This window comes from Chlorocebus sabaeus, chromosome X, assembly GCF_047675955.1.
Source record: "Chlorocebus sabaeus isolate Y175 chromosome X, mChlSab1.0.hap1, whole genome shotgun sequence".
Lineage (NCBI taxonomy): Eukaryota > Metazoa > Chordata > Mammalia > Primates > Cercopithecidae > Chlorocebus > Chlorocebus sabaeus.
The window spans coordinates 149,774,338-149,846,426 of NC_132933.1; the positions used below are offsets into that span (position 1 = coordinate 149,774,338).

The 72,089-nt window shown below is 41.1% G+C and overlaps 1 protein-coding gene and 1 pseudogene across 1 annotated transcript; one reads left to right on the forward strand and one right to left on the reverse strand.

Moving 5' to 3' along the window:
- Positions 1–11,423: 11,423 nt before the first annotated feature.
- LOC119619948 (small ribosomal subunit protein eS24 pseudogene) lies at positions 11,424–12,224 on the forward strand (annotated as a pseudogene).
- Positions 12,225–12,350: 126 nt separating this feature from the next.
- ARSF (arylsulfatase F) lies at positions 12,351–58,970 on the reverse strand. Its single transcript, XM_007990960.3, has 10 exons — positions 58,960–58,970; positions 54,997–55,146; positions 50,500–50,621; positions 46,845–46,967; positions 43,650–44,073; positions 38,241–38,377; positions 26,422–26,556; positions 23,666–23,828; positions 15,048–15,172; positions 12,351–12,792 (listed from the first exon to the last, which is right to left on the reverse strand). Exons 1-10 carry the CDS (start codon positions 58,968–58,970, stop codon positions 12,410–12,412), a joined length of 1,773 nt encoding a protein of 590 aa, XP_007989151.3. The 3' UTR covers positions 12,351–12,409.
- Between the last annotated feature and the right edge of the window lie 13,119 nt (positions 58,971–72,089).

Here is a 72,089-nt window from a genome sequence, read left to right on the forward strand (position 1 = left end):
TAGACAGGGTCTCAGTCTGTTAACCAGCTTGGAGTGCTGTGGCATGATCTCGACTCACTGCAATCTCTACCTCCCAGGCTCAAGCTATTCTCCCACCTCAGCCTCTTGAGTAGCTGAGACAGCACGCAGTACCACCATGCCCAGCTGGTTTTTGTGTTTTTTGTAGAGACAAGGTTTCCGGACGGGGGCAGTACCTCACACAGGTAATCCCAACACTTTGGGAGGCCGAGGCGGGCAGAGCACTTGAGGCCAGGAGTTCGAGACAGGATTTTGCCATGATGCCCAGGCTGGTCTCCAACTCCTGGACTCAAGCGATCCTCCCACCGCGGCCTCCCAAAGTGCTAGGATTACAGGGATGAGCCACCATGCCCATCCATTGAAAGTGTTCTTTCACTGAAATGCACTATCTTGTTTATTTTTTTCTTTTCTTTTGAGATAGGGTCTCACTCTGTCGCCCAGGCTGGAGTACAGTGGTGCATTCTTAGCTCACTGCAGCCTCGAACTCCTGGGCTCAAGCCATCTTCCTGCCTCAGCCTCCCGAGTAGCTGGGCCCACAGGCATGAGCCAGGGCACCTTAAAAGAAGTATGCATTGGAGCTTTTGTAGCATCAGAGGAGTAAACAAAAAGCAACAACAACAAAAGAAACATATTGGGACTGTGTCCCCAGAAGGCCAGATATGACCTGAACTAGTATGAGACATAAATTTACATGTTAAAGAAAACCTCCCAGTGTAGCTGAAGCCAGGATCCCCTAGTGCTTCTGTCTCACCTGCAGACCAACAGTCTCCTGTCATCCAGCCTTCCACTCCTTCCTCGGCATTTCCCCTGAGGTATCTCAGTGGCATCTCCAACCCAGGGTTTGCAATGCATAGGTTCTTCCATCAGATCTGCCAGTGGCACCAGGATTCCTCTAGCAACTAAAGCCAAAAAAAAAAAAATTGGTTTATACCTATGGTCCCAGCTACTCGGGTGACTGAGGCAGGTGGGGGGCACCTGTAGTCTTAGCTATTTGGGAGGCTGAGGTGGGAGGATTGCTTGAGCCCAGGAGGTTAAGGTTGCAATGAGCTATGATGGTGCCACTGCACTCCAGTTTGGGAGACAGAGAGAGAACTTGTCTCTAAAAAATAAAAAAAATAATAACAATATATAAGTAAAATAAATTTAACAGAGTTTAACTGAGCAAAGAATGATTCACAAATTGGACAGCCCACTGAACCAGAGTAGGTTCAGAGAGACCCCGACACTGTCTCATGGTAAGAGAGGATTTATGGACAGAAAAAGGAAAGTGATGTGCAGAAAACAGAAGTGAGGTACAGAAACAGCCAAATTCGTTACAGCTCACCATTGGCCTTACTTGGGCATGGTTTGGACAGTTGACTTCCTTCAGACAAAACTTTGTGATTGGCACAGAAGTGCCAGGTTCCAGTCTGTTTACACATCCAGTTAGATTTCAGTGCACTGCGTACGGAGAAACCTTTAGGCAAACCTTAAAACATGTCAGGGGGCAGCTTTAGGCTAACCTTCATTCAGCACATCCTAGGCGCTCAGCGTAAATAGAGCTCTTGCCTTAAACATGAACAGTCTGAGAAGAGGGCTGCGCCTGTCTAGTCAGACCTGAAATTTCAGCGGGGTTTTGGAAAACCAGTGACACTTGCCCTAAGTTACCACGAAGGCTGCAGGCATGGTCTGGGTGATATTACCCATGTTCAGGGTGAACTTCATGATGAAGGACCTCCACTGTTGCACAAGGCCCTGTCATCAGAGAGACCAGAATAAATGCCCCTTTAGCAACTAAAACAGACCCTAAGGTTAAGGAAAGAAAAGTTAGCTACAGGCTGAGTTCACAGAGAGGCTAGCATGGCAACTTCCTAAATCTCTAAGGTTGTAAGAAAAACCACACTCTTGCTAAACTCTCTAAGAAGAGGAGCTACCAGGCAAATTATCAGACCTTCTAACCCTTTTTTTAAAACAAGGTCTCACTCTATAGCCCAAGCTGGAGTGCAGTGGTTTGATTATGGCTCACTGCAGGCTCAACCTCCTGGGCTCAAGTGCTCCTCCCACTTCAGCCTCCTAAGTAGCTGGGTCCACAGGTTCATGCCACCATGCTCAGCTAATTTGTGTGTGTGTATTTTTTGTAGAGATGGAGTTTCACCATGTTGCCCAGGCTGTTCTCAAACTCCTGAGTTCAAGCAAAATGCCTGCATCAGCTTCCCAAAGTGCTGGGATTACAGGCGTGATCCACTGTGCCCAGCCCCTTCTAACTCTTGACAACCCAGACTACTATTCAGACAGAGGAGCAGCTTTACACACACTCTTTTCTGATAAGCAACTGCAGACCTTACTCGTTTCACCAGCTCATAGAGTCTTCACACAAACTGTCTTTGTGTCCTGTAGTTCACCTCTTCATATGAAGAGCCAAATCCCACCTTTTTTTTTTTTTTTCTTTTTGGATACAGGGTCCCACCTTGTCACCCAGGCTGGAGTGCAGTAGTGCAGTCCTGGCTTACTGCAGCCTCAATCTCCTGGGCTCAACCAGTTCTCCCACCTCAGCCTCCCAAATAGTTGGGACCACAGGTGTGTGTCACCATGCCGGGCTAATTCTTTTATTTTTATTTTTTGTAGAGCCAATGTTTCACCCTGTTGCCCAGGCTGGTCTCGAACTCCTGAGCTCAAGTGATCCACCCGCCTTGGCCTCCCAAAGTGCTAGGATTACAGGCGCAAGCCACCATGCCCCACCTCATTTTAATGCTAAAACATAGCCCCTAAATGAACACGGGACATATATTACGTATATGTTTACCCATTGGGCATGCATTCAGCTCCCCTCATAAATATGCATAGTTCTCCCCCAAACCTGCTGAATATGCATGACTCTATTGTGTAATATGATCCCTATGAGGCATGAGACCCAATCTCTCTTTTCCCTCTTCAGAGAGAGAGCACCTTCTGTTTACGCCAGGGACACTCACTCCCCAGTTTGCAAACTGACATCACCAATAAAACTCTCCTTTCTATTACACTATTTGGCCACCCCGGTGGTCTTTTGCACGACAGCTCTAAACTTTGCTTAAGGCTCTTATAGGAGAGCAGGATAGGTCACCCCAGAAGATATCACTTTGGCACAAGGGTTATTTTGAGCTGAAGACAAATGAGAAGCAACAGCTGCTAAAAGAAAACAGAATAAAACTCTCATGGGGGTTTGTTACACAGATTAGCTCATCAGCCAAGGCACTAAGCTTAGAACCTGTGAAAGGATAAAATATCTTGGGGCCCCCAAGTCACTAAGCTAAAGGGAAAAGTCAAGCTAGGAACTGCTTAGGGTCTCTGCCTCCCATTCGAGTCAAAGTCCCCCTCCTGCTCGCTGAGAGTCGAGTATCTGGTCGCCTCCTTTGGAAAGGCTCATCAGAAACTCAGATCAATGCAACTGTTTGTGTCTCACCTATCTGTGACCTGGAAACTCCCTCCCAGCTTCCAGTCTTCCTGCCTTTGCTTCAAGCTGTCCCGCCTTTCTAGACCGAACCAATGTGCTTCTTACATATACTGATTGATGTCTCATGTCTCCCTGAATGTATAAAACGCAGCTGTGCCCCGAGCACCTTGGGCACATGTCGTCAGGACTTCCTGAGGCTGTGTCACAGGGGCACGTTCTCAATCTTGGCAAAAGAAACTTTCTAAGTTAACTGAGACCTGTCTCAGACTTTCTGGGTTCACATACCCATTCGTTATTTTTCCTGATCCTCTCCCGCCTCCCGTGCTCCACCGTCGGAAAGGCCCCAGTGTGTGTTGTTCCCCTCTTTGTGTCCGCGTGTTCTCATCATTCAGCTCCCACGTATAAGTGAGAACATGCAGTATTTGGTTTTCTGTTCCTGGGTTAGTTTGCTAAGGATAATGGCCTCCAGCTCCATCTGTGTTTCCGCAAAGGACATGATCTCGTTCTTTTTTTACTCAAACAACAAAAGCAAGTCAGCTAAGGGACTGGGAAAAAAAACCCTCTCTGCACGCTCCTATTTGCCGGAAAGTAGGCTTATCAGAGACTGTTAATTATCAGAGACACAGGCCTAGAGCAATCTACATAACAAACCTGTACTCAATTCGCCTTTATCTTCCATTTCCCTCCTGTATTTGTCTTCCCAAAGTCTGCAGCTCCTAGGAGCTTAAAAGGCCTTTTTCCTTCCTGACAAATGCATTGTTCTTGGATGATTTCTTCTACGTGCCCCAACTTCTAACCACGTTTTTGAGTTACTCGTCACTGAGTTTCACGCCATGTGGATGTGCACTGCATGTCTTAATAAATTCTGCTTTTCTTTTCTTCTTTCGACAGTTTAATTTCCAGGGCGGTAGCTGGAGAACTGAGGAGGACAGAGGCAAAAGTTGTTACTGTTGTTGCTTTTCCTTGTGCTCTGCCGGCACCCTGTCGAGATTCTTAAACATTTTGGAACAGGGAGCTGTTAAAAGAAAACTTCAGACAAGTGAAATTTGATGGAGTTTAATTGAGCAAAGAAAATATTTGATTGAATCAGGCAGCCTCCAGAAACACATCAGATTCAGACAGACTGCAGGGGTGCCTCGTCGTCAGAACAAATTTATAGACCAAAAAAGTAAAGTGGGCCGGCGCGGTGGCTCACGCCTGTAATCCCAGCACTTTGGGAGGCCGAGGCGGGCGGCACGAGATCAGGAGATCGAGACCATCCTGGCGAACACAGTGAAACCCGTTTCTACTTAAAAAAAAAAAAAAAAAAAAAACTAGCCGGGCATGGCGGCGCCTGCAGTCCCAGCTACTCCAGAGGCTGAGGCAGGAGAATGGCAGGAACTCGGGAGGCGGAGCTTGCGGTGAGCCGAGATCGCGTCACTGCACTCCAGCCTGGGCGACAGAGCGAGATTCCGTCTCAAAAAAAAAAACAAAAAAAAAAAAAAACAAAAAAAACCCCAGTAAAGTGAGGTACAGGAATCCGAAGTGCGGTACAGAAACAGTGAAATGGATTACAGCTTGGCGTTTGCCTGATTTGAACGCAGTTTGAACACTCAGCAGTCTATGAGTGGTTGAAGTATGGCCACTGGGATTGGCCAACACTCAGCTATTGGTACAGATGCCTATTATTAAGTTAGGTTTTCAATTTTGTTTGCCTATTAAGCTAGGGTACCCTTCATCTACAAGGACTCAAATATAGAAGTACGGAGTCCTTCTCGGGCCATATTTAGTTTGCTTTAACAGCCGTAAGCATTTTATTTTTACTTTTACCTGTTTCCCCAAGAGCTGAGCATTTTCATTTTCCACTCGGCCTTGCAAACTATATACCTGGTTCTATCCACAAAGGAAAGATGCCAAGAACTGAGGTTGCTTAAGTCATTATTACTCATATTGATAGCAAGAGTGGGTTTCTGCAAAAGTTTGCTCTTAAATGTGCATATTTCCTAAGTCTATACCATCAATAGCATTTCTCTGGCAAGGACCTAAATTCGGCTCTTGGGGTTAAAGTTAGGGAATCTGGATTGCTGATCAAAATTCTGCTTAGAAGAAACAAAACTAGGCTGGGCATGGTGGCTCATGCCTGTAATTCCAGCACTTTGGGAGGTCAAGGTGGGCGGATGGCTTGAGCCCAGGAATTTGAGAGCAGCCTGGGCAACATAGTGAGACTCCATCTCTATGAAGTATACAAAAATTAGGCGGGAGTGGTGGCTCGTACCTGTGGTCCCAACTCTCTGGGAAGCTGACGCAGGAGGGCACTTGAGCCCGAGAGGTCGAGGCTGCAGTGAGTCATGACTGCAGCGCTACACTGCAGCCTGGGTGACAGAGCAAGACCCTGTCTCAGAAAAAACAGAAAGAAGAAGGAAGGAAGGAAGGAAGGAAGGAAGGAAGGAAGGAAGGAAGGAAGGAAGGAAGGAAGGAAGGAAGGAAGGAAGGAAGGAAGGAAGGAAGGAAAAGTCTTTACTGCTTAAAGAATGAATACAGGCTGGAGATGTGGGTGGATATTTGGCATTTTCCAAGTGGGTGTTTCACTTGCATGTTATCTAAATGCAATGGAAAATCAAATAAGGCACACTTGAAGAGGCAGGATTTTTCTAAATCAGAATCCAAGCTTTCTATTCTGCGGAATCTGACTGCCATCCTGCCATCTGCAGCTGGAAAATGTCCATTGCTCAATTACCATCACCAAGAGGTGGCCGGGCAACTAACCATCACCCCATAAATCACCCCAAGGTATCCACCCGTACAAACTGTGCTTCCATGCAATGTGTACTTCCTGTGTCCCCCGCTGTTTTTTACAACAGTACTAAGGAAACCCGCTCCAGCCAGAGGCAGGGCTTCTGAGGCCATTTGCAGATCTGAGTAAGGAAAACCCTAAAACCCTAGGAGTCTTTACCATTTGTGGGTCCATCCAATTTGGGATTTGCTCTTGAATCCCTGTACCACCCAAGTCAAATTTCATAAAAGATTTGGAGTGGAAAAAATCATTGCAAGTAGGCTCCTAAATACACTGCTTCCTTAGCTAAATTATAGCCAAGATCTGAGGTGCGGGTGCTGCTTTCAGCCAAGCCTTTTGAGATTATTTATTGTTGGCCCATCTCAACTCTAATTCACGTTGCTTTACTCATCCTCCGAATACGGCCTTGAGACAGAAGAAACTATGTATCTTTTCTCCAAATTTAGACCAGTGCCTGGATTATTCTAGGTTCTCCATTTATGTTCAGCCTCTGAGGGGTGAATGAGTAGCACGGATCACACATACTAGTTGTAATTAAAATGTATGTGCTTAGAAAAATCCAGATGATAAATGATGCACTTTGATACTTCTGTCTCTCTCTCTCCACCGCTACCCTTCTGTCTGTCTTTCTCTAATTTTTGCTTTCTGTTATTCCTGTCTGAAACTTTAGGCAATGCATTCCATTCCTTCAAAGCTATTAAGGGTTTGAGGAGCTTATGTAAAATACTGACCATCTCAGACGGATAAAGTAGGTGGAGGTGAATTTCTGGATTCAGTCAAACAGCGTGGGTTGAAAAAGGTGTCTTTCCTTTGCAAATTCCTCTTCCAAGAATAAAGTTAAAATGTACGCTATCTTTACAAAAATGAAATCAATGTACACATTTATCGTATTAGGAATCTGGAGCAAGCTGTGCAGGCAGCTGTGTTAGCATGCCACCTAGTGTTTACATTCATCTAATGGTTAAAAACATGCACTGCTCAATCAGGCTTGTGTTCCTCGATGCGAAGGAAAGGATATAAATTATTTAAAGGATAATTCAGAATGAGGAAATAATAGACATTCCTTAAGTAACTATATTTGTAAACTGAATTGTATAATTTATCTTTCTATTTAGGGAAAAAGGTTAATTAAGGGCTTAAGGGGCATATGGAAAATATTGACCACCTCAGATAGACAAGGCAGGTGAAGGTAATTTTCTTGATGCAATGGGTCATGATAGGTTACTCAAGCATTGAGTTTGGAGTGTTTAGACCAATGGCAAAGGTTTGTATCATTTTGATAGATGACGTTCTTTCAATTTTAATCTTAAGGTACTTTCAAAATAACCACTGGAAAAGGAAATATAATACTTATTAAGAGCTACCTATGGGCCTATGGGCTGTGTGCAAAGTCCTTTAGAGATATTATCTCCATTAATCTTTGTAAGTCCCGTAATACACGTTTTAGCTGCATTTCACAGATGGAACAATTGAAGTATACATAGGTTAGGGAATATGTCCAAAGATATTTAGCTGGCAAGAAGAACAATTCCCATTCACCCCATTGTGTCAAACCCTAGAGAACATTCTTTCCACCTCTGAACACCACTGTGTGGAAAAGAACGTGTTCCCTTGGTGGTACATAGCTTGCTTTTATCTACTACCGTCTCCTTGGCATGTGGTTAAAGAAAATGGAAGGACAGGAGCCAAGGAGGGAGAATGACCTTGCATGTGGGGTTGACAACCTTGGGTCCAGACCTCATGGTCCTGCTCCCTTTACAGTGTAGACTCACCAAAGCCTCTTCATGTCTCCACACTCTGTGTTCTTCATCTGCAAAAATAAGAGCATTTGAGAAGAAGATTTCAGAAGTTATTCCTCAGGCTAAAATCCTAAGATTCTGTTCTAGGGTATTCTAAATTCAAGATGAACCTCCTCCTAACAGTGATGAGAAAATGAGGATGTTTCAGAGATCTTATAACAAAGAGTGGCAGAGAAATTGCTCAGCCTTTGTAAGGAATTCTTTTGTGAACAAATAAGATCTAATATGGTTGCCCTAAATCACTTAGGAAAAAGATATCTTCGTTTAATAGTTAATATTAAGACAGTTAAATTTTGTCTTTCACTTGACACGTTCATATTACTCCTTAGTAAAGACAAGGCAACAGTATAGGTCCATTAAAGTAAGACAAACACACATAATTTTCTAATTTTTTTTTTATTTCCATAGGTTTTGGGGGAACAGGTGGTGTTTGGTTACATGAGTAAGTTCTTCAGTCGTGATTTGTGAGATTTTGGTGCACCCATCACTGAGCAGTATACACTGCACTCAATTTGTAGTCTTTTATCCGTCACCCCCTTCCCACCCTTTCCCCCAGAGTCCCCAGAGTCCATTGTGTATACTTAGGCCTTTGCATCCTCATGGCTTGGCTCCCACTTATGAGTGAGAACATACAGGGTTTGGTTTTCCGTTCCTAAGTGACTTCACAGTCTCCAAACCCATCCAGGTTGCTGCGAATACCATTAATTCATTTCTTTTCATGGCCGATTAGTATTTATTTGTACATGTATATACCACAATTTCTTTATCCACCTGTTGATTGATGGGCATTTGGGCTGGTTCCACATTTTTGCAATTGCAAATTGACGAACACACATGATTATGTTACTCCTGGGGTTGCACCTTTGAAAGACTCTCCTGGAGGACAGGTGAGTCTCAAAATGGTTAAGGTTAAGGTATTTTCAAAATAGCCCACAAGGGTTCTTGGCTTAGCTTAGGAAAGAATTCAGGGGCAAACCAGAGGTAGAAGAAAACTGCTTTATGGAAGTGACAGTGTTACAGCTCCGTGACTGCTCCTGCAGAACAGGGCTACCCTGCAGGCAGAGAGTAGCAGCTCAGGGCAGTTTTGAAATCATATTTTTATACCCATTTATTTTTATTTTTATTTCTTTCCTTGTTGGAGACTGTGCCTCACTCTGTCACCCAGGCTGGAGCACAGTGGCACAATCTTGGCTCACTGCAACCTCTGCCTCCCGGGTTCAAGCGATTCTCCTGCCTCAGCCTCCTGAGTGGCTGAGACTATAAGCATGCTCCACCACACCCAGCTAATTTTTTTGTAATTTTAGTAGAGACAAGGTTTCACCACGTTGGCCAGGCTGGTCTCAAACTCCCGACCTCAAATGATCTGCCCACCTCAGCCTCCCAAAATATATACCCATTTTTAATTGCATGCAGATTAAGGGGTGGATTATGCAGAAATTTCTAGGGAAAGGGTAGTAATCGTTGAGTTATTGCGTCATTGCCATGGAAAGGGGTGGTAACTCCCAGGTATTGCCATGGCAATGGTAAATTGACATGGCACACTGATGAGCGTGTTTGACTGAAAGCTGCTTCAGTCTGCCCTGTTTTAGCTAGCCCTCAGTCTGGTCTGGTGTCCAACCCCCACCTCTGGAGTCAAGTCCTGCCTCCTACTTCAACATCATAGGGTTGATGTACATGGAAATTTGGGGTTGGCATGGCTAGGGTCCCAGTCCCAGCCCAGTAACACCTAAGCTGTGTTCTCCTGAGCAAGTTACAGAGCATTTCCAAGTCCCAGGTACTCTTCTTGGTATATAGGGGTGCAACAGATTAAATTATGACCTCCTCAAAGGTTACATTAAAGTCCTAAACCTTGGTACCTGTGCATGAGACTTTATTTGGAAATAGGGTCTTTAAAGATGCCATCAAGAGAAAACAAGGTCATACTAGATGAAGGTGGGTTCTAAATTCTGTATGACTATACTCTCTCTATATAAGGAGAGAAAGATTTAAAGACCCAGGACGTAGACATTCATGTCATGACAAAGGCAGAGATTGGAATGATGTGTCCACAAGCCAAGGAATGTCAAGGATTGGCAAGGATAGATTCTACCCAGGGCCTCCGAGGAAGCACTTTGATTTCTGAACTTCTAGCCTCCAAAATGGTGGAAGAATGAACGTCTGTTTTCTTAAACCACCAAGTTTATGGTGATTTTTATGGCAGCTCTGGGCAATCTCACACAAGTGTTTATACCTAAATCAAGAGGCTGAATTAAGAAGGAAATAAGAGACTTCATCAATGCTCTGGCACATTCTGGGGGAATCAAAGCAGTGCTCCTCCCAGGTTGCTAATGCCTACTTCCCTTTGCTTTCTAGAACTTGGCTGCTCAGGAGAGGCAATGGCTTATCAGCTGTTGCTGAAATTTCCAGACTGCCAGGAGACCAATTGCTATGTCACTCAGTGCTAGCACGTGTGAAAGGAAAATATCCTGGGTCCCCAAAATGACTCAGGAAAACTCAAGCTGGAAACCGGTCAGGGCAAACCTGCCTCCCATTCTAATCAAAGTCACCCCTCTGCTCACTGAGATAGACGTACATCTGATTGCCTCTTTTGGAAAGACTCATCAGAAACTCAAAAGAATGCAACCGTTTGTGTCTCACCATCTGTGACCTGAAAGTCCCCTCCCACTTCAAGTCTTCCAGCCCTCGCTTCAGGTGGTTCCCAAATTTCCAAAGCAAACCAAGGTACTTATTACATATGTTGATTGATGTCTCATGTCTCCCTAAAATGTATAAAACCAAGCTGTGCCCCGACCACCTTGGGCACTTATTGTCAGGACTTCCTGAGGCTGTGTCACGGGCACGTCCTTGACCTTGGCAAAAGAAACTTTCTAAGTTAACTGAAAAAACTGTCTCAGACTTTCTGGGTTCACACGTGTTTTGCTGAATTATTGCACCACTCTTGATTCAGTTTCTATGTATTGTTGACAAACATAAACCCTTTTGGTTGGTTAGTGGCCATGTTCAGACTTGTTTCTCTTAATGCACTGTTTCAATGCCTGCTATGTTGCCTCCTGTTGACACAGGGCCTTATATTTAGAGCAAAGCAGCTGAGCAGATGGCACAGGTGTCTGTAGGTGCTTGTTTTCTGGCACGGAAAGACATGTTTAGAAAATGGAAACGAGGCTTGGTGCAGAGGCTCATGCCTATAATTCCAGCACTTTGGGAGGCTGAGGCAGGAGGATCACTTGGGGACAGAAGTTTGAGATTGGCCTGGGCAACATAGCAAGACCCATTCTCTACAAAAGAATAAAAAGAGCTGGGTGTGGTGGTATGTGTCTGCAGTGCCACCTACTCCAGAGGCTGAACTGGGAGGATTGCTGTGGAGCCCAGGAGTTCAAGGCTGCAGTGAGCTATGATTGCACCAGTGCACTCAGCTGTCAACATGAATGGCACGGTAACTATCTACACAGGAGGGTCATGAGCTACCAACTTCTTCAGAGGCAACAAATGGTCATCGATGTCCTTCACCCCAGGAAGGCAACAGTATCTAAGACAGAAATTCAGGAAAAGCTAGCCAAAACGGACAAGACCACACGGAGGATGTCCTGTTTTTGTTTTTGTTTTAAATGGAGTCTTGCTCTGTCACCCAGGCTGAAGTGCAGTGGCGCAATCTTTGCTCACTACAACATCCACTTCCCAGGTTCAAACAATTCTCCTGCCTCAGCCTCCCAAGTAGCTGGGATTTCAGGCGTGTGTCACCACGTCTGGCTAGTTTTTGTATTTTTAGTAGAGGCGGGGTTCCATGATGTTGGCCAGGCTGGTCTTGAACTCCTGGCCTCAAGTGATTCACCCATCCCGACCTCCCAAAGTGCTGGGATTACAGGAGTGAGCCCCTGTGCCCAGCCAGGATGTCCTCCTTGTATTCATATTCAGAACTCATTTTGGTGGTAGCAAGATGACTGGTTTTGGCACAATTTACAAATCTTCAGTTTATGCAAAGAAAAATGAACCCAAACATAGACTTGCAAGACACAGTCCATGTGAGAATAAAAAGACCTCAAGGAAACAGCAAGTGGAATGTAAGAACAGAACAAAGAAAGTCACGAAGACTGCAAAGGCCAATGATGGTGCTGGCAGTAGGCAAGGTGGAGACTGGGCGAAAAACAGAAGAAGTAGCAATTCTGCAGTGACATTATCGGCAGTCTTTGTGTGGATATTTTATGAGAGAATTAATAAATTATAGACTTTCGGCAAATAAAACAAATTTCAATCAACATTTATCCACAGGAATCCAAAAAAAAGCAGCAAGTGGAATAACCAGTGGGTCTTTAATAATCTGGAATGGTAGATGAATTTATTGGCTCTTAAATGCACTCCTTGCAAACTTGAAAGCACCAAAGATAGTGGTCTTTGGTAGCCTGATTGTAATTATCTCTTCTCATTAGGACCCTGGGACTGAGAGAGTTCCTCTTCCTTGTCACACAGACAAAATGGGAACACCCCACAGCAAGGCTTCAGCCACATCCTGCCCTGATTCAGTTCTGAGAGTTGGTAAGTCACAGGCATGATGGTTTCCCGGTGTTCCTTCAGGGCGTCGGCCACCTTTTTAATCACAAAATCATGGAGGGGTTCTGTGGCAGGTGTCAGGGGTGTGGACTCCGAGGGGTCCCTGGAGAGATCGAAGAGCAGAGGGGGGTTGTGGTAGGTAACCTGTTCTCCGAAACATCTGCATAACGAGGTGACATAGCAGCCACCAGCTTCTGGTGGCTGGAACACCGGGGTCACATAGTGAGCCTTCCAAACTGCCCCACCTGGAGGAGAAAAGAGAGACTCATCAAATGATGCGCATTTCAGCCACATCAAAGGAAGTCCTAGCGTTCTGTAGCAGGGGCCCCCAATCCCCAGGCCACGAAATGGTACCTGTTCGTGTCCTGTTAAGAACCTGGTCACACACACAGGAGGTGAGTGGTGGGGCGAGAGAGTGAAGCTTCATCTCTGTATTTACAGCCACTCCCTGTTGTTGGCATTACTGCCTGAGCTCCGCCTCCTGTCAGATCAGTGGCTGCATTAGATTCTCATAAGAGCACGAGCCCTATCGTGAACTGCCCGTGCGAGGGATCTAGGTTGTGTGCTCCTTATGAGAATCTAATGCCTGATGATCTGTCACTGTCTCCCATCACCCCAGATGGGACCGTTAAGTTGCAGGAAGGCAAGCTCAGGCTCCCACTGATTCTACATGATGATGAGTTGTAGAATTATTTTATTATATGATACAATGTAATAATAATAGAAATAAAGTGCACAATAAATGTAATGTGCTTGAATCATCCCAAAACCATCCCCACACCCCAGTCTGCAGAAAAATTGTCTTCTACACAACTGGTCCCTGGTGCCAAAAAAGTTGGGGACCCCTGTTCTAAACACTGTAGAATGACTATAGTTAATAATAATATGTTACATAGTTACAAACAGCTAGAAGGAGGATATTCAATGTTCCCAACACAAAGAAATTATGCATGTTTGAGATGATGGATGTGCCAATTATTCTAATCTGATCACTATGCATTGCCCATCTCAAAATATCACTAGATACCCCCAATTTTCATGTGCAATGTGTGCATATTATTACGTGTGTGTCACTTTTAAAAAAGTTTTAAAACTTCCAATTTCTGGGTCATAAACTCATTTTCTTCTAACACTTTTAATCTTACATTTTATCTTTAGTCTGTCTAGAATTGATTTTTATAAATGAAAGTTTAGCCATGACCGGCCAGGCGTGGTGGCTCACACCTGTAATCCCAGCACTCTGGGAGGCTGAGGCAGGCGGATCACAAGGTCAGGAGATCGAGACCATCCTGGCTAACATGGTGAAACCCTGTCCCTACTAAAAATACAAAAAATTAGCGTGGGTGTGGTGGCGGGCGCCAGTAGTCCCAGCTACTCGAGAGGCTGAGGCAGGAGAATGGCGTGAACCCAGGAGGCAGAGCTTGCAGTGAGCCGAGATCGCGTCACTGCACTCCAGCCTGGGCGACAGAGCGAGACTCCGTCTCAAAAAAAAAAAAAGAAAGAAAGAAAGAAAGAAAGAAAGTTTAGCCATGACAACTTATGCCTACAAAATAACCTGCCCATAGAAGATATGCAATAAGTATTTTTTTATCTCCAAAAAAAAAAAAAAGAAAGAAAGAAAGAAAGCACGTCAGAGGCATGCGCCCACGGTGCTGGCTTCTCTTGTCTTCTTCCTTCTTCTCAAGGCTGGTCCTTGGGTTTCTTTTTGCCCACAGGTCAATGCTAAATATTATGCGACCCTTACACCAAAATGAGAACATTAGAGTCCCCTGGTAAAATGATCGACACATTTCCCAGCAGACATCAGTCCTGTTTCTAAAAATGTATATATATATTTTGGCTTTGTTTTTGTTTGAGATGGAGTCTCACTCTGTCTTCCAGGCTGGAGTGCAGTGGCGTGATCTCAGCTCACTGAAACCTCTGCCTCCTGGGTTCAAGCGAGTCTCCCGCCTCAGCCTCCCGAGTAGCTGGGACTACAGGCGTGCACCACCACATCTGGCTAATTTTTGCATTTTTTAGTAGAGACAGGGTCTCGCCATGTTTGCCAGGCTGGTCTCAAATTCCTGACCTCAACTGATCTGCCCGCCTCAGCCTCCCAAAGTTCTGGGATTACAGGCGTGAGCCACCACGCCCAGCTAAAAATGTATGTTTCTTAAAAGTGTCTCCCTGACTTTATAGGCAAATCTTATGTTCATACATCTGTTTTCTTGATTAAGGTGTAATTGATAAGTAAAAATTGCATAGATTTTCCAGGCACAATGTGATGTTTTAATGTATGTGCATCTGCTGAGATAATTAAGTGAAGCCAATTAGCATCTCCATTACCCCCCCTGCCTTTCTGCAAAAGAGCAATTCTGAGAAACTTCTCCAAAAACATGTGTTCAGTGACAGCCCTGGAATGAAAGGACCGGTCCAGGGAGGAAAGGAAGAATGTGTTCAGGTTACACCTGAGGGACCCTGCTCCTGGCAGGGAACAGGAAGCAACGGGGTGAGCACTCACTGTCATCCTTGGGGATCCACCGCACGGCGTGCAGGTAGGAGCCACAGTAGTGGAACAGAAACTCATGCTCCGAGTGCCTGGCGTTGCCCTGCAGCAAGGGCATGAGGTCTCGACCGTCAATGACCCTGCAGAGACACAGACAGTGCAGATAAGGAGAAGGGAGAGAAGGGACGTTGGGTCCCAAGCTACCTGAAGAGTACTTGGTGAAGACTGCGTCATGCCTTAGGGCCAGACGACAGCCTACTAAGTCTTTAGGAAAACTCACACATGCTGTCTGAGAGATTACACTCCAGTGGGTAAGGGAAGAAAGCTAAGCTTCGATCCTGAAATGATGAGGCCCAGGAATGTGACAATGCATGCCCCAAAGGCGAAAAGATCAGATCACCTTGGCTGTGACACAGAGGCTCTCCACAGCTCAGCAATTTGTGGCAATTTCATAAATCTGAACTTCATTTGCAATTATATTGCTACCCTTTGAAAAAATTTTATGGAATCATTGAAAGTCATATACTTCTAATTTTATATGAGAAATGGAGTAAATGAACGCACAAACAGAAAACCAAGCACCATGTGCTCACTGATAAGTGGGAGCTAAACACTGGGTACACATGAACATAAAGACGGGAACATTAGACACTGGAGGGCTCGAAAACGCAGGAGGCAGGGAGGAGGGAAGGGTTGAAAAACTACCTTTGGGTACTATGTTCCCTACTTGGGTGACGAATTTGATAGAAACCTCAGCATCACACAATACATCCAAATAACAAACCTGCACATGGGCCCCTGAATCTAAACTAAAATGAATTTTAAAAATTTATATTAGAAAATAGATCTCATGCCTTATATTAGAAAGCAATAATAATAAAACCTGCTTTGTAATGGGACACATAATAATACATCCCAGATAAGGATTTTTCTCTTTTTCTTTTTTGAGATGGAGTTTCACTCTTGTTGCCCAGGCTGGGGGCAGTGGCGTGATCTCCGCTCACCACAACCTCTGCTTCCCGGGTTCAAGGGATTCTCCTGTCTCAGCCTTCCGAGTAGCTGGGATTACAGGCATGCACCACCACACCCAGCTAATTTTGTATTTTTAGTAGAGATGGGGTTTCTCCATGTCGGTCAGTCGGTCTTGAACTCCTGACCTCAGGGGATCCACCCGCCTCAGCCTCCCAAAGTGCTGGGATTACAAGTGTGAGCCACTGTTCCCAGTTAGGAATTTTTTTTTTTTTTTTTTTCTTGGAGACGGAGTTTTGCTCTTGTTGCCCAGGCTGGAGTGCAATGGCACGATCTCGGCTCAATACAACCTCCACCTCCCAGGTTCAAGCAATTCTCCTGCCTCAGCCTCCTGAGTAGCTGCGATTACAGGCTTGTGCCACCACGCCTGGCTCATTTTGTGTTTTCAGTAGAGAAGCGGTTTCACCATGTTGGTCAGGCCGGTCTCAAACTCCTGACCTCAGGTGACCCATCTGCCTTGGCCTCCCAAAGTGCTGGGAATACAGGTGTGAGCCACCGCGCCCCGCCTAAAAAGGATCTGAGAAGAAATAAAACTATATTTACTATCAGATACAATGATTTCCTATGTTAATTATCACCGAAAAACCTGCCAGAAATAATGAGTAAGATTAGCAAGATCACACAGTACAACATCAACTTTTAAAAATGACTATATATTTGCAATGAATGGCTGGGAATGACATTATTTTAAAAGTATCATGTACTATAACATGAGAAAGCACGAAGTATTTAGGGACAGCATTTTTATGTGAAAAATTTGTATGAGAAAAGCCACAAAGCATCTAATAAGAGAAATAAATGGAGAAATGAACTATATTTATTGATTGCAAAATTCAGTGTTTTAAGACATCAATTTTCTGCAAATTGATCTATAGATTTAAAGCAATCAATTTCAGAAAGGTTTATGATGAAATGAGGAAACTTATTCTAAAATTTACATGGGAACATAAAGATCCTAGAGTGGTTTAAAATTTTTTGAAGAAGAAAATAGTTTGAAGACTCACTACATAACTCCCAGATTTACTATAAAGCTAGAGTAATTGAGACAGTGTAGTGTTGAAATAAGGGTTTCAATGGATCAATGAAATAGGAGAGTCCAGGAATTGACCGATATGTATACTGCTTTTCAACAAATGCTCAAAATAGTTCAGTAGAGATAGGGCTGTCTTTCAATAAATGACAGTAGAAAAATTGGATATCCTAATGCAAGGAAAATAAATCTCAGCCTATACCTCAAACCACATTAAAAAATTCACTCAATGTGGACCATAAGCCTAAATGTAAACCCGAAACTATAAAACTTCTAAGTGAAAACATAGGAGAAAATCACTGTGATCTTTTGATAAGAAAAAAATTTTTAAGTTTTATCACAAAAATCACAAGTTATAAAAGAAACAAAGATAAATTAGCCATTATCAAAATATAAAACTTCTGCTTTTCAAATGGCAATGTCAAGAAAATAAACATGTGACCTCAGTCCATTAGTGGGGAAAAAGAAGAAAACAATTAAAATATTAAATATTAATTTAAAAAAGTTTAGAGCAATAGAACAAATACTTAATGCATGCAGGGCTTAAAACCTAGGTGACAGGTTGATGGGTGTAGCAAACCACCATGGCACGTGTATACCTATGTAACAAACCTGCACGTTCAGCACATGTATCCCAGAACTTAAAGTAAAATTAAAAAAAAAAAAAATGTTTAAAAGAAAAGAAAAAGACAAGTCATGGAGTGGAAGAAAATAATCATCCCTTTGTATCCACAGGCTTTTTTTTTTTTTTTTTTTTTTTGAGACAGAGTCTCACTCTATCGCCCAGGCTGAAGTGCAGTGGCGCGATCTCCACTCACAGCAACCTCCCGGTCCTGAGTTCAAGCGATTCTCCTGCCTCGGCCTCCCGAGTAGCTGAGATTACATATGCCCACCACCACACCTGGCTAACTTTTGTATTTTCAGTAGAGATGGGGTTTCGCCATGTTGGCCAGGCTGGTCTGGAACTCCTGAGCTCAAGTGATCCACCTGCATCGGCCTCCCAAGGTGCTGAGATTATAGGCGTGAGCCACCGCGCCCGGCCCAGAGGTCCTGCATCTGCGAATTCAACCAACTGCAGATCAAAAATATTTCATACGATTTTCTCCTATTTTTTCACCTAGAAGTTTTATAGCTTCAGGTTTACATTTAGGCTTATGGTCCGTATTGAGTTAATTTTCTAATGTGGTGTCAGATATAGGTTGAGATTTATTTTTCTTGCATTTTGATGTCCAATTGTTCTAGTGCCATGTATTGAAAGACAGTCCTATCTCTACCGAATTATTTTGGGCATTTGTTGAAATGCAATATATATATTGATCAATTTCTGGACTTCCCTCTTCTGTTGATCCACTGAAACCCTCATATCAACAGGGCGCCATCTTGATTACTCTAGCTTTACAGTAAATTTTGGAATTATGTAGTGAGTCTTCAAACGATTTTCTTCTTCAAAACATTTTAGTCTATTCTAGATTCTTTATTCTAGAAAATCCTATGAAATACTTTTGATCTGCAGCTGATTGAATTTGCAGATGCAGAACCTCTGAGTTCAGACGGATGACTATTTGGTTCTACTTCACGGCTTGTCTTTTTCTTTTCTTTTCAACTTTCTTTTAAGTTCGTATTTAATATTTTAATTTTTTCTTTCTTTTCCTTTTTTCTCCACTAATGGACTGAGGTCACATGTTTATTTACTGGATATTGACATTTGAAAAGCAGAAATTTTAAATTTTGATAATGACTAATCTATCATTTTTTTTCTTTTATAGCTTGTGACTTTTTTGATAAATCTAAAAACAATTATTTTCTTATCTGAATATTACAGCAATTTTCTCCCATGTTTTTATTTAGAAGTGTTATAATTTTGGGTTTACATTTAGGTTTACGGTCCTTTTAGGGACGGTCTTGTCTGTACTGAATATGTACAGGCTTTTTCTTGTCATTATTCCCTAAAGGATTCAATATAACAACTATTTTATGTGGCATTTACGTACATTGTATTAGGTATTATGAGTAATCTAGAGATGATTTAATAAATACAAGAGGATGTGTGTAGGTGATATGCAAATATTACAGTATTTTATATCAGGGACGCGAGCATCTGGGTATTTTGGTATCCATGTGGGGTCTTGAGACCAACCCCCCACGGATACCAAGGGACAGCTGTATTGGTAAACCACATACCTGATAAGTCATTTTTCCCCAACACTTTGATAAACCATTGCATTCTCAGATTCCCGTGTTTCTACACATTAGTGGTTTCCTCTGTTTTATCTTTACTTTTCTTTTTTGTTTATTCTACTCTCTTGTTCAGGATCTCTGGTTATAAATCTGTCCATCTCTATTTTTGGTTGTAATTTGCTTTATCTGTTTTCTGTGGTGAGGTGGTGAAACAAATTGTGTTAATTCTAAAAATAAATTACTATTTGGCTTTTAGAGTATTAGCATCCTTCATTTCTGTACAGGTGAGAGCCGCTTTTGAGTTCTTCTTGTTGATTTCATTGTGTTGGGGATTGAAGGAGATGGGAGACAGGTATCCATAGGCCCTCATGCTGCTGGTGTCATAGACAGTGAGCCTGATACTGTGAATTTGCTTTTTGTTCCCTTCTACATAGTAGAGCTATTCTCTATTAGCAAGGATGTATTTAACTGGTCAACGCACATGCCAAAGAAGTTATGAATTCAAATAAAGAGGCTTGGGAGAACCAAGCATAGGAATAACCCAAAAATGAACCTGATGAGTAGTACCCCGCACGCCAACCTGTACGTGAAACTGAGGTTAGGTCTCCCACCACAATGCCTTAGACATCTTCGCGATTTTCTTCCACTTTGCATTTAACTACAAAGATGGTGCATCCTCTGAGGACTTAGCCTGTGGCTAGTGGAGTCATGGTTGCAGGCAGGAAAGGACAGCTGTACTATACATCTTATCAAGGACACCAAACTCATAACCCTAAACCTCTGATCAAATGAGCGTCTAATCTCATGACGCAGAATGCACTGGAGTGATGAGTGACTCCAATCAACTCGTTCTTTTTAACGTGAGGACAACAGCTGGAACTTGGCAGCAGTTGCCTTCCACCCTCATGCAACGTAGCAATATTGTGCCAGGACATTTCCCTTCTTCCTAACAGGCTGTTGGGCTATGTGGAGTGACAGACTTCTTAAAACAACTATTTCTAAATGGTAGAACATGGAAACTGGGCTTCTCCATAGTTTTTTGGATAGGTTCTTTTTGTAACAACTTCACAGTGGTTTTTTAAATATTTTTTCTGGGCTGGACACGATGGCTCACACCTGTAACTCCCAACACTTTAGGAGACTGAGGAGGGAGGATCACTGGGGTCAGTAGTTCAAGACCAGTCTGGCCAACATGGTGAAAACTCATCTCTATAAGAAATACAAAAATTATCCAGGTGTGGTGATGTGTGCCTGTAGTCCCAACTACTTGAGAGGCTGAGGCATGAGAATTACTTGAACCCGGGAGGCAGAGGTTACAGTGAGCTGAGATCGTGCCACTGCACTCCAGCCTGGGCAACAGAGCAAAACTCTGTCTCAAAAATAAAATCAATAAAAATAAAATATAAAGTATACTTTCTTTCCTGTGTTAGCATCATCAATGCCTAACTTCTTTTCAGACAGAAAATAAAAACGTCTTTATCTAAAGTTCAGTCCCGAAAATTATAAAATAAATTCCAGCCTTAGTGTGTTGACACTATCTACTAACATCAAACATATATTTTTAAATATTAGAAAGGCAAACTTGGGGGTGTGTCTTAATTAGTTCTTGATAGATTGTTTTTCAGTAAGTTAACCATGACTTCTAAAATATTTTTCTTTTCTGTATTAGTGCCAACAGAACCCAACTTTTTTTTGGAGAGGGAGGGGAGAAAATATAAAAATTTATAACAAAAATTTTGAAAACTATGAAATATAGTCTTAATTTCTTTGTCTTATTTTTTTAAGCTGCTTTTCACCCTGGTCAATATTTTTTTGACTTTATATGAATAACTAAGTAACAGCAAAACACACAGGTTTTTATCTATCATCAAATACACAGGTTTTATCTATCAATCCAAAATAATTGCCTTCACTGGCTAAAACCAAGTGTAAGCTTCCTTCGTTGGATGGGGGCAACTTTCTTTTTCTTACAATCTTTGACACATCTGATGGATCTGCTTTTTTCTTGATATAATAAAAACTACTAGAGACTTCTAGCAAAATGGAGTGACTTGCAGTTTCACCAAAGTATTCACATCTTCTAGAATCATTGCAGTAATTCACCTTTGTTTTCTATTGAAGTGTGAAGTCAAATGCAGAAGGAATGGGAATGAAGATGTAATATTTTTAGAGCTTATTCTGACAAAATCAAAATAAAAATCAAATTCTTTCCCTTTTTTTGTGAGACAGGGTCTCATTCTGTTGCCCAGGCTGCAGCTCAGTGGCAGGATCATAGCTCACTGCAGCCTCGACCTTCCCAGACTCAAGCAATCCTCCCACTTCAGCCTCCTGAGTAGCTGGGACTACAGGGGTGCACCACTATGCCTGGCTAATTTTTGTATTTTTTGTAGGAATTTCACCATGTTGCCCAGGCTGGTCTCAAACTCCTGGGCTCAAGCAATCCACCTGCCTCAGCCTCCCAAAGTGCTGGCATTAGAGGTATAAGCCACTGTGCCTGGCCTAAAAATCAAATAATTTCTGTAAAGGCAAATCCTCATCAGCATCCACAGACCAATATTCCATGAGACTGAGATTCTCCTCAGCACTCTATAAGTCCAAAATAGAGCCTATACCAATATCCCAAACTCAGCGCATTTCACTCATATCTTGGAAGATTATTGATTATGATTGGCTCAGTAACTTAAAAAATTGGCATTAGTACTAATACTATGACATAATTTTTTGGAAATGTATTATTTAGCTCAAATTGATAAATATTTTTTTTCAAAGTAGAAGGAATCTTTATTCTGTTATTATTTTACATAAATTCTCAACAAATTCCCTTACTGGCTAAAGCAAGTAAGAAAAGGGGGAGTGGGTGCCAATTGTGGTGGTTCATGCCTGTAAACCCCCAGCACTTCAGGAGACTGCGGCAGGAGGATCGCTAGAGACCAGGAGCTGGAGACCAACCTGGGCAACATAGCAAGATCCCATTCCTACAAAATGACAAAACTGGTTAGGTGTGGTGGTGCACGCCTGTGGTCCCAGCTGCTCAGAAGTCTGAGGTGGGAGGATCGCTTGAGCCCAGGAGGTAGAGAGTGCAGTGAAATAGGACTGCACCACTGCATTCCAGTCTGGGCAACAGAGCAAGATCTCAGTTTTTAAAAAATATGTACATAAATGAGGGATCTTTTTGTTTTCAATTAACATTGAGATTTATCCTCTTTTTCTTCAGAAATAGATTAGCTTTGTTACGTGAAGAAAGAAATATTACAAGAACTCTGTGGGCTTGGAGGAGAGACAGCGTTGTGGTTCTAACCTATCTGGATTCCCTGGCAGAGCTGTGATCAATGCACTGTCAATCAATCAGCAGCAAACCTGCCCAGGTTGGTTGCTGCCGGGGAATGCAGCAATGTAGTATGAACGATTTCCTCTTGATGAAATTCGAAGTATTCATGATAGAGTTCAAAGCACCCTCAAACATCCTACCTTCTTCACAGTCTTCCAGATCTTTCACAACAGAGACTAGGATTATTTTTCCCTTTCTTATAGAGATGAGTGAGTTTTACCTACCATGTCTTCATCTCCAAAGCTTCCTGTCTCCATCTTTCTCTCAATTGAAAATGTTAAAATATCTAAGATGGGCCACATTAGATTAGTATCTAAGACTGGTCTCTGACAATATGGGGGTCCCTCAGAAAACCAAAAATAGAGCTACCATGTGATCCAGAAATCCAACTACTTGGTATATACCCAAAAGAAAAGAAATCAACAGATCAGAGGAATGTCTGCACTTCCATGTTTCTCACAGCGCTCTTCACAATAGCCAAGCTATGGAATCAACCGAACTGCCTATCAGCAGACAAATTACTTTTTTAAAAAATGTTATATACGCACAAGGGAATACTATTCACCCCTAAAAAAAGAAGGAATTCCTGTCATTTGCAGCAACATGAATGGAACTGGTGGCCATTATTTTAAGTGAAATAAGCCAAGCCCAGAGAAAGGCAGACATCACATCTTCTCACTCAATGTGGGAGCTGAAAAAAAAAATGGTGAAACTTAGGAAGATAGAAAGTAGAATAGTGATGACCAGAGGTCAGGAAGGGGAGAGACGAGAGGAAGATGAAGGGGAAAACAAGAAAATAAATACGTTTATTACCACTGAACTGTATACTGAGAAATGGTAAAGATGGTAAATTATATATGTATATTTTACCTCAATAGAAAAAAAGAAAAGACTGGTCTCTGGCGTATGAAGAATGCTGAATAGACACAGTCATATAGGAAGGTAAAACTGTGTAGGTATTAGGGAAAAAGTGGGTCTGCCAGGATCAAGTCACTCTCCTTGCTCCGAATCTTCTGAGAGGGAAGAAGGGTGAAAATAAGCTGTTGTTAACAGTTTATATGACATCACCTGTCCTGAGGGAGACTTCCTCCTGACACTGATGCGACAGTTGGTAAAATATCCATTAAACTTGTAGGCTCCTTAATCAACCGTCCAGCTGGTACCTTTCCAGGCCATCGAACAATTCCTGGGACGCGGATTCCACCTTCCCAGCCTCCCATGCCTTTTCCACCTATAAGACAATGCAATTACATTCAATTATTGTGCCTAGTTAAAATAGTCACTGTATTGAATGTATTTAAAAGGTAAACTAGTATCAAAAGAGATCACATTTGTATAGTGTCTATTCTATGTAGAGTCCTAGTGGAGTAAGTAGTGCACGTCTACAGAATTATATTTTCCTGTGCTGCTGGTAGGTTTTTGATTAAATAACTAAACATATGTAATATTGGACACTCACATTCTATTTGCATGGCTATTTTCTCTACTTAAAGTGTTCTTATCTCAAATACACAGCTACTTCATATCCAACCTCCCTCATACCTTTGCTCAAAGAAATTTCCTATATTTTTTTAAATTAGTATTTTTCTTGTATCCAGCCCCCAAGGTTATGGAACTCACAGTAACCTCAATGAGGCGTGCCTGAACATTTTATTTGAAATGGCAGTCCCACCCCAGAATTCTTTATTCTCGTGTTTTTTCATATCTACTGCCGCCTTCTAATATATCATTAAATTAAATTTTTTAATTAAAGTTTTCAATTTAATTTTAATTTTTTTAATTAAAATTTTTTGTCGTCGTTGTTTTTTGTTTTGAGATGGAGTCTTGCTCTGTTGCCAGGCTGGAGTGCAGTGGCGTGATCTCGGCTCACTGCAACCTTCGCCTCCTGGGTTCAAGCGATTCTCCTGCCTCAGCCTCTTAAATAGCTGGGACTACAGGTGCCCGCCACCATGCCCAGCTAATTTTTGTATTTTTAGTAGAGGCGGAGTTTCACCATGTTGGCCAGATGGTTTCGATCTCTTGACCTCGTGATCTGCCTGCCTCGGCCTCCCAAAGTGCTGGGATTACAGGCGTGAGCCAAAAATTTTTAATAACAGTTATCATAAGCAAACAGAGAATGTCTAACATGCGCATGTATGTTTACAGCAATGCAATTCTCAATTGCAAAGATATGGAACCAGACTAAGTACCCATCAACCAACAGGTGGATAAAGAAAATGTGGTGTACATACACCATGGAATTCTACTCAGCTATAAAAAGAAATGAAATAATGTCTTTTGCAGTAACTTGGATGGAGCTGGAGGCCATTCTTCTAAGTGAAGTAACTCAGGAATGGAAAACCAAACAGCCTATGTTTTCACTTATAAGTGGGAGCTAAACTACAAGAATGCAAAGACATAAGAATCATATAATGGGCTCTGGGACTTTGGGGAATGATTGGGAGGGGGCTGAGGAAAAAAAAAATTACACATTGGGTACAGAGTAGATGCTCAGGTGATAGGTGCACTAAAATCTCAGAAATCACCACTAAGGAACTTATCTATGTAACCAAAAACCACCTGTATCCCCAAAACTACCGAATTTTTAAAAAATAGAATGTCTATAATAACAATTTCCACCAAGGATTTGTTTTGGGTCCTAAATACACACTTTAGTGCTACACGCTCTAAAGAGTACACATTCATCACCCTCTGCAAGATGGAGGCAGAGCCTTTACCTCGTTCATACAGAAATTATAATTTCCTACCGAACCCAAGACTGTGGAATCTGTAGTTGCATGAATAACCACGTATTTTCCTATAGAAAATACTTTAAAATCTCTCTCAAGACATATGATAAAATATACTTGACATTTTCCAGATAATTATCTTTGTTTTTCTTTTTCTTTTTTTAATCCTCACTTCACAGATGAAGAGAACATTCTTCTAACATCAGGTTACACATTATAGGCCTGGCCAATGGAGTAGCTTATGGACCTATTTTGTGGACTAAATGTTACAGCAGGACATAAAGTCAGTATATGTGAATTGAATCATGAAAATCAAGACAGGCTTCGCTACTTTCTATGCTATACTATATCCCTGGAAGACAGCGTCAGACTTCCTTTTTTTTTTTTTTTTTTTTTTTGAGACGGAGTCTCGCGCTGTCGCCCAGGCTGGAGTGCAGTGGCCGGATCTCGGCTCACTGCAAGCTCCGCCTCCCGGGTTTACGCCATTCTCCTGCCTCAGCCTCCCGAGTAGCTGGGACTACAGATGCCCGCCACCTCGCCCAGCTAGTTTTTTGTATTTTTTAGTAGAGACGGGGTTTCACCGTGTTAGCCAGAATGGTCTCGATCTCCTGACCTCGTGATCCGCCCGCCTCGGCCTCCCAGAGTGCTGGGATTACAGGTGTGAGCCACCGCGCCCGGCCCAGACTTCTTAATGATGAAGGATCCCTGGTTTCTGACCTCTATTCTCTAGGAACCACATTCCCCCTCATTTTATCTCTCAATAGTCTCACAAACTAAATGAATGAGTGGATATTTCTTTAAAGACCCCATAAAAGCATCTGCTTGTGCTAACTCCTCATAATTTGATAGGGTTGTCAGAAAGGCATATTTCTAGATGCTCCCTCTACATACATGGCTTCCCTCCACAGAAATGTTAACAAATATAAGACCAATTTTCTTGACCTTGGTCCGATACTTCATTTTACTAAGAGTCAAATTAAACAAACTTGCTCAGTTTTTCAGGCCTCAATTCTTTGGCGTCATGGGCTTTCATTATAAGAACCATAAAAAAAGCTTATTCACCACCAGATCACTTGCGTGAGTTCCTCTCCTCACCTTTATATATTCCATTCCATCCACCAAGTTGGGCATGCCCTCGCCTAGCTTCCAAATGCCCTCCATGGTCTGATGTAAAGTAGACGATGGTGTTGTTCCTTAGGCCAAAATCATCGATAGCATCAAGAATCTTGCCTAAAATAATATACAAGAGACAAGTAAAAATAATGACATTATGAGGTATTTCACCCCTAAGTCAAATGGGCATGAGCTATCTAAAGGAAAACAAGGATGGTGTGACCCTTACTATGTCAAAAGCCACAAAAGAAAAGAAATGTGCATTAACAGTTTAAACTGACAAACAACTAAAAGAAAAAAAACTGAGAGGCCGGGTGTGGTGGCTCACGCCTATAATCCCAGCACTTTGGGAGGCTGAAGCGGGTGGATCACAAGGTCAGGAGTTCAAGACCAGCCTGGCCAAGATGATGAAACCCTGTCTCTACTAAAAATACAAAAATTAGCTGGGCATGGTGGCAGAGGCCTGTAATCCCAGCTACTCGGGTGGCTGAGGCAGAGAATTGCTTACACCCGGGAGGCAGAGGTTGCAGTGAGCTGAGATTGTGCCACTGCACTCCAGCCTGGGCAACAGAGTGAGACTCCATCTCAAAAAAAAAACAAAAAAACTGAGAGCCCAAAATTTTTAAGAAATAAAAGATGACCTGCTTCAAGAAGAAATTACTATGGCAATACAAATCAACATCAGTTGCTACTAATAACATTTAAAAGGGCAAATTCTCCTTGATAATTTCCTTCATGTAGAATGAAAACATTAAACAGAGAAATGCAGTTTTTCCCATTGGATATGAAAAGAAGGACTGTGGTGGTATTCTGATGTTGCACAGAATGGCAGCCACGGTTTATGCGCCCTCTCTGCTCACGGAAGGCAGACACTGTTACAGAATTTGAGGAGACAGAGGCAAGAATAAGACACTCCCACTGTTGGGTTCACATAATTTATTTGACATATTCTTGTAGATGATTTAGGTAGGTAATTCTTTATCTAACCATTTTCCCTTCCCTTCTTATTTGATATTTTAAATAGAGAATAGGATGACTAGGTGGGGAGAATTAGACTCAATGGGCAAGTGAAAAGAGGAAGAATGTATTCAAAATAAACCACAATTTCAATCATTTTTATAGGAAAATAGCCAAATTCCTAGAGTTCCCAAACCCAGTCTGTATTATGCATAATTATGAAAAAACCTATTAGTCTCAAATGTGTCTAAATCTGTGTGTTCTGCTGTTGGTTATCTCAGAAAACATTACATTAACATTCCTAAGGTACTATACCTTAGAAATTTTCTTCTAGAGCCAAGGCACACAGGTAAGGGCAAGTTAAGAAGTAATTGATACTTTAAAATACTTTTAAAATTTTACCACAGCACTTTTAGCAAAAATCGCACTGAAAATTGATTCAAGAGAAAATGATCAATGGATGCTAAACCTGACATTGAATGTTTGATAAGAACCAAGATATTGGCTTCATCTCAAAGTATCTCCCATAAAATAGTTAATAATTTCAAATTATCAATGACAAAATAAGTAACTTTATAGTGGGGAAAACTGGAAGACACCATTTAATCCATTGATGAAGAATTTTATAACCATTGTTGGGGCTAATTGACTTCCTTATCTACTGGATTGAGAACACACCATCACTTCTATTTCCATTGAAGGAAATGTCAAACCAACCCAATTCAAGGGACATTCTACATAATACCTGGTCTTTATTCTGAAAAAATGTCAAGGTCTTTGAACTCAAGAAAGAATAGAGATTGCTCAGTCTTTGTCCAAATCAGAGGAGTTTAAACAGATACAACAAGAAAATCCGTGGACCAGAACAGAAAGAGGGTGGAGAAAGTAGGGGTTTTGTTGGTTGGTTTTTGTTTGTCCATTGATCTTGCTTGCTGTGTATAAAGTTTCTTGTGAGCACAGCTGGAGAAGTTTGGCTGGGATTTGTGAATTAAATCGTAGGAATCCATCCATGTTAATTTCCCGATTTTGATGATTCGCAGTGATGATGTAGGAGAATGTCTTTGTTTTATAAAATACACACTAAAGTTTCTAAATTTAATGAACATCATATCTGCATCTTACTCCCAAATATTCAGAAGCATAAGAAACATGTGGAGGTGGAAGAGAGAAAGAGAGAGAGAGGAAGAAAGAGGATGATCAGGAGAAAGGAAGAGGGAGAGAGAAGATATATTTGATAAATTGCTAACAGTTGGGAAAGATGGGTGAAGGGGACATGGGAGTTGTTTTTACTCTTCTTGCTATTTTTCAGTAATTAGTGAAAAGTAGCAAGAAAAAACAACAAGGCTAACATTTTTCTGATTATAAAAATACAGCATAGCTTGGGAAATACAAAAAATAAAGAAAATTATAAAGAGGAAAATAAAGACCACCCATTTCCTGCCCCCATTGCCATTTGACTATTAAAAAAAAATTGTTACATACTGTATTAGTCTGTTTTCACGATGCTAATAAAGACGTACCTGAGACTGCGTAACTTATAAAGAAAAAGAGGTTTAATGGAATCACAGTTCTACGTGGCTAGGGAGGCCTCACCATCATGATGGAAGGTGAAAGGCATATCTTACATGGTGGCAGACAAGAGAGAATGAGAGCCAAGCAAAAGGAGTTTCCCCTTATAAAACCATCAGATCTCATGAGGCTTATTCACTACCATGAGAATATGGGGGAAACCGCCCCCATGATTCAATTATCTCCCACCAGATCCCCCTGCAACATGTGGGAATTATGGGAGCTACAATTCAAGATGAGATTTGGGTGGGGACACAGCTAAACCATATCACATACTCTTGTAGATGCATCTCTCTATATATTTGGGTTGATATTGCATGCACAGTTTTCAACTTGCTTTTTTCATCCAATATTATTTCTTGGAAAATCTTCATGTTAAAAAATTACTCAAGGCTGGGCATCGTGGCTCACATCTGTAATCCCAGCAATTTGGGAGGGCAAGGAAGGAGGATCCCTTGAGCTCAGGTGTTTGAGACCTCCCTTGTCAACACAGTGAGACCCTGTCTCAATTTAAAAAAAAAACTAAAAAAATTATTTGTACAATTAATGGCTGGAAAAGTGTCCAGTGTGTGTGTGTGTGTATATATATAGGTATATATACGTGTGTGTGTGTGTGTATAGTTTTTTTTGAGATGGAGTTTTGCATTTGTCACCCAGGCTGGAGTGCAATGGCACGATCTCAGCTCACTGCAACCTCCGCCTCCCAGGTTCAAGCCTTTCTCCTGCCTCTGCCTCCTGAGTAGCTGGAATTACAGGCATGTGCCACCACACCCAGATAATTTTGTATTTTTAGTAGAGACAAGATTTCTCCATGTTGGTCAGGCTGGTCTAGAACTCCCGATCTCAGTTGATCTGCCTGTCTCAGCCTCCCAAAGTGCTGGGATTACAGGTGTGAGCCACTGCACCCGGCCTAAACAATTTATGATGCTTTATTTTTAAGTACCATAAATTATTTAACCATTGTACTGTTGTTCACTATTCTGGTTAATTTTCATACTTTGCCATAATTTCAAATGCCATAATGAACAACTTTCGGCATTAATCATAGTTCATTTTTTCAATTCCTCATCAGTATCTAATGTTTGATAGGTGATTATGGTACATTATGAATGATCAAGGGTTTCCTTCTGTGTCCACTCTAATATTTGTACTCTTAATCTGTAAAAAATGTTTAAATTTTGTTGATATTTTTGGAAGGAATTATGTGTTTCCATTATTGATTTATAAGAACTCTTTATTTGTTAAGGAGTTAAAACAATGTCATGTTGTTGCTAATATTTCCTCAGTTTGCATAGGGCCTTTAGTCATGCTACTTATCAGATAACCTTTTGCTATTACTAACACTATACCTCATCCAGATGTAAATTTACTGTTTAACTATAGCTTCTTCCAATTTTTGTTTTGTTTCACTCAATGTCCTCAGTGTGTATGGAGAAGCATGCTAAATCGAATTGGTAATGGTTTATCCTAAACTAACTCTGTGAATTTCCTTAGGCTGCTGAAGGAAATTAGTACAAATGAGGTGGCTTAAAACAACGAACACTTATTCTTTCACAGCTCTGGGGGCCAGATGTTCAAAATTAAGTTATTGGCAGGCTCACTCTCTCTCTCTCTCTCTGAAGTTTCTAGGGGAGGATCTTTCCTTACTTCTTCCTCGCTTTGGACAGCTGGCATCAGTCCTTAGCCTTCCTTGGCTTGCAGCAGCCTCATCCTAATTCACCATATCGGATTAGGACCCACCCCCAATGACCTCATCTTAACTTGATTCCACCTGCAACGACCCTATTTCCAAATAAGATCCCATTCTCACATACCTTGGGTTATGACTTGAACGTATCTTTTTGGGGGGATGTAACTCAACTCATAATACAAACTTTCCCCAACACCTTTCACCCCTGCCACCTTGATTTAAAAACTTTATTGTACCGAATGTAATGTCCTTCTCTTTCCCAGACCTGCTCCAAGGCTATTATTTTCTGCTTCATTGATCTAAAAGTCAAATCTTGTATTTCTGTGTTTTAATTTTTGTAGTTTTCTTTTTGATAGCATTTCTTATGATCACAGAAGTGTTTCTTGATGTTTTCTACCAAATACTTTCTCATCAGATGTTTCTGGAAAGTTTATTTCCTATCAGTTTATTCAGTGTGTATTTCATCATCACCTATATAATGACCAGTCCCCAGAGAATAGTAATTAATGCTCTAATCAGAGCTACCTTAGCCTTCAATATTAACTTCAAAATAACTAATACATTTATACAATCCACTCTTCCCTTCCATGTATTCAAGTTTTCTTTCATGAGTCAGTTTCAAGATACTCATTTACTGCTTGAAAAATTATTTCTAAATATTTCAGCTATTGACATTGGAGCTATAATGAATGGTAGCTGGTGATCCATCATATCTTGAAATGCATTATTTTTAACAAAAAGAAAAGGTCTTAATTTTGGTGCATATACCCAACAGAGAAACATTGTAGACTTCATGTATAACTAATATATTTTTATATATAGCTAATATATTTATGTATAGCTAATATATATATGTAACTAATTATACTATTGGACTAATACTATACTAACATATATTATACAAAACAAATGTATTTATTATATTGTATGTCAATCTTTAGAAGATATACATAACATGTAGTATATATGTATATAATAAAAATGTTTCATAAGTTACATTGTTAAAATATATATAAAATATAGATAATATTAACAGCATGATAAATAACATGTATATAGTTAGGCAATACTAGAAAGCATGCAAGAATTTTCCTGGCTACTATCTAATTAATGCATATGTTATAAGTCTCTCAAAATATTAAGAATAGAAAGATTCAAAGTGTCAGCCAACATTATGCTTAAAAGTAAAAATTGGAACTATTTCATTAATACCAGAAAAATAAGAATATTTTTGTCATTATGTAACCTATTTTTCTACATAACCTGACTGATGCAATTAACATTAAAGTTAAATACATACTTTAACACATAAAATACAAACTTAACATTAAATGTAGTGAACATAACTAAGTTGGAAACCCCAGAAAGTTTAATAAAACCTCTATAGTACTGATATATATATGTACATAATATATAATATGCATAGCATAATTGCGATATATATAAGATAGAACCATATAATATATTAAAATCTAATAATTGTATATTAATGATATGTTTATATTATATGAATACAATATATTATAACAATGTATATAAGTAATATAACTATAATACAAACTGTATGTAATATAATTTTATTATAATACCATATGTCATCTATGTGCTAATATGTGTTTTATTAAACTCTAGGGTTTTTAACATAGGCAATTCTGTTCTTTGTGAATAATACTAAATTACTTTGTTTGTATTCTTAATATTATTCAATTATATTCAATTATTCTATTTATATCTTAAAATTTAGAGAGATTACATAGTGGCCATGGAAATGATTATTTCTGAAACAGGATTTTGCTCTATCACCCAGGCTAGAGTGCAGTGGTGCAATCGTGGCTCACTGCAGCCTCAAACTCCTGGGCTCAAGTGATCCTCCCACCTCAGCCTCCCAAGTAGCAGGGAATACAACCATGGAAATGATTCATACCTTTCTAACATCAACTGAAATAAATAAATAAATAAATATAGAAATTATATGCTACAGACATACATAATATATATGAATTATGTATGATAAAACTTTCAAATTATTAATATTAATATGTATAACAAATAATATAAATATATAATATAAAGAGTTAAGTTATATTTTACATATGTATCTCATATATTGCATATAAATTATGTATATATATGGCATAGAAATACATGTTTACATTTGTATATGCAGTTCTGCCTCCTTTGCAGTTCTGCCCTGTCTGGGGGAGCTGCCCAAGCTGTGTTGCTGTCCACAGACATGCCTGCCCTGGGATTCCACCACTCACAATTGTCTGTACAACAGGCTCAGCCAGAACCCTCATCCTTGTCTCATCTCCTGCTGATAAGGCCATTTCTCCTACTCATTGTTGCACATTTTACTTTCTTATCTGCGTTCTTGAGAAACCTGCTCTTCAGATCCAAGTTGATGGACTTTCTCCCATACAGAAATGCATGACTCATTCGGCATCAGAGATTTTCCCCCTGTGTGGGGCAAGGGTGGTATCTCCATTGAAAGCCTCTCACTGGGCTCGAAGGAAGCAGGAAGCCAGGTTGGGGGAAGTTTTGGAGTTTTTCTGACTCCTGTGAAATGACAGTCTGTAGGAATCTAACGGGGCTACAGGAGGCTTCAGAGAAGAAGGTAGCTCTCCTTCTTCATCTTTCAACCTGACTTCTTTGCCCTGCATAAGAGGCAGCTGAGCTAGGGAGTAAGAGTTTTGGAGCCCAACCCTGGCTTATCTCCAAGAGCAGCCACCAAAGGCCATGTACTTTTGTCTCCTTCTCTGTGAATGGGGATAAATTTGATGATGAAGATGGTACTTGTCTGTGAGGGTGTTGCAGGGATTCATCCAGAATACACTGGTAACAGTGCATGGCCCATGGGAAGTATCACTTTTAAAAGTGTTTATTACACCAGCTGGAAAGGCTACTATTAGGTTGGTGCAAAAGTAATTGAGGTCTTTGTCATTACTTTCAATGACAAAGACCTCAATTACTTTTGCACCAACCTAATAAGTCAAAGAAATGTAAAAAAAGGAACAGATGCTGGTGAGGCTGCAGAGAAGATGCAACACTTATATACTATTGTTGGGAATATAAATTGGCTCAGCCACTGTGGAAAGCAGTTTGGAGATTTCTCAAATAATTTAAAATAGAACTACCCTCTGACCCAGTAATCCCATTACTGGGTATCTACCCAAAGGAAAATAAATCATTCTACCAAATAGACACAGGCACTTGCATGTTTATCACACTATTCACAATAACAAAGACATGGAATCAATCCACATGGATAAAGAAAATGTGGTACAGATGCACCATGGAATACTATGCAGCCATGAAAAAGAACAAAATCACATCGTTTGCAGCAACATGGATACAGCTGGAGGCCATTGTCCTAAGCAAATTAACACAGAAAAAGAAAACTAAATACCACATGTTCTCACTTATAAGTGAGAGTTAAACATTGGGTACTTATGGACATAAAGATGGGAACAATAAACACTGGGGACTCCAAAAGGGGAGAAGGAAGGTGGGGGACAAGGGCTGAAAATCTATCTATTGGGTGCCATGCTCACCCCCTGGGTGACAGGATCTATTGTACCTCAAACCTCAGCATCACGCAATATACCCAGGTAACAAACCTGCATGTGTACTCCCTGAATCTAAACTAAAAGTGGAAATTATTTAAAAATGAAAATAAGTGTTTACTCTATCAGCAGACTCCATTATTCCAGGGCACTGCTGTGGAAAACCCATGATAATTTTTTTTTTTTTTTTTTTTTTTTTGAGACGGAGTCTCACTCCGTTGCCCAGGCTGGAGTGCAGTGGCACGATCTCAGCCACTGCAAGCTCTGCCTCCGGGGTTCACGCCATTCTCCTGCCTCAGCCTCCTGAGTAGCTGGGTCTGCAGGCGCCTGTCACCATGGATGTGTTTGTTTGTATTTTTAGTTGAGACGGGGTTTCACAGTGTTAGCCAGGATGGTTTTGATTGCCTGACCTCGTTATCTGCCTGCCTTGGCTTCCCAAAGTGCTGGGATTACAGGCGTGAGCCACCGCGCCCGGCCACCCATGATAATTATAAAAGGCAGGAATGTGATATCTCTACCAGGAATGGCCACAAATAAACTTTTCTAATAAGAAAAGCAACAATTCCGGCTGGGCGCGGTGGCTCATGCCTGTAACCCCAGTACTTTGGGAGGCCGAGGAGGGTGGATCACGAGGTCAGGAGATCGAGACCATCCTGGCTAACATGGTGAAACCCCATCTCTACTAAAAATACAAAAAAAAAAATTAGCCGGGCGCGGTGGCGGGCGCCTGTAGTCCCAGCTAACTTGGGAGGCTGAGGCAGGAGAATGGCATGAACCCGGGAGGCGGAGCTTGCAGTGAGTCGAGATCGCGCCACCCCACTCCAGCCTGGGCCACAGAGCGAGACTCCATCTCAAAAAAAAAAAAAAAAAAAAAAAAAAGCAATAATTCCTAGAACTTGGGGTATCGTTACAGCTTCTGGGATAAATAATTTCAGGGTAAATACATGTTTGTTTGAGAATTGCTAAAATCATATATTAAAGCAAATGTTTATTCTTCCTAAAGGCTTGATCCTGGCTGTGTGGACAAAACATTCAAAAACTCCGGGCACCAGCATCATGTACATCTCAGTTGCGCTTTTTCAAAATATAATTTTCAGATATCACAGCTTGTCCACCCAGATTCAACATACCCATCCATTTGTGTAATACTATCTGAATGTCACTAGAAAAATCCCGTTGAAATTAAAGTCACACCCAAAGTGCCTTGTTCGAACACTATGACACATCATCAGTTTTATTAAATTAGATACTTTGGGAACTTTGTTAATTTACATTTTTAAAGCAAATAGTAATTTCTTTTAGTTATCACAGCCTGAGTTTGAATGACCTATTTCATTGATTTTCAAAGATCGAATCAAAAATAGGATCGCCACACTTTTTGAGATTGAGTGCAATATTAAGAATGTCAACTGTAAGGACTTGCTGCGTTGCCTAGTGCTGGTGGAGGCAGAAAGTAAGAGGGGTGTGCATAGCTATCTATCTATCTATGCATCTATCTATGTATCTATCTATCTATCACGTATCTATTTATCTACCTATCATCTACGTATCTGTCAATCTATCCTATCATCTATCTTATCTATCAATCAGCTATCTTATCTATCATCTATCATCTGTCGTATGTATCATGTATTTATCTATATATCTATCCATCTATCATCTATGTATCTGTTTATTCATCTACCTATTCATGTATTCATCTATAATCTATCAATCTATATCTATCTCTCGATCATCTATCATCTGTTTATCTATGTATCTATCAATCATCTATTGATCATCTATCATCTATCTATCTATCATCCATCCATCATCTACCTATCAACTATCTATCAATCCATCATCTATCTATCCATCTATCATCTATTTACCTATCATCTATCTCTGTCAATCATCTGTTTCTAAACATATGTACACAAACACTACAGACACAAACACACTTATACCTACATAAACATCCATTCATGTGTATGTATTTGGTTTGAATATTATTTATATTTTTAAATACTTTATATTTTTTATGTGTTTAAGACTATGCAAATTGGCTTTGCTTTTTCCAGATTTAATTTTCCAAAGTGTCTTTTTATTTAGTGACATATATTTCACAATATCTGTATCTGGAAAATATTATACTTTAAATTTGTGTCCTGCACATATGTGAGTTTCACTCGCGGTTTTCTTTCATTAATGTTGGAAAATTGAAGCCATTTTGCTAATCAATATATTTACCATGAAAGTCTTAGGAAATCCCATTTACATTGTTCTCTCTACAGGATGAGTTCATGAGGGTACTGGATTCTGACTTACCAGTTAATTCCCAACCCCCAACTAAGATATTGGTGCTTAACAGACCTGAAATAAAGGTTGGCTATGTCACTAAAGAGTCTAAAAATACGATTTCTCCTTCTGTCAAAGAGATACATGGGCTGGGTGTAGTGACTCATGCCTGTCATCCCAACACTTTGAGAGGCTGAGGCAGGCATATTACCTGAGCTTGGGAATTCAAGAGCAGCCTGGGCAACATGGAAAAACCTTGCATCTACAAAACATACAAAAATTACTCGGGCACAGTAGCGTGTGTCTATAGCCTTAGCTACTCAGGAGGCTGAGGCAGGAGAATCGCTTTACCCCAGAAGGCAGAGATTTCAGTGAGCTGAGATCACATCATTGCACTTAAGCCTGAGGGACAGAGTGAGATCTTGTCTCAAAAAAAAAAAAAAAAGACATGTGCACTCTATGTTCATCACAGCACTATTCACAAGAGCAAAGACATAAATCAACCTAGGTACCCATCAGTGGTGGACTGGATAAAGAAAATGTGGTACATATACACCATGGAATACTACACAGCCATAAAAAAGAACGAATACTACACAGCCATAAAAAAGAACAAGACCATGTCCTTTGCAGCAACATAGATGCAGGTGGTGGACATTATCCTATGCAAATTAATGCAGAAATATAAAACCAAACACTGCATGTTCTCACTTATAAGTGGGAGCTACTGTCACCCAGACCGGAGTGCATGGAGTGCAGTGGTGTGATCATGGCTCACTACAGCCTCAATTTATGGGCTCAAGCAATCTTTCTGCTTTAGTCTCCTGAGTAGCTGGGACTACAGGTGCATGCCACCACACCCAGCTAATTTTTGTATTTTTGTAGAGACAGGGTCTCACTATGTTGTCCAGGCTGGTCTCAAACTCCTAGGCTCAAGTGATCCTCCCGTCTCAGCCTCCCAAAGTGCCGGGATTACAGATGTGAGCCACTGTGCTCAGCTGGATTTTTGTTAAATAGATTTTAGCTGATCTTGTCACAAAAAAGTAGCAGTGTGAGATGATAGATACACTTGCTTACTGTATTACTATTACTTAATATTACTATATTATGTTACTTAACGATTACTATTTGCTTCACTATAGTAATCATTTTACTATCTATATGTATCTTTTAACATTATGTTGTGAATCTTAAATATACACAATAAAATTTATTTTTAAAAACAAAACAAAATAAGCGGGAGCATAACATCAAGTATACGTGGACACACAGATCAGAGCAATAGATACTGGGGACCACTAGAGGGGTGAAGGAAAGAGTGGGGGAAGGACTGAAAACTAACTATTGGGTGCTATGCTTAGTGTCTGGGTGAAGGGTTTGATGAGATCCTAAACCTCAGCATCACGTAATACACCCAGGTAACAAACCTGCACATGTACTCCCTGAACCTAAAACAAGAGTTGAAATTTTTGAAAAGAAGATTTGATTTGTTATCTGGCCAGCACTGGAGATGCAGTCAAGTAGACAAAGACCCCAGTTGATAAGTGGACAGCGTACAAAGAAAGGAGAGGAAATGCATATAGTTTTTTTGCTGACTTTCTCAATTGCTTGCAACTATTACCTCATTTATGTCTCAGACCACCCTGTCCCATAGGCATAATTCTCTTCACTCTACAGGTTGACCAAGAGCAGTTTTCAGGTGTCCTGTCCTATTAGTTTCTGTCCACTTAGGTCCTGTGACTTACCCATCATGGAGTCCATCTCTTCCACATTATCCCCATACAAGCCATGCTTGCTGGTGCCAATGAAATCGTCCGTGGTGGGGAGAGGTATGTGCACATGAAGAAAGGAGAAAAAAAGAAGGAAAGGTTCCTTACGGTGCCTGAGAAGACATCAATGAAACTACTTGTGAGTTTTCAACATCCATGAATGTGAAAAATACTGTTTTGGCTTCTCATAGACATGACCTGCTTCCTTCTTCTCCATGCTGCAGAAGATAGAGTGTGTCCACCCAAGGGCCCTATCCTGCATGGAATGGATTCTATGATCCTGCAGCACCTCAGCTGCTCCCTAACCCCTTTGGTGATGCTACTGAAATCATCTCTATAAACTTCATAAAATCAAGCAGAGAGGAAGGGAGGGGGAGAAACAAAAATGAACTAAGCTTGCAGCATACTCAGCTTTGATCCTGAGGTCAGCCTGCTCTCTGATCTATGTTTTCCACTTGTTTGGTACCTATTTGTCCTAGAATCACATAGACCCACAGGATGATAACATAACATTATAAAATGTTAAGTTTTCCATTTGTGGTAATCTTTCAGGTTGTGCACACCAGGGAAACTACTGATGACTGCTTCTCTGAAGGGCCCTGTGAGAAGCTGACTTACCAAAGCATGCCATTTCCACATTCCGGTGATTTCATTCCCTCTTACTCCAACCCATCAATGACCCCAAGAACCTCCATGATTCCCCTAAAAAATCCAGCCCAGAACTCCTTGGAAAGATGGATTTGAGGACAGGCACAATGGCTCACGCCTGTAAACACACCACTTTGGGAGGCTGAAGCAGGCAGATCACCTGAGGTTAGGAGTTCGAGACCAGCCTGTCCAACAGGGTGAAATCCTGTCTCTATTAAAAATACAAAAATTAGCCAGGCATGATGGTGGGCTCTTATAATCCCAGCACTGGGGAGGCTGAGGTGGGAGAATTGCTAAAGCAAAGAGGCAGAAGTTGCAGTGAGCTGAGATTGCACCAGTGCACTCTAGCCTGGGCAACAGAGTGAGAATCTGAGAAAGAAAGAAAGAAAGAAAGAAAGAAAGAAAGAAAGAAGAAAGAAAGAAAGAAAAGAAAAGAAAGAAGAAAGAAAGAAAGAAAGAAAGAAGAAAGAAAGAAAGAAAGAAGAAAGAAAGAAGAAGAGAAAGAAAGAGAAAGAGAAGAGAGAGAAAGAGAGAAAGAGAGAAGAGAGAAGAGAGAAAAGGAGAGAAAGAAGAAGAAAAAGAAGGAAGAGAAAGAAGGAAGGAGAAGGAAGAAGGAAGGAAGGAAGGAAGGAAGGAAGGAAGGAAGGAAGGAAGGGAGGGAGGGAGGGAGGGAGGGAGGGAGGGAGGGAGGGAGGGAGGGAGGGAAGGAAGGAAAGAGAGAGAGAGAGAGAGATGGATTTGAGGTCTCCTCTCATGTTTGCACTAATTGCCCTGCAATTATTAAACCTTTCTCTACCGTAAACCCTGTTGCCTCAGTGTATTGGTATGTTACTGTGTGGCAGGCATATGAACCTGGTAGTCCTGTGACACCATCACAGTTCCTTTGATTCTCAGATGCCAGGACAACTGTAGAACATACTGCAAGCCAACACAGATCTCCCATATCATGAGAGTGTGAAAAGTCAAATCCAGCTCTGTTTGGGGGATGTTCTCACTGCTCATGAAGCCTCAAACTAGAGTCACACCCTGAGACACATCAAGAGATGGTGGTATGGAAGTCATTTCTCACCAAGATCAAGAGTTTCACGAGCCATAAGCCAGTACAAACAGGAATGCCTTGGCAAGCCATTTGCACCCTGTAGTTTCTCACATGAGGATACACGGAATTAGACTGACCCACTTTTAATTTTGATAATCCACCTGCATGAATGATAAGTCCTCAGCTACCCAGGGAAGCACAAAGCACAAATGCCATTCACTGGGAAATTTCTGCTCTGATGAGATATCAAAATATAAATAAATAAAAATAAATGAATTTTAAAAACAAGACTTATGTCATGGTGTCTTGAACAGTGACCCCTCAAAATTCATGTTCACTTCAAACCTCAGAATGGAACCTTATTTGGAAATGGGGCCTCTAGAGATTTAATTAGTTAAGATGTGATCATTCTGGATTAGGATGAGTCCCAAATCCAATAACGCTGTCCCTATAGGAGAAGAGGAGACCCAAGCACAGAAGAAAAGTCGATGTGGAAATGGAGTAATGCGACCACCAGCCAAGGGGCACCTGGAGCCACCAGGAGCTAGAGGAGGCAGAAGGGATCCTCCCCTAGAGCCTCCAGAAGAAACCGAATACAATTGTAGTAGATTGAATAGCAGCCCCCAGAAATATATACATCCATATATTTTAAAGCCCAGAACCTGGAATGAGACCTTATTTGGATATCAAGACCTTTGCAGAGGTAATTAGTTAAGGATCTGAAGATGAGCTCATCCCAGAATTAGGATGGGCACTAAATCCATTGGCCATTGTCATTATAAGAGACAGAAGATGAGACACAAATACAGAGGGGAAGACCATATGCAGATGAAGCAGAGACTGGGGTGATGCGGCCACAAGCCCAGGGATGCCTGAAGCCACCAGGAGTGGGGAAGGGCAGGAAGAATCCTCCCCTAAAGCCTACAGAGGAAGTACAGCTCTGAACATTAAAGATTTAAAATTAAATAGTTTTCACCCCAAACTAAGCTGCCAAAATAAAGAGTCATGGTCAAAGTGATCAGCTGAATAATGCCCCATTCCAAAGATATCCACATCCTAATTCTCAAAACCTGTGAATATGTGATTTTACATGGTAAAAGGTCTTTGCAGACGGAATGAATTAAGGATCGTAAGATGAAGTGATTATCCTGGGTTATCTGGGTGGGTCCAGTGGAATCAGAAATGTCCTTTTGTAAGAGAGACACAGAGTGTCTGAGTCAGAAAACAAAACCCTACAAGCTAAGGAATGCAGGCAGCTTCAAGAAACTAGAAAAAAGAGAAAACAGATTCTCCCCTAGACCCCCTAGAAGTAACTAACCCCACCAACATCTGATTTTAGCCCACAAGGTTAATTTTGGATTTCTGACCTCAAGAACAGCAGGATAATAAATTTGTGTTGCATTAGGCCACTATATTTGTGGTCATTTTTTTTTTATTTTTCGAGACAGGGCCCTCACTCCGTTGCCCAGACTGGAGTGCAGTGGTGCAATCATGGCTCACTGCAGCCTCAACCTCCCAGGCTCAACTAACCCTCCCACCTCAGTCTCCTGAGTATCTGTGACTACAGATGCATGCCATCATATCCAGCTAATTTTTTGTGGTTTTTGTAGAGATATGGTCTCCATATGTTGCCTTGGCTGGTCTCAAGCTCCAGAACTTAAGTGATCCACTTACCTTAGCCTCCTGAAGTGCTGGAATTACAGGTACTAGCCACTGTACTCAGCCCTATAGTCATTTGTTATAGCAACTGTAGGAGATTCATACACTGAGAATCCAGATAAAAATAGTTTCTAGCATTCATGAACCTAATCCATTAGCTTATTGTCACAACATCCAAATCTTTGTATTTCCTCTTCACCATTGTTTTTTCCATTCAATATTATGTTATTGTGGATCATATGTAACTTTTGAAACTCGACAGAGGTTTTGGTGAACAATGTACATCTCAACAATAGGATCTGTTCTTCAAGTACTAATGTAAAGTCCTAAGGAGAACTGTGTGGGAATGTTTGAAGACTCGAACTGGCAGACAGAAGAGAATGGGATTGCTTATCTTGTACTCTCAGAGTGGTTGGTGCTAATTTGCTCATATTGATGCTCTTTCTGTAAAAATTCATAGAACTCTGCACATTTGGAAAGGTACCAGGGAACAGAAGGATTTGCTCTAAGTGACACCAAGCATTCAGTTCCAGCTACAGAGCAAATACGGCTTCATTACTCCCAGATAACATTTTTTTTAAGACAGACTCTCCCTCTGTTGCCCAGGCTGGGGTGCAATGGCATGATCTCAGCTCACTGCAACCTCCGCCTCCTGGGTTCAAGTGATTCTCCTGCCTCAGCCTCCCAGCTAATTTTTGTATTTTTAGTAGAGATGGTGTTTCACCATGTTGGTCAGGCTGGTCTCAGATGATCCACCCGCCTTGGCCTCCCAGAGTGCTGGGATTACAGGCATGAGCCATCATGCCCAGCCCCAGACTACATATTTATCACCTTCACTTGGGCTACAGAGTAAGGACAAAGCTATGTACCAGAGTACACAAGACACCTTACATCCTGAGAATCCAGATCCTAGAATGGCTATTGGTAAAGATTAAACCTCAATCAATATGGAAAAAGCAAATGAAAAATGTGCTCACAGACTTTTTTTTAAAGAAAGAAGGTCCAACAGCAAGAGGACAGATACCCTTGAAAATTTCCAGCCACTGTGTTCTGGGATGCATAAAGTTTTTATAACAATCACCTTTGACCATTTACCTCATCCAATTCATGAAATAGCCCTTCCATATCACATGCGCAAAGAGAAGCCTTCCAATTTTATTTTCCCCAAGTAGGTTTTTTTGTTTTTTAACAATAGGGACATAATGCAATGGACAACTTACTTTTTTCATCTGATTCCCTGATATGTATATATATATTTATCTATATCTATATCCATCTATATTTATATGTATCAGGGAACCAGACAAAAAATATTATAAAATATATTATATATATACATGCATAGCATATGTATACATATATACATACATATTGTAAGTGCATGTATACATATATACATACATATTATAAGTGCATATATACATATATAGTGTATGTATATATTTCCTGTTGTAAATTAACATGATGACAAGATGCATTGTAAATTAACGTAAACAATTGTGAGTTTGAGTTACTAGAGTCTGCCTCCATGGTCTGACCACATATAAATTTCAGAGCCAATAGAGAGACCATGATTTTAATAACAGGAGCCCAAACAAGGTACCACCTCTTTAGATACAAACTGATGAGTCCAACTGGTCTTCAATACACTTCATATTTTTATCTAACCCTATTACACCATTTAGCAATATTCCGTTTCCTAACTCAATATTTTTAATACCATCATCCCCTATTATTTTTATTAATGCATTGTAGATGTGCATAGTTTAAGGGTACACATTACAATTTAATACATTCATATAATTTGTAAAGAATTACCACAAATGATTTATTGTTTTAAATCAGTGTTAATTGGGGTGTCCATCACCTTAAATATTTGTCTTTTCTTTATTCTAGAGTCATTTGGCTTATTCTCTTTTAGCTATTTAGATGTGTACAATAGATTATTAAAAACTACAATCACCCTGCAAATCTATCTAGGTCCTTTTAAAAAAGAGATAATTATGATTATTACATGAATTTTTAATTAGTATGCTTACCTTTCTAAAAAGGAAATCGCCTCCTTTACCATAATGGATCCAGCTCGTTCGGCCTTCATGGGCTGCTCCGTAATCTCGTGCCCCCGCATGAGGAGGCAGTCCCAGTATAAAGGGGACGTGTAGCTGGAGAACCAAGCATAACCCAAGAGGAAAATAAACAGAATCATGGAGAAGATTAGGAGCAAGGGAACGGAGACCCAGCCACTCAGCTTTCCAAAGGTTAGGGTGAGGACGGCAATGGCAACCAGCTGCACGCAGAGCCAGAGTTGACTCTCAAAGGTTAATTCCGTGTTACGAGAGGGGTCCGGCCAGCAGCTGTCAACGAGAGTGAACGGCATGCCATAGTAGTAGTCAAACCCATAATTATATGGATGGTGGCAGTGGTCACTTCGGGAGTCGCAGTTCAAGCCTTGGTGCCATTTGCCTAAAACCAAACACACAAACACATCTACACATCAATATGTCGACATATGCCAGCACATTGCAAAGAACATGTGAGCATTCTTCACATCAAACAATCAGCTAATGCACAAAAATAAAGTAGCAGAGATATTTTCCTTGGTTTAAAAAATCCAAGTTCCACTTAGCCACATTTTTGTTGTTGTTGTTGTTCTTTAGTTTACAGAGAAAGTTTGTATTCAGATCTGGTTGTGAGCAACAGGACAGGTTAAAAAATAAGGGAGAAAAATAGAATTGTGAGTTTCTTTCAAGGATGGGAACTACAAATTTTCTCATTCACTGAGAAGACAAAGTCATAGCCACAAAGATAGATACATCACAGAGACAAGGCAGGTTGCAGATGATGGAAGAATAGATGTATACATAGATATAGCTAGATGGATACAGATGATAGGTAGGTAGATAGATAAATAGATAATACGTAGACAGAAAGATAGGAAGATAGATAGATGAATAGATGTATATGTAGATATAGCTAGCTAAATAAATAGAGATGATAGATAGAAAGATAGATGATAGCTAATATGTAGACAGAAAGATAGGCAGATAGATGATAGAGATAGAGTGAGTGGTTAGATAGATAGATAGATAGATAGATAGATAGATAGATAGAAGAGAGGAGAGGAGAGGACAGATTCAAATAAGTGATGGAGGATAGATGAAGCATGTATAGATGTGTCTGTAGGTGGATGGATGGATCGATAGATGACTGGGTAATTAGATAGATGCATAAATAGATCTGTGTTGTGGATGGATGAATAGACAGATGGGATATGATAGATGAAAATAAATTATGGAGTGTACATCTATGTATATACATGTGTATGTATATATCAATAGAGAGATAGATGTGATAAATATGATAGATACAAATAAATGATGGATGGATAGATGGGGTATGTATGTATGTGTAGGTGGATGGATGGATAGATAGGTGGGTGGCTGAGTAGGTGAGTAGATAGATAAGTGGATGGAGATATATGGGTGGATAGACAGATGGATAGATAGATAGATAGATAGGATGGATAGATGAATGAATAGATGATTGATTGATAGATAGATAGATAGATAGATAGATAGATAGATAGATAGATAGATAAACAGACAGGGATAGAGATATAAGGGTGGATGGGTGGATGGATAGAGAGATGTCTAAATAGATAGATGAATGGATGGCTAGATAAATAGATAGATACAGATGATAGATGGATAGACAGATAGATACATGATAGATGAATGGGTGGATGAATAGATTATAGACGATAAATAGATAGATGATGGGTAGATAGATACATAGATGATAGATAAATGATAGATGATGGATTGATCAATAGACAGACAAAGAGGTAGATAGACAGGTAGATGGATGGACAGATAGATGCATAGAGATATATGGGTTGATAGATGGATGGAGAAACAGAGAGAGATGACCGATGGTAGCTATAGATAAATCATGGAGGATGGACCCAGCGTGGATGGATGAATAGCTGGCTGGCTGGAAATCCTAGGAGCTCTCATTAAAACTGATTGAAGTAAGGGACTTATTCAGTAAAATGTACCACACCTTGAATGATCACCAAAGGGTACGTGTGAGTCCTGCTTGCATGTGGATGCCCAGCAAACCCCCAGAGGCTGTGATAATGTGTATCTACTAGGAATATTAACAGTTTCCTGTATGTGGTGAGGGCCCAATCAAGAATGCCTGTGCTTCCATCAAGCTCTGAGTGTCTATGGGGGTAGGTAGAGGAGAGGCAATGCTACTGGCTTAGGCTTCCTGTCCTGCAACCCCACAGAGATTGCCTTCTCTTATCAACAGCAGATGTGTTACAAAAATTGAAGGGATTTAAAATAGCACGTGATTCTCACGCCAGCTGAAACCCAGGCTTCCCAAACAGGAATGGTAGCTGGAGTTACAACTACTGGGTGGCTGAAGACTTCTATCATCCCTCGCAGTGAGAAGAAAATCTGTGTGGTCCAGTCTTAGTGGAATGAAGAGGCAAGTGACAGGATACACGGTGAGAGACTATGCGGGCAGGCAGAGCCAGAAAAATTTTATGTTCTTGTAATATGTTCATTTTAAAACATCTCCTATCACTGAGTTGTGGGAAGAATCAGACTGGGTGTGGTGGCTCACACCTATAATCCCAGCACTTTGGGAGGCCAAGGCACGCAGATCACTGGAGGCCAGGAGTTCAAGACCAGCCTGGCCAGCATGATGAAACCTCATCTCTACAAAAAATACAAAAATTAGCCCGTCGTGGTGGCACGCGCCTGTAGTCCCAGCTACTCGGGAGGCTGAGGCATGAGAATCCCTTGAACCCAGGAGGTGGAGCTTGCAGTGAGCTGAGATCGTGCCACTGTGCTCCAGCCTGAGCGACACAGCAAGAGTCTGTCTTAAAAATAATAATAATAAAAAAAGAACTCCTGGCACAAGCAATCCTCCCACCTCAGCCTCCAGAGTAGCTGGGACCATAGGCACATGCTGCCATGCCCAGCTAATTTTATATTTTTAGAGACAGGGTCTTTCTATGTTGTCCAGGCTGGTCTGAAACTCCTGGCTTTCAGCGATCCTCCCACCTTGGCCTCCCAAAGTGCTGGGATTGTAAGAATGGGCCACTGAGCCTTTACATAAGACATTGTAAAATAAAGTGTTTCCGAGAAAGTCATAAATCAAGCGTAGAACAAAGGACATTATTACCTTATGATCAATGACTAACACCAATCCTTGTGTCTTACCTATAAGCCCCGTGCTGTATCCTTGCTTCTTTAGCAAGGCTGCAAATGTTGTCTCATTAAGAGGGAGGCCTGCGGGGACTGCAAGATTACGGACGACACGTCTATTACCACTAGAAACCATACCTAGAAGTAGCGTGGAAAAAAGTACAATGAGTAGGTGTTGCTATGGAGGGAATATTTTTGTCACTCCAAAATTTGCACATTGAAACCCTCACCTGCAAGGTAATGTTTAGGAGGTAGGGCTTTTAGGAGGGGATGAAGTCAGGAGGATGGCGCCTCAAGAATGAATCAGTGCCCTTACAAAAGGGACCCCAGAGAGCTCCCTCACCCTTCCACCATGTGAGGACACAGCAAGAGGGCACCGTCTATGAACCAGGAAGCAGGTCCCCAGCAGACACTGAAGCTGGCATGCCTTGATCTTGGCCAGCCTCCAGAACTGTGAGCAATAAACGTCTGCCCCCGGGTTCCAGCAATTCTTCTGTGTCAGCCTCCCAAGTAGCTGAGATTACAGGCAAGTACCACCATGCCCAGCTAATTTTGTATTTTTGGTAGAGACGGGATTTCATCATGTTGGCCAGGCTATTCTTGAATTCCTGACCTCAACTGATCTGCCCTCTTCAGCTTCCCAAGGTGCTGAGATTACAGGTGTGAGCCACTGTGCCCCAGCCCACTTCCCTCACCTTTAAAAATAGAACCATATGATTGGATGTGGTGACTCACACCTGTAATCCCAGCACTATGGAAAGCCGAGGCAGGAGGATTACCTGAGGTCAGGAGTTTGAGACCAGCCTGACCAATATGGTGAAACCCAGTCTGTACTAAAAATACAAGATTAGCTGGGCATGGTGGTACATGCCTGTAATCCCAGTTACTTGGGAGGCTGAGGCAGGAGAATCTCTTGAACCCAGGGCCAGAGGTTCAAGTGAGCCAAGATTGTGCCACTGCTCTCCAGACTGGGCAACAAGAGTGAAACTCCATCTCAAAAAAAAAAAAAATATAGAACCATGCAACCCAACAATTTCACTCTTGGGGAATATCAAAAGAATTGAGGTTCCTGAGGAACTCAAAAGGATTGAAAACTGGTATTCAAAGAAAAACTTGCACGTGTATGTTCATAGCTATATTCCTCACAATCACTAAAGGGTAGAAACATCTTGTTGTCCATCAATTGATGAATGGATGGAGAAACTGCAGTGAACCCATGCGAGGGAATAGTATGCAAAATAAAAATAAAGCTCTGGCCCAGGCCACCATAAGACATTATGCTCAGTGACAGCAGCCAGTCACAGACTGTCACATACTGTATGATTCCTTTGATGTGAAATGTCCAGGGCAGACACGTTCGTAGATGGAAAGTGGATTCTTGGTAACCAGGGGCTGGGAGAAGGGAGAATGGGGAGTGATTGCTTCATGGTGACAAGATCTCCTTTGTGGGTGATGGAAATGTTCTAGAATTTGATAGAGGTGATGGTTGTACAATATTGGAAAAGAGCTACAAGCTACTGAATTGCACACTTTAAAACAGCTAATTTTGGCCAGGCGCGGTGGCTCGTGCCTAAAATCCCAGCACTTTGGGAGGCTGAGGTGGGCGGATCACTTGAGTGCAGGAATTCGAGACCAGCCTGGTTAACATGGTGAGACGCGTCTCTTTCAAAAATACAAAAATTAGCCGGGCATGCTGGCGGGTGTCTGCAAGCTCAGCTACTCAGGAGGCTGAGGAGGGAGAATCGCTTGAGCCCGGGAGTTTGAGGCTGCAATGAACTGAGATTGTGACACTGCACTTCAGCCTGGGCAACAAAGGGAGACCCTATCTCAAAAGTAAAAAACAAAACAAACAAAAAAAGTCACCAGGTTGGGTGCAGTTGCTCATGTCTGTAATCCCAGGACTTTTGAAGGCCAAAGAGGGAGGATGGCTTGAGTTCAGGAGTTCAAGACCAGCCTGGGGAACACAGCAAGACCCTAAGTAATTTAAAGATTAGCCAGGCATAGTGGTGCACACTTGTGGTCCCAGTTACTTAGGAAGCTGAGGTGGGAGGATCACCTGAGCCTGGAAGGTTGAGGTTGCAGTGAGCCATGATTATACCACTGCACTCCATCCTGGGCAACAGAGCAAGACCCTGTCTCAAAATAATAGTAATAAATTAAAAAGTAACGAGAACATGACAATTAGAGCTTAGGATAATTTCCTTCTTCTTGTTTCATTTTTGTTTTATCTAAAATTGATATATGGCCAGGTGTGGTGGCTCACACCTGTAATCCCAGCACTCTGGGAGGCCGAGGTGGGTGGATCACCTAAGGTCAGGAGTTCGAGACCAGCCTGGCCAATATGGCAAAACCCCATCTCTACTAAAAATACAAAAACTAGACGGGCCTCATGCCACGTGCCTGTAATCCCAGCTACTCAGAAGGCTGAGGCAGGAGAATCGCTTGAACTCAGGAGGCAGAGGTTGCAGTGAGCCGAGATTGCACCACCGCACTCCAGCCTGGGTAACAGAACGAGACTCCACTTCAATAATAATAATAATAATAATAATAATAATAATAAATAAAATAAAGTTGATATAAATTGAGCAAAGGGATAATACTACTGTCTCCATGGGTAAAATGTTGTGATGAAAGTTGTCCAAAAATCAGATAGCTATTTCTTGGTTTATGACTTTGTGGGTTTTTGGTTGTTGCTGTTTGTTTGTTTTGAGACGGAGTCTCGCTCTGTCACTCAGGCTGGAATGTGGTGGCACAATCTCGGGTCACTGCAACCTCTGCCTCCTGGGTTCAAGCGATTCTCCTGCCTCAGCCTCCTGAGTAGCTGGGACTACAGGTGCATGCCACCACACCTGGCTAATTTTTGTATTTTTAGTAGAGACGAGGTTTCACCATGTTGGCCAGGCTGGGCTCAAACTCCTGACCTCAAGTGATCCACCCTCCCAAAGTGCTGGGATTACGGGCGTGAGCCACCATGCCCAGCCATGACTTTGTGGTTTGAAAGAAAAAAAGATATATTTTGGTGACAGAGTGAATGTGTAAACACATGTGGTGTTAATTATTTCATTCCAAGAGAGTTTATCTTTGTTGACCCGGGAAACTCAAACGTACACCTTATGACTTGGAATTCAGGTAAAAAGTTGTCATTGCATCAAAAGACAACTCAGTCACACAGGGTGATCTTGCATCTCTTAGAAGTGCAGTGATTTTGAGGTGGACAGTGGTAGCTGTGTATGCCAGTGCATCTATGCACATGTGTGCTTTTTCTTTTCTTTCCTTTGTATCTTTTTTTTTTCTTTCTTTCTAAGACATGCTCTATCAACAAGGCTAGAGTGCAATGCTGTGATCACACTCACTGCAGCCTCAAACTTCTGGGCTCAAGCGATCCTCCCACTTCAGCCTCCCAAGTAGCTGGGACCACAGGCGCATACCACCATGCTCAACTTATTAAAACATTTTTTTGTAGAGATGGGGTCTTGCTCTGTTTCCCAGGCTAGTTTGAAACTCCTGGGCTCAAGCAATCCTCCCACCTTGGCCTCCCGAGTTCTGGGATTACAGGCATGAGCCATCGTGCCCAGCCCTTTTTTACTTGTTAACGTAGTCAAGCCACATTTTTATTTCCTCTCATCCTAACATGAGGGCAGAGTCCAGCAGAGCCCGCCAGTTTGCACACCTGATCGGATGGGGTATCTTCCCGTCAAGAACGCGGACCGGCTTGGGCTGCAGAGGGAGGCGGCCGAGATGTGTTGAGTCAGTTGCACGCCTTCCCTGGCAAGGCGGTCGATGTGAGGCGTCCTGAAGCAGGAGAGGCAAGGTGTATTGGAGAGAAGGAAAAGGTGGGGGGCAGGGGAAGCAGAGAAGAAGAGTGAGAGAAAGACAGAGAAAGACAAACAGAAAGGCACAGGTGGAAAGAGAGAGGAGAAACAGACAGGGAGAGAGGGAGAGACCCAGAAAGCGAGGCAGAGAGAGACAGACAGAAAGAAAGGATAAGAGAGAGAGAGAGATGAGAAAGAGAGCAACAGAGAAGGACAGAAAGAGACAGATGAAAGAGACAGATGAAAAGAGAGAGAGAGAAAGAGACAAAGGGTAAGACACACAGAGAGAAACAGAAAGAGATGGAAAGAGAGAGAGAGACAGAGGGAGAGAGAAAGAGACAGACAGAAAGAGGGAGAAAGAGAAAGACAGAGAGGGACAAACAGAGAGAAGATGAGAGAGAGAAAGAGAGAGAAATAGAAAGACAGAGATGGAAAGAGACATACAGAGTTCAAGAGAGAGACAGAGAGAGAGAGACAGAAAGAAATGGAAAGAGATAGAGGGAGGGAGACAGAGAGAAACAGAAAGAGAGGTGGAAAAAGAGAGACAGACAGACGGAGGGAGATAGAAAGACAGAGAGAGACGAACATAAAAAGAGATATGAAAAGAGAGAAAGAGACAGAGAGAGATACAGAAAGAGAAATGGAAAGAGAGAAGAAGATAGAGAGAAAGAGAGAGACAGAGAGTGATGGGAAGACCGAGAGAGGGAGAGAGAAGGAAAGACAGAGAGAAAGAAATGGATAGGATGAGATAGACAGAGAGAGATGGAGACAGAGACAGCCAATCAGAGGGAGACATAGAAAGAGATACAAGCAGACAGAGAAAGGGGGGAGACAGAGACAGACATAGAAAGAGATGGAGAGACAGAAAGAGATGGAAACAGAAGGACAGAGAGAGGGAGAGAGACAGAAAGAGATAGGAAGAAATGGATAGAATGAGATAGACAAGAAGAGAGGGAGACAGAGACAATCAGAGAGAGATAGAAAGAGAGACAAGCAGACAGAGAGGGGTGACACAGACAGGCATAGAAAGAGATGGAGAAACAGAAAGAGGAGAGAGAGAGAGACAGAGAGACAGACAGGGAGATCTGAAGATAAACAACATCTCTGTTTGTCATGATTTCCAGGTGCCCAGAGGTAACTGCACACGGAGTTCATTTTTCTTTTTTGCCCGTGTCAAGGTGAAGTGTAACTGAGATTCCAGGCAGCTGTTGTTCCGCGGGGATCGTATACCTGGGTGCCGCTATATGGTGTCCATTCACTGTACTACAGCCTTACAAAACAAAATGCTTAAGGGATGGGGTCTGATTCATCGAGGCTAATTGCTTACAGACCTTACTTATGCCTGACTACTCACAGACCACCACCCACCGGTTTGATAGATACATTTCCCTGCAGTCTACGTAGGTTGCAAAACTGTCATATGATTAAATAACCAAAAGAAGGAAATCCCATCATTTTTGACAACACAGATGAACTGGAAGGGTATTCGATTAAATGAATAAAGCCAAGCACAGAGAGACAAACATCGCATGATCTCACTTATGTGTGGAATCTAAAATAGCAAACTCACAAGTAGACAGTAGAATGGAGGGTATCGGGCTGGGGTGAGGGTGGAGAACAGGTAGGTTAAAGGACACAGCGTTTCATGGAGCCAAACATGAATGAATCCTCTATTTGATTTATTCCTCACATAGAGGAATAAATTTAAGAGATCTGTTTGCAGATTGTGGTGACTAGAGTTAATAAGAATGTATTCTATTCTTGAAATGCCATCATTTTAACCATTCTCACCACATATAAATCATAAGTATGTGTGGTTGTGCATGTTAATTAGCTTGATTTAGCTATTCCACAATGGATCCATGGATCGAAACATCATGATGTACACCAGAAATACAACTGTAATTCGTCAATTAAAAAATAATTTAACAAGAGACTTCTGGAGGCCGGAGAGACTTCTGAAAAAAGAGTCAATCTCCTCTTGGATGAAAATAAAATATAATGAGTTCTACATTTATTCATGAGAGAAATTATGACAGGTAACTGGTGCAAAAAGAATTTCCAGCTTTACCAAGGTGCGTATCTAATTTTTTTTTCAGATATGGAAGTCACCTACCGACCTTTTTTTTTTTTTTTTTTTTTTTTTTTGAGACAGAGTCTCGCTCTGTTACCCAGGCTGGAGTGCAGTGGCCGGATCTCAGCTCACTGCAAGCTCCACTTCCCCAGTTCATGCCATTCTCCTGCCTCAGCCTCCCGAGTAGCTGGGACTACAGGCGCCCGCCACCTCACCCGGCTAAGTTTTTTTTTTTTTTTTTTTTTTTTAGTAGAGACGGGGTTTCACCGTGTTAGCCAGGATGGTCTCGATCTCCTGACCTCGTGATCCACCCATCTCGGCCTCCCAAAGTGCTGGGATTACAGGCTTGAGCCACCGCGCCCGGCCCACCTACCGACTTTTAAAACATTATTTATTTTGCAAAGAAAAAAATTGTAAACTGCATTCCTGGAGCACATGTGCCTGGTTTTAGATTTCGCATTATAATCTCACTTCTCAAATTGCTAGTATTTTCAGCAAAACACCGATACTCCACGCTAACATACTCTCTGTAAATATCTGCTATTTATGGACACCATGTTGCTGTGCTTTTGGGTGAGTCCTCCCTTCTTTTCTCTTAAGTAATGGTTGATTTTTGGCGACTACTTTTTCATGACTCTTAGCTCTGTTGTCGAAAACTGTGATGACTACCTTGAGCATCTATTAGTCACACAATGCAATGATCTTAAAAGTGTATGATGTATGTCTTATAATGATGTACTCCTAAGCTCAGTATAAGAACGGCTAATACAGATGGCTTCTATAATCCACCACGAAGCTCTGAGTTTGTTTCATATCTGTTTTTCTTCTTTCAGAATGCCCATTGTTAAAAATACAAGCTCATCACCTTAAAGAATCTGTTGGCTCCCCAAATTAGGAAAACAGAATGAATTCTACTGAATATACATATTCACATTTATATATTTATGAATATATGTAATTGAATATATATTCATAAATATGTATAAATTTATGAATTTATGAAGAAGGAAATCCCATAATTTTCAACACAGATGAATTCATAAATATGTATAAGTTTATGAATATATTTATATATTATGAATATGAATATATTTTTATAATATATTTTATATATTAATATATATTTACAATATATACTATATATTATTAATATATTTACAATATATACTATATATTAGTATATATTTATAATATATACTATATATTATTTATATATATAATAATATATACTTTTATATATTATGAATATGTATGAATATATATTTGGTTTATATAAATATTTACATAAATTTACAAATATATAAATATTTATTATTTTATATAAATATTTTACATATATTTATTTAAATATACTTCTATAAAATATATAAATATATATTTATATTTACTTAAATAAATTTATATATAAATGTGTATAAATTTATTTAAATATATTTGTATGAAAATGAATATATATTCATAAACATACAAATATGTATATATTCATGTATATATGAATAACATATTCATATATATTTGTAATATATTATATACTCATATATTATAAATATATTCATAAATGTTTATATATTGAATATACATTCATATATTCATAAAAGATTGATATATAATATAATAAATGTATGATATATATTTTATGTTAGAATATATTCATATATGAAATATATCACATATATTTATAATTATATTTATGTGTTTATGTCTGCAATGTACATGTATATACAATCATCATGCTTCATAATAGACTGCATGATAGAGGGTAGTTGTGTGTTAGGTACTATTCTAAGTTCTTCACACATATAAACTCAGGGGTATAAAGTCTTCTCTGCATTAGACAAATAAGAAAACTAAGACACAGAGAGGTTCAGCAACTTCTCCAAGACTTCAGAGCTAGTAAATGCAGAGCCAGGACTCGGGTCCGGACAGCCATGCTTTTACTATGACTATCCCAGTTAATGCTAGAGACGCTGGATGAGCTGATTACCCTGATCTGATCACTATACATTGTATGTATCCCAACCTCACTGTGTACCCCGTGAAGATGGACAATTATTATTTCTTAAGTTTAAAAGCTGAATGAGATTCAAATTAAAAGTATTAAAAATGTAATTGTGAAACTATTAAATAATCTAAATAATGTAAAACTATCAAAAAGTTTAAAGTAACTTAAAAAAACCCAACAAATCCATTTGGTTTTGCATATAGATGCAGTCGTATAATTTATCAGCCTGCGGAACCTGAATGACTGATGAATGTATGACTCGCCATGAAACCGCCTTACCTGATGGTATCATTGCCATAGCAGCCCAGATCTCCAATACCCAGGTCATCAACCATGATCAGGACAATATTAGGCTTGTCGTCATGCACCCTGTGTGCCTGGCACGTGTTCAAGAGTGTGCACACCAAAGACATGAAGACCAAGGGGCTCCTGGAAAGCAAGCGGGGATTTTATTGGTATCAGGCTTCTGTGGGTGGATTCAGGATCCACCTCCCAACACAACACAACACAACAGGGGTCTTTGGAGATCACGTGGATCTCCCAGACGTCTACCTAAGCTCAAGAGTGTCTCTCTCCAAGCACCAAGCACTGCTGCTGAATGGTAGCAGAAGTGCCCAAAGGAATGCTCTCTTGGCTTCTCACTTTGCATAAACTAAGGCTAAAACAACAGATGTTAACATGGATGCAGTGAAAAGGGAACCCTTTTACACTGCTAATGGGGATGTACAACCGCTGTGGAAAACAGTATGGAGATTCCTTAAAGAACTAAAAGTAGATCTACCATTTGATCCAGCAATCCCACTCCTGGGTATCTACCCAGAGGAAAAGAAGGCATTATATATAAAAGACACTCGAAGCCGGGTGTGGTGGCTCACACCTGTAATCTCAGCACTTTGGGAGGCCGAGGTGGGTGGATCACCTGAGGTCAGGAGTTTGAGACCAGCCTGGCCAACATGGTGAAACTCTGTCTCTACTGAAAGTACTAAAATTAGCCGGGGGAGGTTTCAGTGAGCCAAGGTTGCACCACTGCACTCCAGCCTGGGTGACAGACCGAGGCTCCATCTCAGAAAAAAGAAAAAACAAAAACACAAAAACCCCACAAACAACAACAACAACAACAAAAACAAAGACACTTGCACATGCATGTTTATAGCAGCACAATTTGCAGTTGTAAAAATGTGGAACCAACCCAAATACCCATCAATCAATGAGTGGATAAAGAAAATGTGGTGTATAGAGATACATATCTATAGATTTTATGCAAAGTGAGAAGCCAAGAGAGCATTCCTTTGGGCACTTCTGCTGCCATTCAGCAGCAGTGCTTGGTGCTTGGAGAGAGACACTCTTGATCTATAGATATCTACATGTACCACATTTTCTTTATCTATATAGATCTATAGATATCTATCCATATCACATTTTCATATACATACACATACACACACACCATGGAATACTACTCAGCCATAAAAAGGAATAAAATAATGGCATTCGCAGCAACCTGGATGGAGTTGGAGACAATTATTCTAAGTAAAGTAACTCAGGAATGGAAAACTAAATGTTGTATGTTCTCACTCGTAAGTGGCAACTAAGCTATGAGGATACAAAGACATAAGAATGACGCAATGGACTTTGGGGACTCAGGGAAAGGGTGGGAGGGGAGTGAGGGATAAAAGACCACACATTGGGTACAGTGTACACTGCTCGGGGGATGGGTGCATCAAAATCTCACAAATCACCACTAAAGAACTTATCCAGGTAATCCAACATCACCTGCTCCCCAAAAACTATTGAAATTTTTTTAAAGGCTAAAGTAGATGCCCTTCCAGGAGGGAAGTCTGAAAACATGTACTCAGAGGCAAATCATTGCAGAAGACGGAGACGATAAGACTCCTGAGGTTAACTCCCTCTTCCAGGGTCTTAACCTCATTTAAGGGACTTAAATGAGTCTCTAAGGTTAAGGGATTTAACCTTAACTTAATTCTAAGATTAGAGTTTTTATTCCAATTTAAGGGCATGTGGGTGTATGTGTTCCTTACAGTACTATTCACAATGGCCAAACACCTCAGTGTCCATCACTGGATGAATGGATAAAGAAAATGCGGTGCATATACACCATGGAATACTATTCAGCCTTAAAAAAAGACTGAAATTCTGTCATATATGACAACGTAGATGAACCTGGAGGCCATTATGCTAAGGAAAATAAGCTTGGCACAGAAACGCCAATACCACATGATCTCACTGTCTGTGGAATCGCAAAAAGTTGATCTCATAGAAGAAAAGGCTAGAATGATGCCCGCTAGGAGCTGGGGGGCCAGTGGGGGGCTTGGGGAGATGTTGGTCGAAGGATAAAAAATTTCAATTTGACAGGAGAAATGAGTTCAAAGAATCTATTATACTTGTGTTGACTATAGTTAATAAGAATGTACTTTAGAGTTGAAAATTACTGATAAAATCTACTCAAAGTGTTCTCATCACAAATAGGTAAGTGGATGAAGTACCTTGTATTAGCATAATTGAGCCATTCCAAAATACAGGCGTATTTCAAAACATCAAGTTGTACACCGTAAATCTACACAATGTTTATATGTCAGTTTTTTTGACTCAAGGGACAATAAAAAAAGAAAAAGAAATTAAAAAAAAAAGAAAAATGAATTTAAATAAAGAAACAAAAAATAAAAATAAAATATTCATAAATACATGCAATTTATCATTACTCCAAATTTTTAAAAAGTCAGGCTGCAGTGGCTCACACCTGTAATCCCAGCTTTTTGGGAGGCTGAGGCAAGAGAATCAGTTAGTCACCAGCTTGGGCAACATAGTGAGACCCCATCCCTACAAAATATATAAAAATGAGCTGGGTGTGGTGGTGCATGCCTATAGTCCTAGCTATTCTGGAGGCTGAGGTGGGAGGATTGCTTGAGCTCAGGAGTTCAAGGCTGCAGTGAAGTGAGATCGTGCCACTGTACTCTAGCCTGGGCTACAGAACGAGACCCTCAAAAGAAAAAAAAGTGTGGGGATAGCAGCTTTTGTTGGAGAAAAGAAAACAAGCAAAAAAATATATAAGTAAATAAAATAAGGAATTACCAAGTAAAGGAAAAGTGGAAGTTGGGGGAAGAACTGAAATGAAGAAAAGAAAGAAATGTGGAATCTGAGGACCACTTGAGTCCACTTCATGGTTTTGCTCAGTCCCAGCTGAGGTCATATTTTCTTAAGGAAACACATGACGCTCTTCTCAGCATATCCCTACTCAGTTATCAGGTAATGAATATTGGACATGTGGATTATGGATTCAATCCCTATCTCATCTCTATATAATGTTTCAAAACCCACTTCAAATATCTCCTCTGAGAGGAAAATTACAAACAGGAGTTCATCCCTATTGGCTCTCAGAGTCCTTTGTAAATACTCTGAAACAATGATAGCCACAGAAGTTTACAATTTGTTTTTGCTTTATGCGAACATCTCCTTGAAGATGGAGAATGTCTTGCATGCAAAAGCTACACGCTCAGGACTGTGGGCCAAATTCCCGAAGTTACAGAAATGCTTTTCATCTGTGCAAAGTTAGTTGAATTGTTTTATCACCCCCTGTTTTTACAATGCTTTAAAATCATATATACGGTTGGGCACAATGGTGACTCACACCTGTAATCCCAGCACTTTGGGATGCTGAGGTGGGAGGATTCCTTGAGCCCAGGAGTTCAAGACCAACTTGGGCAACATAATGATAACCTGTCTCTACAAAAAATAAATATAAAAAATTAGCTGGGCATGGCGATAAGCACCTGAGGTCCCAGCTCCTCTGGAGACTGAGTCTGGAGGATCACTCGAGCCCGGGAGTTGAAGGTTGCAGTGAGCTATGACTGCACCACTGTAGTCTACCCTGGGTGACAGCAAAACCCTGTGAAACCCCGTCTCTAAAATAAATAAAAATAAACATAAACTCATATGTATCTGTTGGAAATTTACAGTTTGTATTTAAATCAATTGCCTAACTCTCTCCTACCTTTTTTTAAAAGTCACACACTTACTAAGTTGAGAGAATGAACTTAGACATCTTATGGCCAGTCATATAAAGACAGCATGTTGACTCATAGTAGGTTACAAGAAAAGAAAAAGAAAAAAGAAGAAAAAGACAGATGATATTAAATGCCTCCATCCGTAAGGCTGAATTCACAAATACACAGAATTATACATTAGATTCAATGTGCTCACAATGTATTATGCAGTTTTACCTACCTGGGCCTCATTGTGCAGCTCGGAGAACCTTCTTGCTGTCTTTGGCAGAAGACACAGACAGGATTAAAAAGACTAAAAAAAAAAAAAAAACAAGTATCATTCATGTGTCAGTTAAATTAGTTCCCAGCATGAAATTCTCACTAGAGACTTGGGAGCCGTATCCGTAATTCCAACATTTTAAAATTGATTTTCCGAGGTCACTACTACACGAATCCTGAACTCTCAATGAGTTCATTATTTTGACCTTTTTTTTTTTTTTTTTTTTTTTTTAGATGGAGTCTCGTCTTGCCCTGTCACCTAGGCTGGAGTGCAGTGGTGCGATCTTGGCTCACTGCAACCTCTGCCTCCCTGGTTCAAGCCATTCTCCTGCCTCAGCCTCCTGAGTAACTGGGATTACAGGCGTGCACCACCACGCCCAGCTAATTTTTGTATTTTTAGTAGAGATGGGGTTTCACCGTGTTGGCCAGGCTGGTCTCGAACTCCTGACCTCAAGTGCTCTGCTCATCTTTTGGCCCATTTTTAAAAGAACTCCTGCTGCCCCAAGTCCCGGGGCTCTTGGCTGAATTGTCTCAGTGGAAAAACCTACCCTGAAACATGCTGGCACACGAGAATTGTCTCAGTGTCCTGCCAAGCCTACAAGTTTAGACTCAGAAAGCCTCTGTGTCCTGAATAAGGAAAGGGGCAATTAATCAAAATGAGCTGCCTCTTTTTTCACTGCATTAATGCAAATGCAGAAACCACTGAATGACTAATGGTTGTATTTAATTGGCAGTGGCGGGGGCGGGGGGGTGGGTGTTTAGGACTAAGGGATATGACAGCCAAATGCATTACAGTGAAAGAAAAGCCCGTCTGTAGTCTGCAAGTTACTACCCATATTTGTACCTTAAAATAACACTAAGGACAAAATACAAACTCATTCCTCCTTAAATTCATTTTGCTCCAAAGCATGGATACTCCGGTCACATACTACACACACTACATACACACACACACACACACGCACACTCACACACACGTTCTTGGTTAAGAAAGAAAAAGGAGGTGAGGGAGGGAGGGAAGAAAGAAGAAAGGGTATGAGAGTAACAGAAAGGAGAGAAACTTACCCACACTAAAATTGGCTTGGAATCAATTTCTCAATGCCTAAGCTGATCCATTGAGTTTCAGAATACAATAGGTCAAAGGATCTTTCGACTCTGCCCTTTTCAACGAGAGGTTAAAAAAAAAAAAAAGCTGAGAAAATGTGTCCAAACAAACCTCCCCCAACTCACCTATCAGCCGTATTGTCTCTCTAATGTCTGGGAACAGAACAAACAGGCTGCTCTGCAAAGGCTTTGCCTCTTCTGGCAGCTGCCTCGAATCATTGCCAAAGCGTTAGCCGCTCCATCTCACCTCCCTCTGCCATGGGAGGGCTGGTCCATGCTAGGCTCACCCAGATGGTTCATCTTAATTATGTGCAAATGAGGCAATCTGCACCCCACATTTGCAACTCCTACTACACATCCAGGAAAAGAAAAAAAACAACAACAGCACACCGACAACAAAACATCACATTCAGCGAAACACCTACAGCCTTTCTTGCTAACGCTGAATGTTCTTATATGTGACGACCACCAAAGCCAGTCATCGCACCAGAATTAAGACTCGTTGTTTTGAGCCAGAGCAATCCTGTTTGATGTCCCTTGCATTGCGGTGACCTCATGGTCTATAGCAGTGCCTCAGGGACATCTGTGCTCCCAATTAAAAGTGGTGGGTGGGTGAGTGGGAGGGAAATGAAAGGTCTTCCCTCTCTTTATATCTTAATAATATTGAACAAGGTGAAGTGTGGGAAATAATTTGGAAGATGGTACGTGTACTGTTCATCCACACCCTGCCCCAAATGGATGGCTATTATATTAAACAACACAGATGCAAAGCCAGATAGTAACTCTCCCAGCATTTTAAATAAACATTTGAAAATATCAGAGGGCATACATAACCCTCTCCCAACAAAACACCATTTTGCGAGATGGAACACTCCATTAAACATGCTATTGTATGATTCCATAAACTCTAGAAACCAGGTGGGTTTTTTTGTTTTTTGTGTTTGTTTGTTTGTTTTGAGACTGGGTCTCTCTCTGTTACCCAGGCTGGAGTAAAATGATGGTGATCACAGCTCACTGCCGCCTCAACTTCCCAGGCTCAAGTGATCCTCCTGCCTCAGCCTCCTGAATAGCTGCGACTACAGGCACCCACCAGTCCATGGATAATTTTTATATTTTTACATAGTCTCACTATGTTGCCCAGGCTGGTCTCAAACTCCTGGGCTCAAGCAATCCTCCCATCTTGGCCTCCCAAAGTGCTGGGATTACAGGCGTGAGCCACTGCGTCCAGCCTGGAAACCAGATCTTGCGTCAGACCACAGATGCCGATTTCTTCAGGTAAATGTACCTGGAGAGGAATTTTGAACTGGAATGGTCTAAAAACACCAAAAGTACACATGTTAAGAAGATGTGAACTTATTCCCTAGAATGAAAATTTACATATAAAGGGCTGTGCTTTTTTTTTTTTTTTTTTTTTTTTTTTTTTGAGATAGTCTCACTCTCTTGCCCAGGCTGGAGTGCAGCAGCACAATCTCAGCTCACTAAAATCTCTGCCTCCTGGTCTTAAACGATTGTCCTGCCTCAGCCTCTTGAGGAGCTGGAATTACAGGTGCCTGCCACCATGTCTGGCTATTTTTTTTCCTCCTGATTTTATTTTATTTTATTAACTTATTTTTATTATACTTTAAGTTCTAGGGTACATGTGCACAGCATGCAGGCTCGTCACATAGGTATACATGTGCCATGCTGGCCTGCTGTATCCATCAACCCGTCATTTACATTAGGTATATCTCCCAGTGCTATCCCTTCCCCACCCCCCACCCAATGACAGGCCCAGTGTGTGATGTTCCCCAGCCTGTGTCCAAGTGTTCTCATTGTTCAATCCCCACCTATGAGTGAGAACATGCGGTGTTTGGTTTTCTGTCCTTGTGATAGTTTGCTCAGAATGATGGTTTCCAACTTCATCCATGTCCCTGCAAAGGACGTGAACTCATCCTTTTTCATGGCTGCATAGTATTCCATGGTGTATATGTGCCACATTTTCTTAATCCAGTCTATCATTGATGGACTTTTGGGTTGATTCCAAGTCTTTGCTATTGTGAATAGTGCCGCAATAAACATACGTGTGCATGTGTCTTTATAGCAGCATGATTTATAATGCTTTCGGTATGGGTATATACACAGTAATGGGATCGCTGGGTCAAATAGTATTGCTAGCTCTAGATCCTTGAGGAATCGCCACACTGTCTTCCACAATGGTTGAACTAGTTTACAGTCCCACCAACAGTGTAAAAGCGTTCCTATTTCTCCACATCCTCTAGGACATGTTGTTTCCTGACTTTTTAGTGATTGCCATTCTAACTGGCGTGAGATGTTATCTCACTGTGGTTTTGATTTACATTTCTCTGATGACCAGTGATGATGAGCATTTTTGCATATGTCTGTTGGCTGCATAAATGTCTTCTTTTGAGAAGTGTCTGTTCATATCCTTTGCCCACTTTTCAATGGGGCTGTTTGTTTTTTTCTTGTAAATTTGTTTAAGTTCTTTGTAGATTCTGGATATTAGCCCTTTGTCAGATGGTTAGATTGCAAAGATTTCCTCCCATTCTGTAGGTTGCCTGTTCACTCTGATGGTAGTTTATTTTGCTGTGCAGGAGCTCTTTCGTTTAATTAGATCCCATTTGTCTATTTTGGCTTTTGTTACCATTGCCTTTGGTGTTTTAGTCATGAAGTCCTTGCCCATGTCTATGTCCTGAATCGTATTGCCTAGGTTTTCTTCTAGGGTTTTTATGGTTTTAGGTCTAACATTTAAGTCTTTAATCCATCTTGAATTAATTTTTGTATAAGGTGTAAGGAAGGGATCCGGTTTCAGCTTTCTACATATGACTGGCCAGTTTTCCCAGAACCATTTATTAAATAGGGAATCCTTTCCCCATTTCTTGTTTAGGTCAGGGTTGTCAAAGATCAGATGGCTGTAGATGTGTGGTATTATTTCTGAGGGTTCTGTTCTGTTCCATTGGTCTATATCTCTGTTTTGGTACCAGTACCATGCTGTTTTGGTTACTGTAGCCTTATTGTATAGTTTGAAGTGAGGTAGTGTGATGTCTCCAGCTTTGTTCTTTTGGCTTAGGATTGTCTTACTGTCTTGGCAATGCGGGGTCTTTTTTGGTTCCATATGAACTTTAAAGTACTTTTTTCCAATTCTGTGAAGAAAGTCATTGGTAGCTTGATGGGGATTGCATTGAATCTATAAATTACCTTGGGCAGTATGGCCATTTTCACAATATTGATTCTTTGTATCCATGAGCATGGAATGTTCTTCCATTTGTTTGTGTCCTCTTTTATTTCCTTGAGCAGTTTTTTGTAGTTCTCCTTGAAGAGGTCCTTCACATCCCTTGTAAGTTGGATTCCTAGGTATTTTATTCTCTTTGAAGCAATTGTGAATGGGAGCTCACTCATGATTTGGCTCTCTGTTTGTCTGTTATTGGTGTATAGGAATGCTTGTGATTTTTGCACATTGATTTTGTATCCTGAGACTTTTCTGAAGTTGCTTATCAGCTTAAGGAGATTTGGGGCTGAGACGATGGGTTTTCTAAATATACAATCATGTCATCTGCAAACAGGGACAATTTGACTTCCTCTTTTCCTAATTGAATACCCTGTATTTCTTTCTCTTGCCTGATTGCCCTGGCCAGAACTTCCAACATTATGTTGAATAGGAGTGGTGAGAGAGGGCATCCCTGTCTTGTGCCAGTTTTCAAAGGGAATGCTTCCAGTTTTTGCCCATTCAGTATGATATTGGCTGTGGGTTTGTCATAAATCGCTCTTATTATTTTGAGATACATCCCATCAATACCTAGTTTATTGAGAGTTTTTAGCATGAAGGGCTGTTGAATTTTGTTGAAGGCCTTTTCTGCATCTATTGAGATAATCATTTGGTTTTTGTCTTTGGTTCTGTTTATATGCTGGATTATGTTTATTGATTTGCATATGTTGAACCAGTCTTGCATCCCAGGTATGAAGCCCACTTGATCATGGTGGATAAGCTTTTTGATGTGCTTATTCGGTTTGCCAGTATTTTATTGAGGATTTTTGCATCAATGTTCATCAGGGATATTGGCCTAAAATTCTCTTTTGTTGTTGTGTTTCTGCCAGGCTTTGGTATCAGGATGATGCTGGCCTCATAAAATGAGTTAGGGAGGATTCCCTCTTTTTCTATTGATTGGAATAGTTTCAGAAGGAATGGTACCCCTCCTCTTTGTACCTCTAGTAGAATTCAGCTGTGAATCCGTCTGGTCCTGGACTTTTTTTGTTTGTTAGGCTATTAATTATTGCCTCAATTTCGGAGCCTGTTATTGGTCTATTCAGAGATTCAATTTCTTCCTGGTTTCGTCTTGGGAGGGTGTATGTGTCCAGGAATCTATCCATTTATTCTAGATTTTCTAGTTTATTTGCTTAGAGGTGTTTATAGTATTCTCTGATGGTAGTTTGTATTTCTGTGGGATTGGTGGTGATATTCCCTTTATCATTTTTTATTGCATCTATTTGATTCTTCTCTCTTTTCTTCTTTATTAGTATTGCTAGCAGTCTATCAATTTTGTTGATCTTTTCAAAAAAACAGCTCCTGGATTCATTGATTTTTTTGAACGGTTTTTTGTGTCTCTATCTCCTTCAGTTCTGCCCTGATCTTAGTTATTTCTTGCCTTCTGCTAGCTTTTGAATTTGCTTGCTCATGCTTCTCTAGTTCTTTTCATTGTGATGTTAGGGTGTCAATTTTAGATCTTTCCTGCTTTCTCTTGTGGGCATTTAGTGCTATAAATTTCCCTCTACACACTGCTTTAAATGTGTCCCAGAGATTCTGGTATGTTGTGTCTTTGTTCTTATTGGTTTCAAAGAACATCTTTATTTCTGCCTTCATTTCATTATTTACCCAGTAGTCATTCAGGAGCAGGTTGTTCAGTTTCCATGTAGTTGTGCAGTTTTGAGTGAGCTTCTTAATCCTGAGTTGTAATTTGATTGCACTGTTTTCTGAGAGACAGTTTGTTGTGATTTCTGTTCTTTTACATTTGCTGAGGAGTGCTTTACTTCCAACTATGTGGTCAATTTTGGAATAAGTGCGATGTGGTGCTGAGAAGAATTTGGGGTGAAGAGTTCTGTAGATGTCTATTAGGTCTACTTGGTTCAGAGCTGAGTTCAAGTCCTGGATATCCTTGTTAACCTTCTGTCTCATTGATCTGTGTAATGTTGACAGTGGGGTGTTAAAGTCTCCCATTATTATTGTGTGGGAGTCTAAGTCTCTTTGTAGGTCTCTAAGGACTTGCTTTATGAATCTGGGTGCTCCTGTATTGGGTGCATATATATTTAGGATAGTTAGCTCCTCTTGTTGAATTGATCCCTTTACCATTATGTAATGGCCTTCTTTGTCTCTTTTGATCTTTGTTGGCTTAAAGTCTGTTTTATCAGAGACTAGGATTGTAACCCCTGCTCTTTTTTTGCTTTCTGTTTGCTTGGTAGATCTTCCTCCATCCCTTTATTTTGAGCCATTTGTGTCTCTGCACATTAGATGGGTCTCCTGAATACAGCACACTGTTGGGTCTTGACTCTTTATCGAATTTGCCAATCTGTGTCTTTTAATTGGGGCATTTAGCCCATTTACATTTAAGGTTAATGTTGTTATGTGTGAATTTGATCCTGTCATTATGATATTAGCTGGTTATTTTGCTTGTTAGTTGATGCAGTGTCTTCCTAGCATCGATGGTCTTTACAATTTGGCATGCTTTTGCAGTGGCTGATACCAGTTGTTCCTTTCCATGTTTAGTGCTTCCTTCAGGAGCTCTTGTAAGGCAAGCCTGGTGGTGACATCTCTCAGCATTTGCTTGTCTGTAAAGGATTTTATTTCTCCTTCATTTATGAAGTTTAGTTTGGCTGGATATGAAATTCTAGATTGAAAATTCTTTTCTTTAAGAATGTTGAATATTGGCCCCCACTCTCTTCTGACTTTAGAGTTTCTGCAGAGAGATCTGCTGTTAGTCTGATGGGCTTCCCTTTGTGGGTAACCCGACCTTTCTCTCTGGCTGCCCTTAACATTTTTTCCTTCATTTCAACCTTGGTGAATCTGACAATTAAGTGTCTTGGGGTTGCTATTCTTGAGGAGTATCTTTGTGGCAGTCTCTGTATTTCCTGAATTTAAATGTTGGCCTGCCTTGCTAGGTTGGGGAAGTTCTCCTGGATAATATCCTGAAGTGTTTTCCAACTTGGTTTCATTTTCCCTGTCACTTTCAGGTATACCAGTCAAATGTAGATTTGGTCTTTTCACATAGCCCCATATTTCTTGGAGGCTTTGTTTGTTTCTTTTTACTCTTTTTTCTCTAAACTTCTCCTCTCGCTTTATTTCATTATTTGATCTTCAGTCACTGATGCCCTTTCTTCCACTTGATGGAATCGGCTACTGAAGCTTGTGCATGCATCACGTAGTTCTCATGCCACGGTTTTCAGCTCCATCGGGTCATTTAAGGTCTTCTCTACACTGTTTATTCTAGTTAGCCATTCGTCCAATCTTTTTTCAAGGTTTTTAGCTTCCTTGTGATGGGTTCGAACATCCTCCTTTAGCTCAGAGAAGTTTGTTATTACCAACCTTCTGAAGCCTACTTCTGTCAACTCATCAAAGTCATTCTCCATCCAGCTTTGTTCCATTGCTGGTGAGGAGCTGCGATCCTTTGGAGGTGAAGAGGCACTCTGGTTTTTAGAATTTTCAGCTTTTCTGCTCTGGTTTCTCCCCATCTTTGTGATTTAATCTACCTTTGGTCTTTGATGTTGGTGACCTACAGATGGAGTTTTGGTGTGGATGTTCTTTTTGTTGATGTTGATGCTATTCCTTTCTGTTTGTTAGTTTTCCTTCTGACAGTCAGGTCCCTCAGCTGCAGGTCTGTTGGAGTTTGCTGGAGGTCCACTCCAGACTCTGTTTGCCTAGGTATCACTAGTGGAGACTGCAGAACAGCAAATATTGCAGAACAGTAAATATTGCTACCCGATCTTTCCTCTGGAAGCTTTGTCCCAGAGGGGCACCTAGTTGTATGAGGTGTCAGTTGGCCCCTACTGAGAGGTGTCTCCCAGTTAGGCTACACAGGGGTCAGGGACCCACTTGAGGAGGCAGTCTGTCCATTCTCAGAGCTCAAACACCATCCTGGGAGAACCACTGCTCTCTTCGGAGCTGTCAGACAGGGACGTTTAAGTCTGCAGAAGTTTCTGCTGCCTTTTGTTCAGCTATGCCCTGCCCCCAGAGGTGGAATCTACAGAGGCAATAGGCCTTACTGAACTGCAATGGGCTCTGCCCAGTTTAAGCTTCCCTGGCCACTTGTTTATCTACTCAAGCCTCAGCAATGGTGGATGCCCCTCCCCCAGCCAGGCTACTGCCTTACAATTCAATCTCAGACTGCTGCGCTAGCGGTGAGCAAGGCTCCATGGGCGTGGGACCTGCCAAGCCAGGTGCAAGATATAATCTCCTGGTGTGCCATTTGCTAAGACCATTGGAAAAGCTCAGTATTTAGGCAAGAGTGTCCCAATTTTCCACGAACAGTCTGTCACAGCTTCCCTTGCCTAGGAAAGGGAAATCCCCCCACCCCTTGTGCTTCCCAGGTGAGGCAATGTCCTGCCCTGTTTTGGCTTGCCCTCTGTGGGCTGCACCCACTGTCCAACCAGTCCCAATTAGATGAACCAGGTACCTCAGTTGGAAATGCAGAAATCACTAGTTTTCTGCATTGATTACTCTGGGAGCTGCAGACTGGAGCTGTTTCTATTTGGCCATCTTGGAATGGAATCCCAATTTTTGTATTTTTAGTAGATATGGGGTTTCACCATGTTGGTCAGGCTGGTTTCAAACTCCTGGTCTCAGGTGATCCACCCACCCCGGCCTCCCAGAGTGCTGGGATTACAAGCATGAACTACCGCACCTGGCCGCATTTTCAACCCAAACAATAAAATACAAAGAATAAAAGTGTCTGTAATTCAGATTCCCATGACAGCTCCATGACCGTTAGTTTGCAGTCCCATTGGTGAATTAGTTAAGTGACTCAAGTGATTCTGCTTTCTACAGATTCCTCTCCTCCCAGCTTCCAGGACTCTCTTGATTCATTCTGTTTCTCTGTGGAATGAGTGTTCACTTTGAGGACTTCTTTCAGAATCCCTACTTATAATCACAGAAAGGTTTTCCACCTTTGTGCAACTGCTCATGGTAAAATCTTGGTTTCTAAAGAATTTACTAATCTCTTTTTTTCTTTTTCTTTTTCTTTTAGAAACAGAGTCTCATTCTATCACCCAAGCTGGAGTGCAGTGGTATGATAAGAGCTCGCTGTAGCCTCAGCCTCCTAAGCTCAAAAGATCCTCCAGTCTCAGCCTCTGGAGCGGCCGGAACTACAGGCATGCACCACTGTACCTGGGTAATTTCTTTATTTTCTATTTTTTTGTAGAGATGAGGTCTCTATATTGCCCAGGCTAGTTTTGAACTCCTGGCCTCAAAGAATCCTCCTGCCTTGGCCTCACAAAGCACTGTGATTATAGGTGTGAGCCATCATGCCCAGCCTAGATTTACTGATCTTGATATGTTCTGCCTTTTCTGACTCCCTTTTATGTTGACAAAAACAGCAAGTAGCATGCCTGTGGTCCCAGCTGCTCAGGAGACTGAGGTGAGGGATTGCTTGGGCCTAGAAGTTCTGGGCTATGGTGCGCTATGCGGATCAGGTGGCTGCACTAAGTTCAGCACCAACATGGTGATCTCCCAGGAGCAGAAGACCATCAGGCTGCCTAAGGCCAGGTGAACCACCCTAAGTCACAAATGCAGCAGGTCAAAACTCCCGTGCTAATCAGTGGTGGAACCATGCGTCTGAATAGTCTCTGTACTCCAGCCTGGGCAACACAGCAAGACCCTATCTCCCAAAAAAAAAACAAAAACAAAAACAGTAACATAGCCACACTTAGCTAAATTCTAAACTATAGTTCATGCTACCTAATCAGTCATGTCTATTTAATGCAATTATGCCATTGCACACAACAGTCATAAGAGCAGGAAAAGAAAACACTAGAACACACAATGAAAAGGAACAAACCTTTGACCAAACCAGGTGTTGTTTCTTGAGTCATGTAAGTCAAAGGCAGTCCTGTTAAAGGTCATGATTTGCAATGTTCTGGTGTCCACTGAGTGGTTGTCGGGGTAGGGTGCGTGTGTCTGATTTTACCCAAATTGTTCAGAAATGGCACTTGCCTGCCATCTCTGAAAGACACAGATGAATCTTAATATAGTCCTTGTACATAGCTTTTCTATGTTTTTTTTTTTCCAGTAGGACAAGAAATACATGGAAAACTTCATGGTCATGCTGGGTATAGTGACCCAGTGAAGATAAAGCTCCCCTAAGTTAATTGATAGCATGTATATTTTATCAAAGTTTGCATTTCTTTCAAAGTGTAGCATCTGGCCAGGAAATATAATGTTCCTTCTTCTAGGAAATAGAGTGAAATTGTAAAGAATGCAATACTTATCATTGACATGTCTATATCCCTGAAACTCTTGGAGTTCACTTTTCTCATGGGTGAAATCAAGATTGGTGAGTTATCTGTGCGTAGCCTTTGATGTAAAGATAACGACACTCTCTAGCCACATTCCCTAGAAAATTTCAGCTGCCCCCTAGTAAGACATTATGACTGTTACTCTTCAGAATTATGGGATGAAGAGGGCTCCATAAACCATCTCACTGAAATAGATTCAGAACCACCCACTCTTCTAGGAGCTGAAGGGAGCTTTTAAGCAGATCACAGATGACTAAGTGTCCTGGTAATGTCAGAGTTTCTGGGGGGGAAAAAAAAAAACCCTAATAAAGAACAAAAGTGCTCCCTGCATTTCTGATGCAGGAGATAATTCTTGCTGAAGCAAAGCAAAACAAACACATTTTTTTGCTTCTCATTCATATAAATTTTGCTTAACAATATTCAGCTCCAAAGAAGATATCACACATGTCATTTTGCAATAAGCAATCTGCTAGGGTGTTTTTAATGAAACAATATCCATGGATCTATCAAATGATGGGCAACCGACTCTTTTACCCCAAAACCAAAGTTCATCTGTTCATGGAAAATTTATAAAATGCCAGCTGAGCATCTGACTTCCAGGGTAGACTCTGGAGTCACAACGAATGGAATCAGAATAGCTCCTCTCTCAGCAAAGAGGATCAGTGTCAGTCGTGGATATTAAAAAGTGCAATAAAGTGTTACAGGCAACAAGCTGAATGTATCCTGGGTTGAAATAGACACATGTTAGAAAGTGAAAGGAATTCTACCTAGGGTGATCAGAGGAGAATCATAGAAAAAGGTCAATGTTTTCCCGTTTTCTAATGAAGCAGTCAGCCTATCTACAAGAAAATTGAGTGAAGCAGATTTTGTTTAAGATTTGGGTTAAAGTCAGCACTGCCTCCATCTATTTCAGGTTGGGTGGAGAGGGTCCTTCTGTTTAACAAGATGTTGTTTTGATACGATCCAGTGTGTTCAATTCTTTTAAATGTCTACACTAGACATTGAAATTAAGAATGATGCTTCCTCCGGGAGTGGTGGGCAACGCCTGGAATCCCACCACTTTGAGAGTTGAGGCAAGCAGATGGCTTGAGCCCAGGAGTTCGAGACCAGCCTGGCCAACAGGGTGAAACTCCGTCTCTACTAAAAATACAAAAATTAGCTGAATGTGGTGGCACATGACTGTAATCCCAACTACTCGGGAGGCTGAGACAGGAGAATCACTTGAACCCGGGAAGCAGAGATTGCAGTGAGCCGAGATGACACCACTGTGCTCTAGCCTGGGCGACAGAGGGAAACTTCATTTCCAAAAAAAAAAAAAAAGGAATGATGGTGCGACCCGGCGCAGTGGCTCACGCCTGTAATCTCAACACCTTGGGAGGTTGAGGCAGTCAGATTGATTGAGCCTGGGAGTTTGAGACCAGACTGGGCAACATAGTGAGACCCTGTCTCTACAAAAAATATTATACAAAAATTAGCCAGGTATGGAGGCACACACCTGTGGTCCCAGTTACTCAGGAGGCTGAGGTGAGATGATCACTTCAGCTCAGGGGTTTGAGGCTGCAATGAGCTGTAATTCTGCCACTGTCTTACAGCCTGGGAAACAGCAAAATCCCATCTCAAAAAAAATTTTTTTAATTAAAAATTTAAGACAAAAAGAATGGTGCTGCGTTTTTTATTTTTTTTCAAACCTTATATCCAAGTAGGTTATTAGGGAGGTAATTGAGGGAGCATTGATCAGGGAAAGAGGAAGAGAGACAGGGAAAGGCAGGAAGCCAGTAGAGGTTGTACTTATGAAGCAGCTTGCCACCGGGCTATTGAAGCTGAGTCCTGTGCAGAAACACGGAGATTCAACAACAGACCCTCAGAATTATCCAACCCAGGGACGATGAAGATGAGGTATTTATCCTAGAATTCCTTTTCATCCTTCTGTCCCAGCACCTTTACTTGGTCTTCCATGTAGGGGCTGAGAGCAGAGTCAATAGGACAATTTTGCCCTGTGCTATGATGGCTAGGACCATGGAGCCATAAGCTGCGTGCAGGTAGCATTCGCCATAGATACATATTTCTGTGTTAACTTGGAGGTTTTCTTGATCATTCTTTATATTTCCTGTCTGGTTGACTTGAACAAGAGGGCTGAGGGGAAGCAGAAACTAGGCAATCTTGTCCAGCAATAGTTTGAAATAGGCATAGTTTACTCCCAAAAGTAGGAATTGGGGACAAAGATTTTATAAATTTTTTTTTTTTTTTTGAGATGGAGTTTGGCTCTTGTTGCTCAGGTTGGAGTGCAATGGCGCGATCTCGGCTCACCGCAACCTCCACCTCCCAGGTTCAAGTGATACTCTTGCCTCAGCCTTCCGAGTAGCTGGGATTATAGGCATGTGCCACCATGCCTGGCTAATTTTGTATTTTTAGTAAAGACGGGGTTTCTCCATGTTGGTCAGGCTGGTTTTGAACTCTCAACCTCAGGTGATCCATCCACCTGCGCCTCCCAAA

Bases quoted from the DNA above. Each gene is read 5' to 3' on its own strand.
- ARSF (XM_007990960.3), bottom strand. The intron at 46,968-50,499 runs GTGTGCAAACTG...CGCTACTTCTAG, and splicing joins AAGATACCCCATCCGATCAG to GTATGGTTTCTAGTGGTAAT. The intron at 12,793-15,047 runs GTGAGTGCTCAC...TTTCTCCTCCAG, and splicing joins GTGGATCCCCAAGGATGACA to GTGGGGCAGTTTGGAAGGCT.